The sequence below is a fragment of the Nomascus leucogenys genome, chromosome 14 (genome assembly GCF_006542625.1).
Source record: "Nomascus leucogenys isolate Asia chromosome 14, Asia_NLE_v1, whole genome shotgun sequence".
Classification (NCBI taxonomy): domain Eukaryota; kingdom Metazoa; phylum Chordata; class Mammalia; order Primates; family Hylobatidae; genus Nomascus; species Nomascus leucogenys.
The window spans coordinates 16,889,356-16,961,444 of NC_044394.1; positions in this window are offsets into that span (position 1 = coordinate 16,889,356).

Consider the following 72,089-nt stretch of genomic DNA (forward strand, 5'->3'; position numbering starts at 1 on the left):
CTTTTACTTATTTTTTAATGTAGATATATCTTATGATCAACATCATTTTTCTGCCTCAAGAAAATCTTTCAACATTTCTGGTAGGGTAGGTGTTAAATTATGTCCCCAGCTGACAGACAAAATGGACTCCCCGTAGCTAACTAAGTACTCAAAGTTAAAACAGAACCAGGCAACCATGGCTGGGTGAAGGTGCAATCACATACTGTATTCTTGAAAAAATATTTGCTATGGTTTGGATCTGTTTCCCCACCATATCTCATGTCGAATTACAATCCCCAGTGTTGGAGGTGGGACCTGGTGGAAGGTGGTTGGATCATAGAGGTGAAGTTCCCACGAATGTTTTAGCACCATCCCCCTTGGTACTGTCGTTATGATAGTAAGTTCTCATGAGATCCAGTTGTTTAAAAGTGTGTGGCACCTCCCCCATCGCTCTATTGTTCCTGCTCTTGCCATATAAGATGTATCTGCTCCCCCTTTGCCTTCCACCATAATTGTAAATTTCCTGAGACCTCCTCAGAAGCCAAGCAGATGCCAGCCTCATGCTTCCTGTACAACCTACAGAACTGTGAGCCAATTAAACCTCCTTTCTTTATAAATTACCCAGTCTCAGTTATTTCTTTATAGTAGTGTGAGAACAAACTAATAAAATATTGAAAAGGTATCACAGGACCTGCCTTTCTGCAATCAGGCCAAACCAGCTCCTGTCCTTGGTACCAAGATAGACCGCAGCTAGAAATTCCTCAACTAACCACCCATAGACTACCTGAAGCCAGCCAGACACAAGCAAAGCATGTAATGTCTTGCTTAAATGCCATCCAATTCAGACCCTGCACCTCATTGCCTCCAATCTTACAGCTTTTGCCTTTATAATATTTTCTAATGTTTTACCCTTGAACTCCTCCTCAGAGTGTACTTTCCTTTTGCACTTAAGGCTGTATCTGCCCAATCTGCAGACTTCTTTTAGAAAATAAAGTTCTCCTATTGCCTTTGCAGATTTCATTTGTCTTTTGTTAACATGAGTCAGCTGGCAATGAAGTTCTTCAACTTTTTGTTTCTCTAAGAAGGTCTTTCTTTCACTTTTATAGGATAATTTTACTATATATTAAACTTTAGGTTAGTGGGTATATTTTTAAATTTTGATAATTGAAGTATCTTATTCCAGTTTCTTCTTGCTTTCATGGTTTCTGGCGAGAAGTCTATTTTACTTCTTTTATTTATTCCTCAATAGGTCATGATGCTTCTTTCTCTGGCTTCTGTTAAGATTTTCACTTTGCCTTTGGTTTCTGCGATTTGCAAATGATATACTTATGTGTAGTTTTTAGTATTTTTTTCCACTCAGTGTACCCTGAGTTTCCTAGATTTGTGGCTTAGTGTCTGTCATTAATTCTGAAATGTTCTTGGCCATCATCTCATCTATTAGCCATTTTTACTTCAAGATTCTATTATCATTTCACATATTTTGCCCCGTTCTTTCTGCTTTTTCTAGCATTCCAGTTATGTATACGTGACATCTGTTGAAATTTTCTTACAGTTCTAGGATGCCCTGCTTTTTTATTCATTTTTATATTTTGGGAAGTTCTATTGACCTATCATATACTCATCACTGATTCTTTCTTCAGCTGTGTCTGCTGATGAGCCCATGAACAAAAGACATTCTGTTACATTATTTGTGAGTTCTAGCTATAAAAAAAAAAAAAAAAACCTCTGTGTTAGGTCTGCCTCTCTCTGCCTGTATTACCCATCTGTTCTTGAATGTTGTCCTCTTTTTCATTAGGTTACTTATTAGTCATTTTAAATCTCCTGAGAATTCCAGCACCTGTGTCATAGCTGAGTCTGGTTGCGATGCTTGCTTTGTCTCTTCAGACTGTGTTTTTTCCTTGCCTTATGGCATGCCTGGCAATTTTTTGTTGAAAGCCAGACATAATTTATCAGATAATAAGAAATGAGGTGAACAGGTCTCTGGTGTGAGGATGTGAGTTAATCTGGCTAGGAATTGGTCTTTGTTTAATGTTTGCCATAGCTATAGGTGTCAGAAGCTTCAAATTCCTCCAGTGTCCTTGTTTTTGTCTGTCCCCTGACTTTGGGTTTCCTAATGTACTCCTCCTTAGAGAGAGTCTATATCATGCTGCTGTCTCAGCAAGAATGCAGTATTAGGACAGTGCAGTCCTGTTGGTGTGGTGGTAAAGTGTTGGGAAGAGGAATTGTTCAATAATCTCTCATTTCAATCTCCATCTTTTAGTGGGCCTGTGACTTTCACAACTATTTCTTCTTGTATAGCTTCTCCACCTCTAGCCCATTAGATAAGACAGGAAAGCTATGGGCAACTGGAGCAAGAATGCCTTTCCCCCATACCTCTAGGACAAGGCTCTGGTAAGGTCTTTCCCCCATGGAGAGCATTCCTTTGCTATAGAAAAAGCCCTGGGCATATCTCACAAGGGTTACTTTTCTCCTCCACTGACAGAGTATCCAGGGGGTCTTTCTCAAATATTCACAGTAAGAACCTGGTAGAGTTCCTGGAGGTAAAACCCACAAAAGTATGGGGTTCCCCTAAAACCACAGCTCTCAGGGTTTTCTCACTCTTACACTAATCCACACTCAGCCTCTGGCAAATCACCAAAAATACTGTTTAAGTGATCTTACGAGTTTGTGACACCAATGGTTTCTGTTCCAGGGAAGCACATCTCAGCTATGACTCTAGATTGTCCCATCTCTTCAGATGTCAAGATGACTCTTTTCTTGCAACCTCAGTTCACTGATGAATCCAATAAAACACATTCATTTTTACTTTGCCAAGCTTTTATTTGTTGTTGTAAGAAAGAATGGGGATGATGTCTCTCGAACCTTTTACATGAAAGCCTTATTGATTTTTAGCAAAACACATTTATTCAAAAATTGATTAATCTGCTCAGCAAACAATTATTGAGCATCTAAGATATGCCAGGCACTGTATGAAGTGTCACAGCCATCAAGAGGAGCCAATCAGGATGTGTCTCTGCAGCCTCTTTCCGCTGGTAAACCAGATGCAGATGTTTTGCGGTCCTAATTATTGAAGGAGTTCCAAGATTCTCTAAAATAAAATCTATCTTTTTTCCATTTCAGCTGACACACTGTCAGATGTGCAAATTCCATGCGGAGGTATTTGTTTCCTCCCCCTGGTGTCAGGCTGTTGAGTGTGATTTGTACTTCTTGCTGCTTTGCTGCAGGCAAAGGAGGAGGTGACAGCTTCAAGCTGAATAATTAGACTAACTGCAGTACACACCCGAGGTTCTTAAGGAAAGCGCAAATATAGAAAATCAATTTTATAGTATTATTATCCAATTTCACAGTGTGTAATAATATATTTATGAAGCATCAGCTTCAAAAATAGAAATAAAGACGATGAACATAAACAAAAATAAAACCAAACTAGGCTCTATGCCCAGAAATCAAGACCAATAAACTAAGAGCAGCAGGAAAATATTGCCTAAAAGGAAGAGTTTTCAGAGACACAAAAAAGTGCCCTGAAAATGCTTTCTTCCAGATTGAAAGAGGATTCAGCATCTTAGCTGTGTTAGGAAAATACAAGTTTTCACACAAAGAGACCATACAGAATGTGTTTATCAACTCTCTTAATTTAGCAGTTAGGAAATTAATCATCAGAAGTGATATCATACTTGTGGGAGCTCAAAGTCTGACTTAGAACTCAAGTCTCCTGAATGCCAGTTCATGGTTTCATCAACAGAGACAAGAACTTTCTCTATGACTTTACGTTCTTCATTGATTAGCTGTATGCATAATTCATTGGCAGGATTTAAACAAAATAAACTAGAAAAAATTGGAGACATCAATAGAAGAAATTAACGTAGATTCATGAGAGCAATAAACAGGCTTCAGAAAGCTACCGATACATAGGCATCTTGTTTTATCATTGTACTTTACTATATCTGAAGTAAAAGTGAGTTTCATAAATTTTGTACAGATAGGGGTCTCCATTAAGTCAAAATTTTTAAAAAAATTCTGAACATTGAAAGAAAAAAATTTACAAATCAATAAAAAAACTCTTTTCTCCCTATCACTTTTTTTAATGGAATGATTTGTAGTTTGATGTGTAGATTATTAACAGATGTTGATAAATAGCTTTGACTCAATTTGTGCTTTTGCTTCACTCCAGATAGTACTGCTCTTTCGGGTTTTGAAAACATCAGAGACAGAAGCATGAAGCATGTATGCACAAACAACATTGACTTTATGAATTTATATCTAACAGTATCACCGTTATAATCTGAGATGGTTCTTTGTTTTAAACATTATTTCTCATTTGGTCTTTAAGAAGATTATGATTGTATCTCTGCTTCTGAAGTGGCAATTTAAAATCCTTGTTATGACAAAGAATCCTATTTTTCTAAAAATCGTTAGGTACACCTAAAATTGTTAGGTATGAAAATAAACGCAGGTTTAAAAATAGCAATTATATGTGTTTTTCTTTTTCTGATTATGACATAAATATTTCGATAGGTTTGAACATAATAAAAAATTTGTATCTTTTATGGGCCAAGAAGGCAAATCAAATTAAGCACGCTTGCGTGTTGTAGGGGTGGGGAAAGCATGGAGAGCCAGGGGATAAGGAAAGAAAGCCAAGAGAAGCCAGCAAGACATGAGATGAGAAGCAGACAGTGGCTATGAACCCCAAGGGTGGATAAGGTAATTGATCAGTGAACCAAAGCATCAAGTGAAAGACAAGAGAATTATAACAAGTGAATGGACGCATGCAATTTTTGTAAATGGGAGATTAATGTGATGACTAGGGGCTTCAGGAGTGGAAGGGGAGACCTGTCAAAGAGTCACTGTAGAGGAAATTGATACAAAGCTGACCAGCAGAGGGTGTATTTATCCATGTCTTCGAAAATGTAAATCACCTGGGGTCTTGAAAGAATGCATATTTATAATCTCTAAATCTGGGTTGGAGCCTGAAATGTTCTAACAAGCTGATGCGATGTCCATATCCAGGTGATGTCCATGATGCTGGTCTATGGAGTACATGTTGTGTAGCAGGGTTCTAAGACATTCATTTTATTTTAGCTCTAGCAAAATTCACTAAGACGTGAAAAAACTTCCCATGTTACTGAGCTGAGCTAGTTATCATAATTCACTGTAAATGTAAATAGTGTTAAAAGCTAAAATGTACTAATTTAATTCATAGAGAAGTGAAATACTTCTGTTACCTTAGCAAGAAAAATGATACGAAGAATCCTAAAAATCAAAGGTTTTTTCCCCCTTGTCATTTGGTAGTTTTTGTTTGTATAACGGTATTTAGTTTGCTTTTATATAGTCACCAATTATGTAGGAAAAGCAGCTTCGGTGAGCATGAGTGGTCTGGTAATGTTCTGTGGCTTACTAGATCCAATTGGCTAGATCACAGTATATAGGATTTGTTTTCTTAGATATAAAGGGCAAGTGAATAGGCTTAAATGGTTTTATTTCATCTAGACGGCAGTGCCTCTTATAAAATTTTATTTTGAAATGTGCCAGTCTTCTGATAGAGGGTATTTATTTAAATTAAATAATTTTTTGAAATAGGGTTTTCTGAAACAAAAGAAGCCCACTCATCATATTCCCCGAAGGTAAGAAAGTTAATGTTTAAAAAATGTAATTTAAATTGGCCAAAATCATAATAAAAATATTCTTTCTAGGAAAATGATATTCTATTTATCATCTTTATAAATTTAGAATCTAAAGAATATGGCATGTATAAAGGCTGATACATGATTACTATATATACATAATGTGTGTGTATATACATATATATAACATGCATACAAAATCAGATTATTCTGTGCCTATTGTTCATTTTTATACATTCAGTCAACATATCACCTAACTCCCTTTCATAGAAAGCAGATTAGTGTTATTTACTGAAGAATTGTTAAATTACCCTCTTCTAGTTTGCTGATTACTTAGCTCCTCCTTAAATAGGGGTATAGACCTCATATTATAAAAGCTGCACAAGAAAGTGTAGTTTAACTATTCATATGACTTTGTGCAAGTCACTCAACCCCTGGGACTTTCTCTTTAAGGATAAAACGTAGCAGTGTTACAGAGTGGGAAAGAAGTTCAAGTCAGAATATCATAGGCATCTTGGCTTCCTTATGAAATTAAAATGTCAATTAAAATATTATAAATAAAAATTATCACTTGAAAAGTAAGCATAAGCTAATGTATCTCAAAAAAATTTTCTAAAATGACCTAAACAATTGCATGAGATACTAATTTTAGTGACTAAATTAGGGGCAGAAATATGTAACTATTTTTTAATTACATAGTCAATGTTGACTGTTTATGAGCTATTGAATGATTACCATGGAATGCCAAGATAATTACTCAAAGCCTGATTCAGTCTCAAAATGTCTCCGCAGCTGTAGAGGCTGCTGAGGCCTATGGATTTTCCTCTGAATTGCCAGCTGCACAGACTTTCCACCAGTTATGAAGCCATAAGCCTGATTCTGCTCATACTCTGCCACCTACAATCCCATACAGTGTTTGGTGCATAAGGGCACTTAAACGATTTCATGTCAAATCTTGGCTTCACGGAAGGAAACTGACAATATAATTCTTGATACTCCTAGAAATGAGTTATTTGGCACTCTCTCATTTGCCCCTGAAGTGCCCTCTCTTCTCAGTGTTGTACTTCTGTTTCATTGACGCATAAGCAACCATCTGTGGAAAGGTTTGTGTTCTCTGGTGCCTCAGCCCTCTCTCTCTCAAGACGGTCTTTCCAAAGTGTAATTGTTCTGGGTTACTCTGTCCAGAAACTCCTGTCACTCATTAAAATTTATCTTCCACATAGAAATGATAAGATTAATTCAATCTTAGCAGTTTGTTAAATAACAAAATTGTATAATGTTTAACTAAAGAAAAAGGTCGAGGAGGATGTTTTACATTTCATCACTTTCCAAAAGTCCACTGAGGTATAGGACTGGTGAATAGCACATGACTTAATAGAAAGTAATAGAAAAATAAACAAACATTTTAAAAGGCCAATGAAAATTAGGTCAGAAGTAAACTATTGATTGTGTTGCTCTCACTTTGATAAACTAAATAACCTAGAAACTCTATAAAACACCCAGAAAGACATATAGAAGTTACACATTTACAATAATAGCTCATTTTTCAAGACAGCAGGAAAAATTTATAGGGTAAAAAAAAAAATCACCTGTAAAAGAAAGTAAACTTGTGAGTCTGTCTGGATGATGATGTCACTGTTAGGGACATTGCCTAAAAAAAAAAAAAAAGTTTTCTTTGAGAATTTGCACTCAAAGGCTTTCCCTCTTCAGGCTTTGAACTCCAAATATATACAAAATGGTCCAGGGACGCCCATCAAAAGAAACAGCCTAAAGGTTAGTCTTGAGTTGGTAAAACTCTTGAGATATATTAAAGAAGCAAAAAAAAAAAAAATTATCTAAAGGGCTGAATCTTCAACACTGGCCACAGATGACTGTAGGTCAAGCTATGGTTATGAATCACAGGGGAAAACAGGCCAGTGTTGAATGATAGGCAGCAGAAAGACATCAACAGAATATGATGCTTATGCCTTTCAAATGCTCAGCTAGAAAAATATTAAGACAAATGCTTTACAGTATTAAAACGTCATTGTCTTAATAGTAACACTTAAAAAATAATAAACCAAGCAGATTTGCAAAACAATAAAATAAAATGTGGTAAGTGCATAGAAAAGAGCATCATCAAAATTTAATAGAGGGACTAATCAGTGGATTAAACAGCACTCAAAAGAAAATTAGGTAAATCAACATAACAAATCTCAAAGAGTACCAAAAAATAATATATTACAAAAGAGTAAAATTTCCAAAAAGTTACATTTAGGTTTGCAGTTATTAAAATACAATACCTTTTTCACATCTAAATGTAATATAGTTTGCAGATAAAATATTATACAAAATGTGCAAGTATGATTATTCCAAGTTTATAAGTTTCAAAGTTGAGCACTGTATCAAACTAATTTGTTAAATTAAGAAATTTAAGGTGGAGCCAAGAAGGCCAAATAGGAAGAGCTCCAGTCTACAGCTCCCAGAATGAGCAATGCAGAAGACCGGTGATTTCTGCATTTCCAACTGAGGTACCGGGTTCATCTCACTGGGGAGTGTTGGACAGTGGGTGCAGGATAGTGGGTGCAGTGCACCGAGTGTGAGCTGAAGCAGGGCAAGGCATCGCCTCACCCACGAAGCGCAAGGGGTCAGGGAATTCTCTTTCCTAGTCAAAGAAAGGGGTGACAGACGGCACCTGGAAAATTGGGTCACTCCCACCCTAATACTGTGCTTTTCCAATGGTCTTAGCAAACGGCACACCAGGAGATTAAATCCCGCGCCTGGCTCAGAGGGTCCTACACCCACGGAGCCTCGCTCATTGCTAGCACAGCAGTCTGAGATCAAACTGCAAGGTGGCAGTCAGGCTGGGGGAGGGGCGCCCGCCATTGCTGAGGCTTGAGTAGGTAAACAAAGCGTCCAGGAAGCTCGAACTGGATGTAGCCCACCGCAGCTCAAGGAGACCTGCCTGCCTCTATAGACTCCACATCTGGGGGCAGGGCATAGCCAAACAAAAGGCAGCAGAAACCTCTGCAGACTTAAATGTCCCTGTCAGACAGCTTTGAAAAGAGTAGTGGTTCTCCCAGCACGCAGCTTGAGATCTGAGAATGGGCAAACTGCCTCCTCAAGAGGGTCCCTGACCCCCGAGTAGCCTAACTGGGAGGCTCCCTCCAGTAGAGGCAGTCTGACACCTCACACTACCAGGTACTCCTCCAAGACAAAACTTCCAGAGGAACTATCAGACAGCAACATTTGCTATTCAGCAACATCAGCTGTTCTGCAGCCTCCACTGCTTATACCCAGGCAAACAGGGTCTGGAGTGGACCTCCAGCTAACTCCAACAGACCTGCAGCTGAGGGTCCTGACTGTTAGAAGGAAAACTAATAAACAGAAAGGACATCCACACCAAAAACGCATCTGTACGTCACCATCATCAAAGACCAAAGGTAGATAAAGCCACAAAGATGGAGAAAAAACAGAGCAGAAAAACTGGAAACTCTAAAAATCACAGCGCCTCTCCTCCTCCAAAGGAATGCAGCTCCTCACCAGCAATGGAACAAAGCTGGATGGAGAATGACTTTGATGAGTTGAGAGAAGAAGGCTTCAGATGATCAAACTACTCCGAGCTAAAGGAGGAAGTTCGAACCCATGGCAAAGAAGTTAAAAACCTTCAAAAAAATTACACAAATAGTTAACTAGAATAACCAATGCAGAGAAGTCCGTAAAGTACCTGATGAAGCTGAAAACCATGGCACGAGAGCTATGTGACGAATGCACAAGCTTCAGTAGCTGATTCGATCAACTGGAAGAAAGGGTATCAGTGGTGGAAGATCAAATGTATGAAATGAAGTGAGCAGAGAAGTTTAGAGAAAAAAGAGTAAACAGAAATGAACAAAGCCTCCAAGAAATATGGGACTATGTGAAAAGACCAAATCTACGTCTGATTGGTGTACCTGAAAGTTATAGGGAGAATGGAACCAAGTTGGAAAACACTCTACAGGATATTATCCAGGAGAACTTCCCCAATCTACCAAGGCAGGCCAACATTCAGATTCAGGAAATACAGAGAATGCCACAAAGATACTCCTCGAGAAGGGCAACTCCAAGACACATAATTGTCAGATTCACCAAAGTTGAAATGAAGGAAAAAATGTTAAGGGCGGCCGGAGAGAAAGGTCAGGTTACCCACAAAGGGAAGCCCATCAGACTAATAGCTGATCTCTTGGCAGAAACTCTACAAGCCAAAAGAGAGTGGGGGCCAATATTCAACATTCTTAAAGAAAAGAACTTTCAACCCAGAATTTCATATCCAGCCAAACTAAGCTTCATAAGTGAAGGAGAAATAAAATACTTTACAGACAAGCAAATGCTGAGAGATTTTGTCACCACCAGGCCTGCCCTAAAAGTGCTCCTGAAGGAAGCACTAAACATGGAAAGGAACAACTGGTACCAGCCACGGCAAAATCATGCCAAATTGTAAAGACCGTCAAGGCTAGGAAGAAACTGCATCAACTAACGAGCAAAATAACCAGCTAACATCATAATGACAGGATCAAATTCACACATAACAATATTAACCTTAAATGTAAATGGGCTAAATGCTCCAATTAAAAGACACAGACTGGCAAATTGGATAAAGAGTCAAGATCCATCAGTGTGCTGTATTCAGGAAACCCATCTCACATGCAGAGATGCACATAGGCTCAAAATAAAGGGACAGAGGAAGATCTACCAGGCAAATGGAAAATTAAAAAAGGCAGGAGTTGCAATCCTAGTCTCTGAGAAAACAAACTTTAAACCAACAAAGATCAAAAGAGACAAAGAAGGCCATTACATAATGGTAAAGGGATCAATTCAACAAGAAGAGCTAACTATCCTAAATATATATGCACCCAATACAGGAGCACCCAGATTCATAAAGCAAGTCCTTAGAGACCTACAAAGAGACTTAGACTCGCACACAATAATAATGGGAGACTTTAACATCCCACTGTCAACATTAGACAAATCAACGAGACAGAAAGTTAACAAGGATATCCAGGAATTGAACTCAGCTCTGCACTAAGCAGACCTAATAGACATCTACAGAACCCTCCACCCCAAATCAACAGAATATACATTCTTTTCAGCACCCCACCACACCTATTCCAAAACTGACCACATAGTTGGAAGTAAAGCACTCCTTAGCAAATGTAAAAGAACAGAAATTATAACAAACTGTCTCTCAGATCACAGTGCAATCAAACTAGAACTCAGGATTAAGAAACTCACTCAAAACCACTCAACTACATGGAAACTGAACAACCTAGTCCTGAATGACTATGGGGTACATAACGAAATAAAGGCAGAAATAAAGATGTTCTTTGAAACCAATGAGAACAAAGACACAACATACCAGAATCTCTGGGACACATTCAAAGCCGTGTGTAGAGGGAAATTTATAGCACTAAATGCCCACAAGAAAAAGCGGGAAAGATCTAAAATTGACACCCTAACATCACAATTAAAAGAACTAGAGAAGCAAGAGCAAACATATTCAAAAGCTAGCAGAAGGCAAGAAATAACTAAGATCAGAGCAGAACTGAAGGAAATAGAGACACAAAAGAAACCCTTCAAAAAATCAATAAATCCAGGAGCCGGTTTTTTGAACAGATCAACAAAATTGATACACCACTAGCAAGACTAATAAAGAAGAAAAGAGAGAAGAATCAAACAGACACAATAAAAAATGAAAAAGGGGATATCACCACCAATCCCACAGAAATACAAACTTCCATCAGAGAATACTACAAACACCTCTATGCAAATAAACTAGAAAATCTAGAAGAAATGGATAAATTCCTCGACACATACACTCTCCCAAGACTAAACCAGGAAGAAGTTGAATCTCTGAAGAGACCAATAACAGGCTCTGAAATTGTGGCAATAATTAATAGCTTACCAACCAAGAAGAGTCCAGGACCAGATAGATTCAAGGTGAATACTACCAGAGGTACAAAGAGGAGATGGTACCATTCCTTCTGAAACTATTCCAATCAATAGAAAAAGAGGGAATCCTCCCTAACTCATTTTATGAGGCCAGCATCGTCCTGGTACCAAAACCTGGCAGAGACACAACAAAAAAAGAGACCTACAAAGAGACTTAGACTCCCACACAATAATAATGGGAGACTTCAACATCCTATTATTTTAGACCAATATCCCTGATAAACATCAATGCAAAAATCCTCAATAAAATACTGGCAAACCGAATCCAGCAGAACATCAAAAAGCTTTTCCACCATGATCAACTGGGCTTCATCCCTGGGATGCAAGGCTGGTTCAACATATGCAAATCAATAAATGTAATCCAGCATATAAACAGAACCAACGACAAAAACCACATGATTATCTCAATAGATGCAGAAAAGGCCTTTGACAAAATTCAACAACCTTTATGCTAAAAACTCTCAGTAAATTAGGTATTGATGGGACATATCTGAAAATAGTTAGAGCTATCTATGACAAACCCACAGCCAATATCATACTGAATGGGCAAAAACTGGAAGCATTCCCTTTGAAAACGGGCACAAGACAGGGATGCCCTCACTCACCACTCCTATTCAACATAGTGTTGGAAGTTCTGGCCAGGGCAATTAGGCAGGAGAAGGAAATAAAGGGTATTCAATCAGGAAAAGAGGAAGTCAAATTGTCCCTGTTTGCAGATGACATGATTGTATATCTCGTCTCAGCCCAAAATCTCCTCAAGCTGATAGGCAACTTCAGCAAAGTCTCAGCGTACAAAATCAATGTGCAAAAACCACAGGCATACTTATACACCAATAACAGACAAACAGAGAGCCAAATCGTGAGTGAACTCCCATTCACAATTGCTTCAAAGAGAATAAAATACCTAGAATACAGCTTATAAGGGACCTGAAGGACCTCTTCAAGGAGAACTACAAACCACTGCTCAATGAAATAAAAGAGGATACAGACAAATGGAAGAACATCCCATCCCATGCTCATGGGTAGGAAGAATCAATATCGTGAAAATGGCCATACTGCCCAAGGTAATTTATCGATTCAATGCCATCCCCATCAAGCTACCAACGACTTTCTTCACAGAATTGGAAAAAAACTACTTTAAAGTTCATATGGAACTGAAAAAGATCCCGCATTGTCAAGTCAATCCTAAGCCAAAAGAACAAAGCTGGAGGCATCACATTACCTGACTTCAAACTATACTACAAGGCTACAGTAACCAAAACAGCATGGTACTGGTACCAAAACAGAGATATAGACCAATGGAACAGAACAGAGGCCTCAGAAATAATGCCGCATATCTACAACTATCTGATCTTTGACAAACCTGACAAAAACAACCAATGGGGAAGGATTCCCTATTTAATAAATGGTGCTGGGAAAACTGGCTAGCCATGTGTAGAAAGCTGAAACTGGATCCCTTCCTTACACCTTATACAAAAATTAATTCAAGATGGATTAAAGGCTTCCATGTTAGACCTAAAACCATAAAAACCCTAGAAGAAAACCTAGGCATTACCATTCAGGACATAGGCATGGGTGAGGACTTCATGTCTAAAACACCAAAAGCAATGGCAACAAAAGCCAAAATTGACAAATGGGATCTCATTAAACTAAAGAGTTTCTGCACAGCAAAAGAAACTACCATCAGAGTGAACAGGCAACCTACAAAATGGGAGAAAATTTTTGCAATCTACTCATCTGACAAAGGGCTAATATCCAGAATCTACAATGAACTCAAAAAAATTTACAAGAAAAAAACAACCCCCTCAAAAAGTGGGTGAAGGATTTGAACAGACACTTCTTAAAAGAAGACATTTATGCAGCCAAAAGACACATGAAAAAATTCTCATCGTCACTGGCCATCAGAGAAATGCAAATCAAAACCACAATGAGATACCATCTCACACCTGTTAGAGTGGCGATCATTAAAAAGTCAGGAAACAACAGGTGCTGGAGAGAATGTGGAGAAACAGGAATACTTTTACACTGCTGGTGGGACTGGAAACTAGTTCAACTATTGTGGAAGGCAGTGTGGTGATTCCTCAGGGATCTAGAACTAGAAACACCTTTTGACCCAGCCATCCCATTACTGGGTATATACCCAAAGGATTATAAATCATGCTGCCATAAAGACACATGCACATGTATGTTTATTGTGGCACTATTCAGAATAGCAAAGACTGGGAACCAACCCAAATGTCCAACAATGATAGACTGGATTAAGAAAATGTGGCACATATACACCATAGAATACAATGCAGCCCTAAAAAAATGATGAGTTCATGTCCTTCGTAGGTATATGGATGAAGCTGGAAACCATCATTCTCAGCAAAATATTGCAAGGACAAAAAACCAAACACCACATGTTCCCACTCATACGTGGGAACTGAACAATGAGAACACATGAACACGAGAAGGGGAACATCACACACCGGGCCTGTTGTGGGGTGGGGGCAGCAGGGAGGGACAGCATTAGGAGATATACCTAATGCTGAATGACAAGTTAATGGGTGCAGCATACCAATATGGCACATGTATACATACGTAACAAACCTGAACGTTGTGCACATTTACCCTAAAACTTAAAGTATAATAATAAAAAAAGAAGAAATTTAAAGAGAAACATCACTTAATAAATGTCAAGACATTTGCTAAAATTTGATTGCCTGTCCATAATTACAAGAATAAAAAGAAATTTCAACAATGAGATATATTTTTCTAGAAACCAAAAACCAAATATACATTAATTTTGAAATGCTATAAAATTTCTTGTTAAATTCAAAAGCAGAGCAGAAAGTAAAGTCATTGTCATTCACTATTTGAATGTAATACACAAAGAAAGCAAAATAAATACAAACATTGGACAAACAGATAAAATGCTATTAATTTAAACAAGGTTGACTTCCAGAAGTTCAGCAAAATGTTATAAGAACAATAATTTTAGCAGGGTTTCTCTTTCATTTTTGGTTAATATTATTATGGAGTGCTGGGAGTAAAAAATGCTAAAGAATAAATATGAAGTAAACAGGAAGTATAAATATGTGGGAATTAGATATTATGAAAAGAAAGAAGAAAGTCAATTTGAGGATGCTCTTTCAATGCAATGTCTTTTGTCTTACTCTAAAGTTGCTGTAATTAGAATAAGTGACATAAACAACAATAATGAATATATATATATAAAATTAAATTTTGTGTCCAGAAGCAGACTCTCATATAAGAACATTAAAACATAATAAAGCTGGCCACTCCAAATCAATATAAAAAATGTTTTGAAAATAAATAACAATGCAATGATTTTCTAACCATGTAGAATAAAATATAAGCAGATCTCCTCTCTTTCCATTATAAAGAACGAGTGATGTACTAAAGTCTAATTGTATTTTATAAAATCAAATAAGTCCTAAAAGAAAATATGACATTTTAAAATAATAATCTATAGTAGATTGAAGTCTCCCCAGTAAAGGAAAAACCAAAACAAACAAAAAAAAGCAAGCAAGTAAAACACACAGAGGCCAGATAAAGAGAAAAAAAGATGTTTTGGCCATGTAGGAAGTTATTGTTTTTTCCTATTTCAAGACACACTGCAGAGTTTAAGTCAAATGAGAATGTGACAATATTTGCAAATCAAGAGAAGAGGTTAATAATATATTTTCTGTAAGTTAATGACACTAATAAATGTTCTTCAAAACAAAAGCAAAAACACTACACAACTTAAAAATAGCAGATCTTAATAACCACATAAGATGCATCTAATCTTTCTCATTCTCATGAAAATATTCATTTTAAGATAATTATTTTTAATGTTAAGATATTAATTTTAAGATATTTGATTGGCAAGTTACATACCTGTCTAGCTTTTAGCAAATACATATTATCTATGCTACCTATCATATAGGTAATCTTTAAAATTTTGAAAGTTACTACAATAATCTTTTAGTTTTCTTTAACTCAACATTTCCCAAAGGTATTTTGCCATTTAATCCATCCTGTCTGAATATTATATTAACTTTCTAAGAAACATCTAATTTAAAAACCAGAACGGCTATATAATTTTAAATTTTATACAACATAAATCTTCATTTTTATAAATATAAATTTGGAATTACCGGAAAGGAAAGGCAACACAAACTATTTATTGATATAATTTGGAATTCCTTTCCCTTGCCCTTCTATTAGGAAAGGCATGCAAACGTGCATTAGTCCATTATGCAAAATGTTGACAATTCCAATGCTATTGCATATTGCATCAAGTAAAAAGCAAAATACAGCATTAATAAAATAAAAATAAAATTAGAATCAACTACACTAGCAAATGATAGCTTCTGCTTTTTTTTTACCCTATTACCTCTTTCATGCCCGATTTTATTTAGCTTTCAGAGGGTATTTGTTGGCTAGTTCACACACTGCACACATTAATTAATAAAATGTGCATGGTGATCTTGTTCTTCTGAACTTTTCAAGGGAGTTGACTCTCACATTTTTCTACCAGACATTTTGCATTGTCGGTAGACAAATGTATTTACCAAGTGTTTGTGTGAGACTCAATTACATGGATATGATGTAACAAAATCCCATTATAGAAGATAATCACAGTTAAAGTAATTTTAAAAGAATGTCAGATATCCTTCCTCCTGCCAAGTAAGTATTGTTTTCTTTTTAAATTACAGCTAACCTAAAGTTATATCAGATTTAAGACTGTGCAAAATCAAATGTTAGAATCAATCTATTCTCCACTGGTGAAATTATTTGCCTTAATTCAAAATGACATGCTATTTCTTCTAACACTGCACTTAATTTTTAGCACATTTCCCAATAGAACTTTTCTGCTCTATCTTATTGGTACCTGACAATTCTAGAATATGTTGCTGAACTTGACCTCTGTATTCATTTACAGATTATAACATTTAGAAATCCCTCTTGACATAAATCAGATATTTGGAACATGATCAGACAAATGGTGTTCACTAGTGGTACAGTATTTTTAGGTCATCATAAAAGTCCTTGGACCTAATAAATTAACTGCCCCTTAACTTCCTATCACCCGCCCCTGCAACAAAATGTGTTTTTGTCATGCAGATACTGTGCTTCAGCAGAGGGTTGCCTCTGCGGTAAAAAGATCATTGCCTCACACCCATAGTAACTCTGGTTGTTCCTTTATTTGCTGGGACTAGATATTATTATAAGATATCTGGATAGGCTAACTGATCCCTAGGAGGTAGGCATAGGAGAGCAGGTCTCACTCTTTGACTGGGTTGTTTACCTACTTCCTTAACTAGATCATAAATTCCTAAATTTATCTGGTTCCTTAACTAGACCATAAATTCCTAAGGGTAAAGACCCTATTCCATTCACCTCTATACTAAATCAGCAGTATGCCAGACTTAGTATGTGAACTGATGAATGAAATAATTTCTCTTTAGTATGATCTGAACTATTGCAGTGCCTTGGAAATAAAGACCATGGTTAAGGAAGAAACGATGGTAATGTGGTGTCTGCTAAAATCAATGTTAATCACTGCTTATTAAAAGTGCACAGACCCTTTAGTCCCATTTGGGTTTTAATGAGGTAAATGGTGCGTTATTCTAATATGTATATTATATTTCTGGATGTCTGTGAATAGGAAAGGATCTATGGCTATAGAAATGAAGCAATACAAACTAGCAAAAGAAAAGAGAAAAGGAAGGAAGGAAGGAGGGAGGGAGAGAGAGAGAGAGAAAGAAAAGAAAGGAAGAACGAAAGGAGGGAGGCAGTGAGGGAAGAAGGGAGGGAAAGAAAGAAAGAAAGAGAGAGAGAGAGAGAGCAAGAAAGAAAGGGAGAAAAAGAGAGAACAAGAGAAAAGAAAAGAAGAGACGAAGAGGAGGAGGAGGAGGGGAAGGAAGGAAGGAGAGAAAGAAAGAAAAGAAAAAGAAAAAAGGGAGAAAGAAAGAAAAGACAGAAAGAAAGAAAAAGAAAGAAAAAGAGAAAAGAAAAGAAAGAGAAAACAAAAGAAAAGAGGAGGGCAAGGAAGGAAGGAAAGAGGGAAGAAGTGGGGAGGGAAGGAAACAGGGAAGGAAGGGAAGGAGGGAGGGAAAAAAGAAAAAATAATAATCGTTTCATTTGATTTGCCAAAGGGCATATTAAGAACCACTCTTTATATTTTGAGTTTACACTTTTTTATTTTGCTGATCCCCTAACTAGGCTGGTTGAATACTGAGTACTTCTTTAGAGGCTTTATCAGTTTGGAACTCTGTATTAGCCACCTAACATTCAAGCTCTACCACTCTTTCACTTTTTACCTTTTCGCCTCAGCTTCTAATATTTGCAGTAACTTAGTTGTTCTGATTGAGTTTGTCTGCAAATTCTAGTGCCTACCACCTAGAGCATTCAGGTAAAGAGAAAGACAATAGGTGAGCATTTGGGGCTTCACGGACTCTCTAAAATTATATATATATAATGTTTTACCCTGGAAAGCATGTCCATAGCTCTTTATTACCCTTGCAATGGAATCTGTGACTGCTCCCAAACAATTTAGAATCATTTTTACCTTACTGTCTGTACTATCACTGTTATGTGCTCTCAAAGTACCCACTTTTATTCTTTTTAAAAATCACCACATGACCAAATTCTAGGCTCTAATCCAATCTTGTGTCTATAAAAATTTATCCACAGCTGTATTAATAATCTCTGAACACCTAAAGCACTTGATATTTACCCATAAGGTCTTGTATTGTTCATAAATTTTTGTGTAGACGTCTCTCCAATTAGATATCAGGTTTTGTGTTTATTTTTTAAAAACTCTTTCGAAGGTATATAGTAATTTTTTACTGTTGTAGAACACTATTAATTTATACTAATTATTAGGTGTATAGAAACTAGCACTTAAGCCTATAAAAATTGATTGGGTTCATAGAAGAAAGAGTTGTACAATCTATAAAGAAAATAGCTGGGAACAGATATTTACAAATATTTATGCGAGAACAAAACAGCCAAAAAATACATGCATATTTGAACTAGAAGAGCTTGAGGATCTCACTATTTCATTCAAGGTTTAGAAAGAGTCAAAAGTGAACATATTCTTATTTCATAATTTTAGCAAGCCTTTTTGGTTCAAAAATTTTTAATAATTACTTTAACAGTGTTTCTTTGGAACATTTCCATTATGACCCACTGAAAATGTGTGCAGCTTCGTATCAGCTGGAGGTAAACCCTCATAGTGAACTGTGAAAACAACAAGTTACATATGTATAGTGAGTAGGCAGCTAGGGGAAGACAAAACATAATGGTATGTTAATGAAAGTAATAAATATCTTATAAATCAAAACTCTCAATTTATTATGGCTTTATGCTATTCCTTTACTTTATGGTTTTGATTTAGTAAAAAGACAGGCGGGCAGGCAGGAAGTAAGGAAAGAATGAAGGAAGTAGAGAAGGAACCAAGGAACCAAGTAATGAAGGAAGTCTATGTAAAATATAGACATTGTTGCAGGTATAAAACAATGTGCTTATCATAATTTCTCCTGCTTACTTTTAAAAACAAGTGTTCATTTCTTGATTAGTCAAGAGCTCTTGCATGCAAAATCCATAGGTGAAAACTGAACAAATGTTGGTACATCAGTTTCCTCCAGTTGACACAGCCCACAGAAGTGGAAATGTAATTAATTAGACATCCTTGACAGTTTTGCACCCAAAGTGATTCTGTAAACTAATATTTTCAGATTGATTGTCTGCACTGATTGACTTAACTGAATATCTCACCACTTTCTCACCAAAGTGGAAAATGAATTTGCACAACCAATGTAGTCAAGGCTGCATGAAGGAGTAATCATGTGCCTAAAATTAATATCTGGTGTGTATTTGTTTAAGGAATGTGACTATCAAATCCCGTAACACATATCTCAGGGTCATTAAGTGTCACAGAATGAATATAAAAATCCCTTAAATTTCTATTTCATTAAGCACATGTGAAAATTATTTGAATTTTTATTTCAAAACTGTCACAAACATAGAGAAAATGTATAAGAAAAGTACAAAGAATATTTTTTCTCAACCATTTGAGCATAAGTTGCTAACATGATGTTCCACCATCTTTAAATACCTAAGGATGTATTTTCTGTAAACATGGACATTCTTCTATACAGCCATCAAAATGAGAAAATTAATGTTGACACATTATCACCATCTACTCGGCAGCCATTATTCAATTGTTCTAATAATGTTCTTTAAGGAAAAAACAACCAAGCCAAGATCATGTATTGCATTTAGCTGCCAGGTATTTTTAGTCTTCTTCAATCTTTCCTTGACTTTCATTACCTTAATAGTTTTGAAAATTACAGGAAAATTCTTTGGTAGAATGGCTCAATTTGACTTTCTTCTATCTTCATGAAGACATTCCAAAATTGATACGTTCTAATTTTATCCATTTAGCAGACAATTTCATTTTTTTCTATTATTGATAAAGTTAATTTTGATCACTTGGGTCAGGTAGGATCTGTACATTTCTCCACTCTGAAGTTATTCTTTTCTTCCACATTTTAAATAATAAGTAACTTAAAAGACTACTCTGTAACAGTTTGTAAATTTCTTATTGTGTTTTTGAAAATGTATTTATTGATTTATTTAGGTCAATATGAGGTCATAGATTACTATTACACTCAATGATTTATAATCCGTTGTTATCATTATTTACTTTGACGCTCAAATCATTTAAGATTTGGCTGCTGGTAGTTTCTTTAAGTTAGATTCTGTATCTGTCAGATATGTTGTCATCATTGTTTAGGTGTTTCCTTGCTTTCTAGCACAAAAATACGTTCCTGGCTCATCTTATACTTTCTTTGCCCCAGCCCCACAAATAAGCATTTCTCCCTGAAGCTGTGGTTCTTTTGAGAGTGACATTTGGAATCTAAAGTCTGGGTTAGGTGTGCTGATGCTCCTAGGCCCAAAAAACAAAGCTAGCAAATATAGGGGCATGAGTGTGTGTGTATACACACATTATTATACACATGCATTTAGACATGTTTATGTGTGCATATATTTACACACATTTACAACTATATACATACACATTTATACAAATATGTATATATACACATTTCTATCAGACAGATAGATAGATAATTCTACTTTTACACTGACATCAGCATACCAAATCCAACATCACAGGTTAATTCTAGTTTCATACCTTTCCATGTTTGCAACGTTTTTTCTTTGACAGTGAGAAGTTTAGAGTCCATTAGCCTCAACTTTTTTACCTGTTTGAGCTCTACTCTCCTATGTGTAACCCATCATCTTTTGCTACCTGTGTTCTACCCAACCTCCTACCCACTATGGAGATTCCCTTCTCACCCCACTCTGAATCCAGCACCCATCCTGAGTCCCCACTGCCACTTCCCTCTCGCATGGGTGCGCTTCTCACTCCACCTGGGCACCAAAACCCTGCACTAGGCTGCTGCCATTGCCACCAAAGGTGTGACCTTCCTCACTTTGTTCTGTCTGCCTACCTAAGCTAGCACTCTCTTTAACCTGCTCAGGCTCCAATGCTCCAGGCTGGAGCACTAACACTGCTGCCTCCATTCTGCTTGGCTGTGGGGGTCCTCCCCCTCCCACATGCATACCTACTTCGCCCAGTCCACCTAGTAGCTTGTAGCCTGATTTGTTGAGGAAGGAAAATGAAGGAAAGACAAAAGAAAGCAAGAAAAGAAAAAAAGAAAGAGAGAATAGAGGATATAGAGGGGAGGAGGAAGAAGAGAAAATAAAATGACAATAGATTTTTGAAAGCATACCACCAACGCATGCTTAAAAGCAAAACAAAACAAAATAAATATGCCTGTCAAGGGCTCTCACTGCTTTCAAATTCCTAAAATCTCATACATTGTTGGGGTCAGCATTTTCTGTTACATTGAGTAGTAGGGCCAGTGAACATTTACAAATAGATTTAGAGGATCAAGAACCACCCAGAAAGAGTATACACAAAGGTTTTCAACAGGATGTTCATCTCTAGGTTCTGCTTTGGTTCAATTCAAGAAGCACTAAATAATCACTTACAACATGAGACCAGACTTCAGCAGCATGTATTAAAAATAATTTGTGGGAAAAAAGTTGTAGATAGAAACACAGATGTTACCAGATTTATCAATGAATCAGACTTGGAATTTAAGGCAGGTTGGAACAATATGGTAGATAAGAATATGGACTCTGCAGCCAAATGTCTTGGTTTAAATCTTGGTTCAGATACTGACTGTATGATCATGAGTAATTAGAATATCTATTTCAATTTTGTTTGCTATAAAATGGGGATAACAACAGTAACTACATGAGGTTGTTGCGAGGATTAAATGAAATAAATTTTCTAAATGATGGAAGAGATACATTATTGACTATGTAAGTGCTTACAGTTATTACTGAGGTGGGGTGGGGATAGTGGCTACTTGCTAAGTGTCTGCTAGTTTTAGAAAGGGAAGGGTGTCAGCCTAAAAGGAGAAGCAGTCTAAATAGGAAAAACAAGTTCTTAGAAGACTAGATCTGTGAGTGTAGATAAACAGAAGTCTGGAAGCTAGGTCAGAGGAAAAGCTATGGTGAGCTAATTTATATGGGAAAGTTGAAATGGCATTAAAAAATGGTGACAGAAATTTTATTCATGTCTGCTTATGTAGGTAAAGAAGTGAAAAGTCAGGGGGAGTTTTATGTGGGTTTGTCAGGGTAAGCATATTATAGGCACTTGAAACTATATTTTCTAACATTGAATGAACTGTAATTATCAGCACTTATGATCCAATCAAGTAGCTTTGTGATACTTTTCTGGCACAGAATTACTCTTATTTTTACTTTCCAATTTCAAAGTGAAGTATAAGCTAATTTTTTAGGTTTAAAGTCAAAACAGAGGAAAATTATATCCTGATTTCTCAATATTATGGCTGATATTCAAGAAAGAATTGTTTATGACCTCGGCATTCCTCCTACCCTGACCAACAAATTACTTACCTGGAGTTCGGAATGGTAAAAACATAATGTGGAGAGAAACTGTTGGACTTACCCAGAATCTGATTCACTATTTCACTTACGTGTGTGTCACTTTGAGTAAATCACGTCTGAGTTACATTTTTGCAATTTCATCTACTACATAATGTTCTCTGAGAGCAATAGAGATAAAATATCTCTGACATTGCACAATGCCTGGCCCATGTTAAGTAACGAAGCATAACACTGAGGCAGAAGCAATGTCTCTTATAAAAAAAAAAAGACATTGATGTTCAAGAACTATACCTCAAAACCCACGTAAAATAGATCAGATCACTGGAGAGGTAACACTTTTGTGCAATTTGCCTACAGGAAGAGAGCAGTCAGATCAACATATATATTTAGTTTAGTTACATGTGTTACTCTCCCAATTATTATGCTTCATTTGATTTGTATGTTTTATTCTTTTTGATTATTGAGTCTCCATTTCTAAATCTAAACAATATGGATTTTCAAAGGATGCAAGATGGCTAGCAAGACCGTCATTAGCAGAAAAGCCTGCAATGTAAAAGCTGTAAGCATTGTGAAGCTTTTTAAGGCTTGATATTCCAAATACATTTATTTTTGAATTTCAGGAGACAGACAAAATATATTTGTTTAATTTGAAGACAGTCACAGTGGAACAAAAATATCATCTAAACCAAAAACATCATTTAGGTTTTTCTGGAGGAAAAAAATATTACCCAAGAGGTTGACCTTTTCCATTAATTTCTACTAGGAGCAGCAATAAGATTTCTTGCATGATAATCTTTGTTTGCAAGGCATATGGCTACCATCCAGATTTTAACACACCAAAGTGTTAAACACAACTGAGAAAGTCACAAATCATACCCAGTAGGACATTCTCAGGTGGGACTTAATGTGTCTTGGCTTCAGAGTGGGGAGAGACAACTGAGGCAAACATTCTGTGAGCCCCACATTCCTCAGGTGCTTTCTAATGTCCATCAGAGAATGAAGACATACTCTCTTCACTGAAGGTATTTGCAGTTGCCCTTCATGGAGTAAAAAACGAACAAATGATTCTCACTATATATATTGAAAATATAGCCAGTTACTGAATACATAATGAGGAGAGAGGCCATTTGTCTTACTGTCTCCTGTCTCTGAAGAGAAGGAGGAAGTAAAAGCTGAAAATCAACAAAAATGAAGTCAGTGGCAAGACCAATTGGTGCCACTGACCAGGCCTGAGGGTAAAGATTAACCGCCCCCTCACTCTAACCACATGTGCTCTCAATCTATCACAACCCTCTCACATGGACCCCTTAGAGTTGTAAGCTCTTAAAAGGGCCAAGAACTGTTTCTTCAGGGAGCTCGTTTCTTGAAATGCAAGTCTGCCGACACTCCCAGCCAAATAAAGCTTCTTCCTTCTTTAACCCGGTGTCTGAGGGGTTTTGTCTGTGGCTCGCCCTGCTATATTTCTTGGTTCCCAGACCGGGAATCGAGGTGATTAACGGACAGTCGTAGGCGGCTTAGGCCTGCCCTGCGGAGCATCCCTGAGGGGACTCAGGCCAGCTTGAGCAACGCGGATCCTGAGAGTGCTCCCAGGTAGGCACTTGCCCCGGTGGTGGAATGCCTCACCAGAGAGGTGCACAGCAGGCCCCTGCAGAGGATCAATGCAGCGGCTGAACACTGGGAAGGAACTGGCGCTTGGAGTCCGGACATCTGGAATATGGTAGGACGGGTCCTGGGAACTTGCCCATTCCATTTGAGTAGAAGCATGGCCTGATTGCCCACGATGTGCCTTTATCGGCACTTTGGTCTCAGTATTGATTTTGATTTGGCTTGACTTGTTTACAAAAAGGAAAGTGAAAGTGAGTGAGTGCTTGAGTTTGAGACGGTCGAGGTGAGTGAGTGACCCCTTTACCCTTTCCTTCTTGTGGTGTGAGTGTTTTGTATCGGGAGGAAGATGGGTGGAACACAAAGTAAGCCCACTCTGCTAGGAACTATGTTGAAAAATTTCAAGAAAGGATTTAATGGAGACTATGGAGCTACTATGACTATGGAGCTCCAAGAAAACTTAGAACTCTGTGTGAGGTAGACTGGCCGGCATTAAAAGTGGGTTGGCCATCAGAAGGAAGCCTAGACAGGTCCCTTGTTTCCTTCCACAGACACTTGGTTACAGCTGGTTTTAGACCCCCCACAGTGGTTAAGAGATCAGACAGCAGTAGTACTAGTGGCAAAGGGACAGACAGCCAAGGAAGAATCCCTCCCCACCCGCCAAAGGGAGTTGGCTCCTAAAGTCCTGTCCAACCCAACATCAGAGGATTCATGGCAAGAAATGGTGCCAGTGTCCCCCCACCTTTCACCAAGGAGGAAGGCCTCCCACTCCTGAGCCCACTGTGCTTCCACAAGGCCTACATACCCTTAGGCCACCCAGAGTAGAAAAAGGATGCAAGACCTCGGGAGAAGAAACCCCTCCCTTGGCAGCCCATTTGAGGCCTAGAACTGGGATAGAAATGCCCCTGAGGCAGCAATGGTATGCTGGGGTAGACAAGGATGGGCATATGGTAGAAAGGCATGCCTTTGTATACCAACCCTTCACCCCTGCAGATTTCCTCAATTGGAAAAACAATACCCCATCCTATACAGAGAAGCCTCAAGCTATAAGTGATTTGCTCCAAACTATTATCCAGACCCACAACCCCACCTGGGCTGATTGCCACCAGTTGCTCATGTACCTCTTTAACACAGATGAAGGGAGGGTAGTGCTGCAAGCAGCAACTAAGTGGCTGGAAGAACATGTTCCAGCTGATTACCAAAACCCCCAAGAGTATGTGAGGATCCAATTACTAGGAACAGACCCCCAGTGGGACCTAAATGAAAGACAGGGTATGCAAAGGCTAAACCGGCATAGGGAAGCACTTCTGAAAGGGTTAAAGAAGGGAGCTCAGAAGGCCACAAAAGTTAACAAAGTCTCTGAGGTCATTCAAGGAAAAGATGAGAGCCTGGCACAATTCTATGAGAGACTATGTGAGGCCTATCGTATGTATACTCCCTTTGATCCTGATAGCCCTGCAAATCAGGACATGATTAACATGGCTTTAGTTAGTCAAAGCACAGAAGACATTAGAAGAAAATTGCAGAAACAGGCTGGATTTGCAGGCACGAATACTTCACAGTTATTGCAGACAGCCAACCAGGTGTTTGTGAATAGAGATGCGGCCAGCCGCAGAGAGAAGTGCAGAGACAGTGAACACCAAACCCAGCAAATGCCTTCCACACTTGTAGCATAACCAGTGTGCTTACTGTAAGGAAATAGGACATTGGAAGGACAAGTGCCCCAGATGAAAGGAAAACAAGGTGACTCTGAGGAGGAGGCCTCAGACAAGGACAAAGGAAGGGGCCTTGTTCAATCTGGCAGAAGGGTTACTGGACTGAGGGGCACCAGGCTCATGTGCCCCCAAAGAGCCCATGGTCAGGATGACAGTCGGGGGCAAGGACATTTTCTTGTCGATACTGGTGCTGAACATTCAGTAGTGACCACCCCTGTCACCCCTTATCCAAAAAGACTATTGATATAATCGGAGCCACAGGGTTTTAGGCAAAGAAAGCTTTCTATTTGCCCTGGACCTGCACTGTGGGTGGGGGCGGGGGGCATGAAGTGATTCACTAGTTTCTGTACATGTGTGACTGCCCCTTGCCTTTGCTAGGAAGGGACCTACTTAGCAAGATGAGAGCCACCATCTCTTTCACAAAGCACGGCTCTTTACAGCTAAAGCTACCTGGAACGGGAATCATCAAGCTACCTGGAACAGGAATCATCATGGCCCTTACGGTTTCTCAGGAGGAGGAATGGAGACTCTTCTTAACTAAGCCAGGCCAAGAGATTGAACCAGCTCTGGCTAAGCGGTGGCCAAAAGTGTGGGCAGAAGACAACCCTCCAGGCCCCCATACTCACAGAAGTTAAGCCTGGGACCCAGCCAGTCAGGCAAAAATACTACCCAGTCCCCAGAGAAGCTCTTGAAGGTATTCAGGTCCATCTCAAGTGCCTGAGGGCCTTTGGAATTATAGTCCCTTGTCAGTCTCCATGGAACACTCCCCTCCTGCCTGTTCCCAAGCCAGGGACCAAGGACTACAGGCCAGTACAGGATTTGTGCTTGGTCAACCAACCTACAGTGACTTTGCGCCCAACAGTACCTGACCCGTACACATTGATGGGGTTGCTGCCAGCTGAGGATAGCTGGTTTACCTACCTGGACCTGAAGGACGCTTTTTTTTTTAGCATCAGACTAGCTCCTGAGAGCCAGAAACTATTTGCCTTTCAGTGGGAGGATCCAGGGTCAGGTGTCACCACTCAGTATGCTTGGACCTGGCTTCCCCAAGGGTTCAAGAACTCCCCGACTATCTTCGGGGAAGCACTGGCTCAAGACCTCCAGAAGTTTCCCACCAGAGACCTAGGCTGTGTGTTGCTCCAGTATGTCAACAACCTCCTGCTGGGACACCCCACGGCAGTTAGGTGCGCCATGGGAAAGGATACCCTCATCTGGCACCTGGAGGACTCTGGGTATAAGGTGTCCAAGAAGAAAGCTCAGATCTGCAGACAGCAGGTACATTATCTGGGATTTACTATCTGACACGGGGAGCACAGCCTGGGATCAGAAAGAAAGCAGATCATTTGCAACCTACCAGAGCCTAATACCAGAAGGCAGGTGAGAGAATTCTTAGGAGCTGTGGGGTTCTGCAGGTTATGGATCCCAAACTTTGCAGTACTGGCCAAGCCTCTGTACGGAGTCACAAAGGGGGATGACAAGGAATCTTTCGAATGGGGGTCCCAACAGCAATAAGCTTTGCGTGAGTTAAAAGAGAAACTCATGATGGCCCTAGCCGTGGGGCTGCCTGATCTGACAAAGTTATTTACACTATATGTGTCAGAGAGAGAAAAGATGGCGGTTGGAGTTTTCACCCAGACTGTGGGGCCCTGGCTGAGGCCAGTGGTCTACCTCTCTAAACAAACAGACGGTGTTTCCACAGGTTGGCCCCCGTGTTTGAGGGCCTTGGCAGCAACTGCCCTGCTAGCACAACAAGCAGATAAAATAACCCTTGGGCAAACCTGAACATAAAGGCCCCCCATGCTGTGGTGACTTTAATGAATACCAAAGGACATCATTGGCTAACGAATGCTAGACTAACTAGGTGCCAAAGCTTACTCTGTGAAAATCCCTGCATAACCATTGAAGTTTGCAACACTTTGAACCCTGCCACCTTACTCCCGGTATCAGAGCCCAGTTGAACACAACTGTGTAGAGGTGTTGGACTCAGTTTATTCTAGCAGGCCTGACCTCGGAGACCATCCCTGGACATCAGTAGACTGGGAGCTGTACAGGGACTGGAGCAGCTTTGTCAACGCACAAGAAGAGAGGTGTGCGGGATATGCAGTGGTAACCTTGGATGCTGTCATTGAAGCCAAATCATTGCCCCAGGGTACTTCAGCCCAGAAGGCCAAACTCGTTGCTTTAATTCAGGCCTTAAAGCTAAGTGAAGGTAAGACTGTAAACATTTACACTGACTCTCGGTATGCCTTCTTAACCCTCCAAGTGCAGGGGCATTATATAAAGAAAAAGGCCTTTTGAACTCTGGGGAAAAGACATAAAGTATCAGTGAGAGGTCCTGCAATTATTAGAGGCAGTGTGGAAGCCCCAAAAGGTGACAGTCATGTACTGCAGAGGACACCAGCGAGCTTCCACCTCGATTGCCTTGGAGAACTCCTGAGCTGACTCAGAGGCTCGAAAAGCAGCATCTGCCCACTACTGGGCATCAATCACAGCCCACCCCCTGCTCCCTCAGGCACCTGACCTTGCACCTACTTATTCTAAAGAAGAGAAGGACTTTCTCCAGGCAGAGGGAGGGCAGGTGATAGAAGAGGGATGATTCCAGGTATTGGACAGAAGAACAGTTGTGCCACAGCTGCTAGGAGTCAGAGTTGTACTGGCTGTGCATGAGACCACCCACCTAGGCCAAGAGTTGTTAGGCCGGTGCTTCCACATCTCGCGTCTGTCAGCCCTTGCCAAAACAGTGGTGCGACAGTCTGCCACCTGCTGGCAGCACAATGCTAGGCAAGGTCCAACTGTCCTGCCTGGCATGCAAACTTATGGGGCAGCTCCCTTTGAAGATCTCCAAGTAGACTTCACCGAGATGACCAAATGTGGAGGTAACAAGCATTTGCTAGTTCTAGTGTGTACATACTCTGGGTGGGTGGAGGCCTATCTAGCACGAACTGGGTAAATGAGAGGTGCCCCGTCAGTTTATTCTCCCCAGTTCACCCTTTCTCCCCAGGTGATCGGGTGTGGATCAAAGATTGGAACATAGCCCCCTTGCGGCCATGGTGGAAAGGACCCCAGACCATCGTCTCGACCACTCCCACAGCCATAAAGATAGAGGGAATCCCAGCCTGGATCCACCACAGCCGCATAAAACCTGCAGCACCTGAGACCTGGGAGGTGAGGCCAAGTGCAGAAACCCCTGCAAAGTGACTTTGAAGAAGATGACAAGCCCTGCTTCAGTCACACCCGGAAGCTGACTGGTCCACACACAGCCGAAGCAGGAGGAAACTCATCGTGGGACTCATTTTTCTGAAATTTTGGACTTGTACAGTAAGGACTTCAACTGACAGCTTCCTCTAACTGAGGACTGTTCTCAATGCATACATCAAGTTACTGAGGCAGGGCAAAAAGTTAAAACAGTCTTTCTGTTGTCTAGTTATTATGAATGTATTGGAACTCTAAAAGGGACATGAAGCTCATCCCACCCAGTACAAGGTATGCAGCCCAAGAAGTGACCAGATGTGCTATAACCCATCTGAGCCCCCTATGACTACAGTTTTTGAAATAAGATTCAGGACTGGCAACTGGAGAAAAGCTGATACAAGTAAAGTAATAATTAGAACAGAAGAAAAAGGAGTCCCCAAACAAATTATCTTAAAATTTGACGCCTGTGCGGCATCCAACAGTGACCTGTATGGAAATAGAGAAAGATGTGGCTCTCTAGATTGGGAAAGGGGCTATATAGTAGAAAATAAGTACGTTTGTCATGAATTAGGACTGTGTAGTGAAGATGAGAGTGAGAACTCCCACTAGTGCGTGAGGTTGTCAAAGTGGGGAACATAGAAGCCATCTCTCTTACTGTCTCCTGTCTCTGAAGAGAAGGAGGAAGTAAAAGCTGAAAATCAACAGGAATGAAGTCAGTGTCAAGGACAATCGGTGCCACTGACCAGGCCTGAGGGTAAAGATTAATCCCCCTACTCTAACCATATGTGCTCTCCATCTATCACAACCCTTTCACGTGGACCCCTTAGATTTGTAAGCCCTTCTTTCTTTGGGGAGTTTGGTTCTTGAGATGCAAGTCTGCCGACACTCCTAGCCAAATAAAGCCTCTCCCTTCTTTAACCTGGTGTCTGATGGGTTTTGTCTGTGGCTTGCCCTGCTACAATAACAAGGACTAAAATGGGCCAAACTTTACTGGAACAGGGACCCTTAGGTTGAAACTTATAACTGTATATACAAAAGATTTTCTAACTAATTTAAAAAATTATATTCTGTGTAACAAAATTCCATTAGTACTAAAAATTCCCACTATATTATTTGAACTTTTGCTATCCATGGATAGATGGATCAATAGTACTCTACTTAATTAAAGACATAAACAGTATTAATCAATTTTGCTACTATTAGGTTAGTGCAAACATAATTGCAGTTTTGGCCATTACTTCTTTTTTTTTTTTTTTTTTGAGACAGAGTCTCACTCTGTCCTCCCGGCTGGAGTGCAGTGGTGCGATCTCAGCTCACTGCCAGCTCTATCTCCCAGGTTCACGCCATTCTCCTGCCTCAGCCTCCCGAGTAGTTGGGACTACAGGCGCCCACCACCACGCCCAGCTAATTTTTTGTATTTTTAGAAGAGACGGGGTTTCACCATGTTAGCCAGGATGGTCTCGATCTCCTGACCTCATGATCTGCCTGCCTCGGCCTCCCAAAGTGCTGGGATTACAGGCATGAGCCACTGCACTCAGCCAGTTTTTGCCATTACTTCTAATTAGAAGTAATGGCAAAAACCACAATAACTTTTGCACCAACCCAATACACTAAGCAATTCCACAATCTCAGGGGATTACAAAATCCGATTTGTGTTTATATTAATTACATGTTGGCTGTAATTCAGCTGCTCCAAGTCTTTTAATTCCAAAATCTAAAGGCAGACTCTTGTAATATCTTCACACTATAGGAATATTTTGGAACAAAATAGCATAGAAAGATAAGCAAGTGTATTGGTAGAAAACATAATATGTTTTAAAGCTCCTGCTCAGATGTGGCACATGTCTCCTTCATACTTCTTTAGCTAAAACCAGCCAGCTGGAAAAGTGCAACAACATCATGGAGATACGACTACGCCACTGAAGATGCTGCAAATCAAAAGGCGAAAGTGGAAATGTATAAGCCTTTTGACAACAAAGAAGTTGGGAACAATAATTTAGAACACATACTCAAGATATATTATTTAAATATAATGGGTGTCAACCTTGCCAAAAACTCATCATTTCTCAAAATCAGAACCGGATAAGCAGTTTGAGATCAGTTTTTATATTGTGATCAGATTGTTTGAGTAGAACAGAAAAAAATCAGTTGATCAAATATACGAAGACAGAATTTTTCCAGTATATAAATATAAATGAGTAAGATCTACCTTATAGGTTGTTAAAAAAGTTGAAATAACATAAGTAAAACTCCAAAATATTTGATACAGAATGCCATGTATATCAGTAAATTTTATTATCCACCTGGTTTCTTACTAAGAATCAGTTAAATGAAAATTTCTAGTCTTCAAAATATTCAATATAAATCTGATATGCAGTATGCAACAAATGAAATACTTGAATACATTTTATGGGGCTGTAACAGTGGAGATAAAGCCTGAAATAACATAATGTCTTAAAAATTCATATATGCAGACTTTCATCTTTTTTCGTAAAACACAAGAGAATAATGAAAAAAGGAGAGAGGGAACATGTAACACTAAAGGCTAGATTGAGTAGTTTTATGTCATATTATATGATCTAATTTTTAATTAAAGGATTTAAATTCCTGGTCAATATGTAAAAACTGCATTCAGCATAATATTATTACCAAAGGGTTGACAAAAGAAATATTGCACAATAATATTGATTTTTGACATGTTTTTTACTTCTGTAGCTTCATAAAAATATTATTTTATAAACTTTATTCCCAAAAAGAATTCTTACCAGGATTTCTTTAGAACATAGCATTTAAAAATGTCTAAACAAAAATACTAAGATCTGTTCAATTGTTCACATTATTGTTTGGTACACGTATTTTACTCCAAACTTTTGTGGAAAAGAATCAATATAGAGATTAGGAAAAAAAAATCTGATCCTAGTAGTGATGAGTTAAATTATTATGCAAAGAATTGTATTGTACTTTATGAAAGATAGTGATCAAGATGGACTTAACATTCTCTTCAGCTTGACTAAACTATAGACAGCCTTCCACAGCACTATAAGCTCCTCATCTCCCTTGTCCTAGAGCATTTACTTTAGAAAACTTGCAATTGTAGATCCTTTCTCTGCCCCTTTGAGATGTAAATCTTCCCCCAAATTCTTGCCAGCTGTAATACCTAGGAATGCCTTCAAAGATCAGTGAGCCATTCCTTTGAAATGTAGTCACCCACGAAAGATAAGACATCTCTGTCTTTATGAAAGGCTAGAATTCTAACTTTGATAAGTACCAATTAGCAAACACAAATGGTCCAATAGCATTGACCAACTTTCCTTCCTTAAAGTCCTCCAACACATGTCCACTAGCTCATCCCAGTGCTTAAAACTCTCCAGGCTTTTGTTTCAGGAGAGTTGAGTTTAAATTCTTTTCCCTATTGCAATAACCTTGACCTATTTCAATAGTCTTGAATAAAGTCTTCCATGCTTATTTGACTCCATCTAGTGCATATTTTGACAATAGAAATAACTCCTTCCTAGATTCATTTACATACAGCCCTAATTAAAGGAAAGAAAATACATTAAAGCATTTCTTGAAGGTTTTAAATTTCTTGAACGGGGAAACACAAAGCAAAATGACTTTTAAGATCATTGGTTATTTCAGAAGGTGATACCTGCTCCATAGTTTTAACACAGTCATGGGGCCTTTAATTTACATCCCCCAAAAAACAAACTTTGAAAGTGACATCATTTGCTCAAGAGTAACCAACTCCACAAAGTAGCCAAAGAAAATTAAATTTACTTGCAGCCATCCAAACGCTGTTTCACTGAACTGCTGTGTGGCAGAAATAATACTAAGACGTAAATCCATTTTCCAATTTAGAAAGACAAGGCTTCGGTGACGAAATGGAGTGCAGAGAGCAGTATTATCATATATTATCATTGAAATATATTTCCCTGGTGGTTTTGCCCAAAAAAGTATGAAATTGAGATAGAAAATAAAACAGGTGATGCTGTAGGCAGAGGGTTGGTGAGTATGCATCATCTAAAATGTGTGACTTGCTTAACACACTGTTGATTTTTTGATTGATGGGAATTCAGATTATGTCTTTGAAAGACCCACAGTGAAGGTGATGATGGCCTGAGTGCATAAAAAGACTCATTTAAGCTTTACTGTTCCAATCTATAAGCAAGATAGAATGCAATAAGTACATAGCGACAGTTAGGGTCTTGCTACTGCTGGTCTAACTAATGGTCCTATAGGTGAGAGGGAACAGAGTGGGAGGTGAGCAAACCTTTCTCATGTCTGTAAGGAAACTGCAAACTCTGTGAGACTATGTAGATTGCTTTGAGGTTGTTGAGGAACCCACTGGGGTTGAGGAGACATGCTTAGTACCCACATTATCTTTTGCTTGTTCAAAGCATAAATAAATAATCTTTCCAAATTATATACACAAATTTTAAAAGGTATTTAACTTTTGACTGTTTATTTAGCTTTTCAAAAATGGAAGATATTAAGTTTAGGGTTTCAGTTTAGTGTTATTCTCAGTAAAAAGAGGAACTACAGAAATAGAGTAACATTGTGTTTCAGTCTTCTAGTCTGATAAATTAAGGGAAAACTTCATTTAAAAAATCTGTGTATCGTCATCCCTGTCTTGATCCATTGATCTATTCTCCTATTATATGTCTATGATGTACTTATCATCATAGCATAGAATACAGTTATTTAGTAACCATCACAGTTTCTGACACCTAACAGATATATACACATACAAACAGAACTTATGGTTCAACCCAAAATTGATTTTCACTTTGTCTCTTGTCATTGCCAAATATAATGATTTACTGGATCTTAAATAATATTTTGCTCATCTTCTCAAAAATGGTACAACAGAATGAGAGTGTAATATGTGAGGGGAACCTGGATTCTTGCTATAGAAGCAAAGCATGGGTATTTGTGGCCACATGCAAGTTCTTTAGCTATGAGCACAAGGACTGGGTAAACTCTATCTGAGAAAACATTTATATTAAGTTTTCATCATCTCATTTCCATAAGAAAACTTAGATCATTTTTAACAAAAGAAAACAAGAATATGAAAAACTTTAGTTTTTATATGTTGCACTGGTTCATTAAGAATTAAAATATTAATTATTAATTAAATATTTATTTTAGGAGAACTAAAGATGAACACTTTTTAGGTACCTTAAATACAAAGAAAAATCATGATCAAGTTGTTATCTTTACTATATAAAAATGAATATGTTGTCTCAAGAAATTAAAGTAGTAATCAGGATTTTTCTACAAAACTTGACCATTACAAATCTCTCTTCTTTTTTTCTATTTTTCTATATAAGGCTCATATCTTCTTGAACTTCATTCCCAAAAAGGTGACAAAATCAGTGAGAGAAATTGCTTAAGATAATGTTAAGTAGAAAATAGCAGAACTATATTTTAAAGACCAAAACAAATGTTGGGTGCAGTGGCTGACACCTTGTAATCCCAGCATTTTGGGAGGCCAAGGCAGGAAGATCACTTGAGCCCAGTAGTTCGAGACCAGCCTGGAAAACATAGTGAGACTCTCTCTCCATTAAAAAAAAAATTAAAATTAAAATTAAAATAAAAACCTGCTAAAAACAAACAAAACTCTGACTGATGTTTCTCCAGAGAAGCTGGATATTTCATTTATTGCCTGATTCTAACATCCTCTTCATTGATTTTTGTCAAGATGAGTCAGAAACCTTCTCTAATCTCAAAATAAAATGGAACATCTAAATTATCTACATACGTAGCTCACATATACTCATATTGCTACCAAGATGGGCTCACAAAAGATGACCTGCCATAGTGCATGAGCTGTTATAATAAACAATTCTTTCTGAGCACCTGTTCAGATAAAGGCAGCCATAGGCCATTACCTTGTATACAATTTGCTTTCTATACTATGTTTATTCATTCAACAAGTAATTTCTAGGATTCTGCTATGTATGAAACATACCACCAGACACTAAGGATATAAAGATGAGAAAGATGAGTCTAATGGAAAAAGTCCCTGACATCCTGAATAATACAGAACCCTAACCTACCTCACTAAAAACTGCTAAATGGAATTAGTGTCTCAACCTAAGACAACTGTCTGTGGACTATTCAATGGCTAATATAGTGGTCAGATGAGGCAAGTTTGCTCATTTGGGGAGCTCTATATCATTTTTGGCTAGCAGAACAAATTAGATACTTCTCTGAGAGGGTAAGTTCTCTGTTTGGCAGAGCACCCTAGGATTGTGTCTACTGTAGGAACCCCTGTGTCACATCTATTATTATTTAGAATCATTGGGTCGCGTAATATGAATATTAATTCATTTATTAAGCATGCATTTGTTGAAAAGTTACAAGATGCCGGGCACTACGCTAAGAGTGAAGAAATTAATCAAATGAAACTCACTTTATTTCTGTGTTTTAGGAATTTACAGAAATTCCAAGTAGATTATATTTGTACAGAATGAAAACATGAAGATTAGGAGACAGCAGAGAAAAAATGATACTGGAATTCAGAAATGAGAGGCCTGGATTTGAAGATCTGAGGAATGATGCAAGAAGAGAGTAAGCTTATGTAGGATTTGAGTGTAGAAATTAAGGCAATGGTATTCCAGGCAGAAAATATCACCGTAAGAGAACACAAGTTTGGCAGGAGTAAATTGTATGTGACCAAGAGTCTTGGGAAATGAGACTTGTTGACAGTTTAGATGGGGATAGATTCAAAAGAATTTTGCTTGACCACTGTAATGCTGTTTTTCTGTGTATAATGGCTGCATTGAGATAAAATTCACGATATACAATTCACTCATTTTAAATGTACAAATCAATGGTTTTTAGTATATTTACAGTTGTGCAGCCACCAATACAATTGGTTGTAGAACATTTTCTTCACTCCTAAAGGAAACCTCATACCGTACCATTAGTAGTCACTTCCCATTTACCTCCAGTTCATTCCCCTGTTGGGTCTCACAACCTAAATCTACTTCTGTCTCTATGTATTTGCATATCTGTATATTTTATTTTAATGGAATCATACACTACGTGGCATTTTGTGTCTAGCTTTTTTCACTTAGCAAAAAATTTTCAAGTTGCCAGTGGTGCAGCATGTATCAGCACTTCATAGAATCTGATTTTTTTTATTTTTTTTTTGAGGCAGAGTCTCACTCTGTTGCCTGGGCTGGAGTGCATTCATGTGATCTCAACTCACTGCAACCTCCATTTCCTGGGCTTAAGCGACCCTCCTGCCTCAGCGTTCCCACTCTATGTTTAACCCATTGAGGACATGAAAATCTGTCTTCCAAAGTGGCTCCAGCATTTTATATTTCGAGCAGCTATGTATGAGGACTAATATTTCTTCACATCCTCACCAACACTTGTTATTAAGCATGTTCTAGATGATAGACATGCTAGCCATGTTAGTGAGTGTGAAGTGTATCCCATTGTGGTTTTCAATTTATTTCCCTAATTTGAGCATTGTTTCATGTGCTTACTGAACACTTGTTAATTTTCTCTGGAGAAATGTCTCCTCAGATCCTGTATCCATTTTGGAAATGGTTTATGTATCTTTTTTATTGTTGCGTTTTTATACATTCAAGCTGTTTTATACATTCTAGATACTGGTCTCTTTTCAACTATATGATTTGTAAATATTTTCTCCCATTCTTTCTGTTCCCTTTTCATTTTCTACATGATGTCCTTTGAAGCACAACAGTTTTCAATTTGATGACATTTAGGGTATCTACATTGTTGCTTTTGCTTTTGGTATCATAGCTAATAAAATTTCTAACTAAAGATCATGAGGATTTACTCCTATTTTTCTTGAACCAGGCATGTAGGTTTAGCTCTTACATTTAGGTCTATTATCCATTTCCAGTATATATATGTATATATACACACATTTTGAGATAACAGGCACAACTGTATTCTTTTCCATGAAGGTAAATAGCCATTCTGTACTAGTGGTTGAAAATATATTCTTCCCCATTGAATTGTCTTAACACACTTGTCAAAAATCAATTAACCAATAAATGTGGGGGTTTTCTTCTACACAACCAATTGTACTTCATGAATCTGTATTTCTATCCGTATTCTAGTGCCCTACTGTCTTGATAACTTTATCTTTGAAGTTTGAAATCAGAAAGTTATACACATTTAACTCTGTTTTTCTAAAAGATTTAGACTACTACTTTTCATTTACATTTTTACATAAATTTTAAGATAAACTTGTCAATTTCTCCAAGCTCACAGATGAGCCTTTTAGAGTGATGTATTGAATGTGTAGATTATTTTGAGGAATATTGCCATATTAACAATATTAAGTCCTACCATCCACAAACAGAAGGTATCTTTCAATTTAGGATTTCTTTCAACTATGTTTAAGAGGATTCAGAGTGCAAGTTTTGCACGTTTTTGGTTAAATTTATTTTTAGGCTTTTTTTTATTTTATGCTACTTTAAGTGGAATTGTTTTCCCAAGTCCATTTATGCATAGTTGATTCCCAGTGTGAAAAAATATTATGGATTTTTGTACTTTGATCTTGTACCCTGCAATGTTGCTGAATTCATGTTAGGTCTAGTACTATTTAGTGAATTCCTTAGAATTCTGCAAACATAAATAGCTTTATTTCTTGCTTTTCAATATGGATGCCTTTTACTTCTTTTGCTTGCCGAATTGTACTAGCTAGAACTTCCAGTACAATATTGGACAGAAATAGCTAGAGCAGACATTCTTGTCTTATTCTTCATCTGAAGGGGAAAGCTTTCAGCCTTCCAGTATTAAGTGCTATGCTTGCGGCGGTTTTTTATACATTTCATTTATCAGGTTGAGGAGGTTTCCTTTTATTCTAGCTTTACTTATTTGTATTTTGATGAAAGAATGTTGGGTTTCTTTGAAAAGTTTTTACTGTGTCTACTGAGATTTTTTTCTTCTTTATCCTATAGACCTGGTATATTAATATTAATGAATTTTTGAATGTTAAACTACCCTTATATTCCTGAGATAAATTCCAATTGGTGATAATATTATCATTTTTCTATGTTATTGGAGTCAGTATGCTAATATTTTGTTGAGGATTTTTGCATATGTAAATATAAACTCTATACTGTTCATTTCTTGTAATGTCTTTGTTGGGTTGTGGTATCAGAGTGGTATTGGCCTCACAGAATGAATTATGACATATTACCTTTTCTCATTTTTTGGAAGAGTTTGTTAAGAATTATTATTAATTATTTTCAGAATATTTGTTAGAATTTATCACTGAAGCTACCTGGTTCTGAGATTTTCTTTGTAGAAAGGTTTCTAAATTACTAATTCAATTTCTTACATGTTGTAGCCATTTTTGGATTTTTGTTATCTTTTTCACTCAGTTTTGGCATTTGTGTCTTTCTCAGGATATGGAAATGTATCGAAGTTATCTAAGGCATTGGTATATAATTGTTCAGAATATTGCTTTATAATCCTGATCATGACTGTGTTAATAGTGATGTCTCCGATTTCATTCCTGACTACAATAATGAGAGTCTTTCTTTTTTTCTACCTAGGTAAAGGTCTGTAAATCCTGTTGATCTTTTCAAGAAAGCAAACTTGATTTTGTTTTCTCTTGCATTGCTTTTCTACACCATAAATCGTTAACTTCTGTTTTATGCTTTTCTTTTTTTCTGTTTGTTCCAGGCTTGGTTTGTTCTTTTTTCCAGTATATTGATGTAGACAGTTAACTTATTGATTTGATTTTTTTAAATTATATGCATTAATTCTACAAATTTCTTCTAAATACTGTTTTAGGTGCATCTCATAAACTGACATGTTTCATTTTATTTTCATACTACTCAAATCATAATCTAATTTTTCTTGGGATTTTGTTGTTCACTCATTAATTATGCAGATTATGTTGTTAAATTTCCACATATTTGCCAACTCCCCAAATTTACTTCTGTTGTTGATTTATAATTCAATAGAAATTAGAACAATGGAAGTAACTGCAGAACATACTACGTATGATTGTGATTCCTTTAAATTTATTGGGGCTTACTTTACAGGCTAACTTATGGTGTATCCAGGATAATGTTTCATATGCACTTGATGAGAAAGTGTATACCACTCTTGTTGGTGGAATGTTCTGCAGAAGTCTTCCAAGTCTAGTTGGTTTAGACAGTTGTTCAAATGTTTATTTATTTGTTCATTTTAAACTTAGTGGCTCTTTCTATATTTGAAAGTGTGTTATTAAACTCTCCAACTATTTTTGTTGAATTGTCTATTTTTCCCTCTAATTATGTCAGAGCAGACTCCATGAATTTTGGAGTTCTTTTTGGGTGAATATGGAATTACTTTATTTCTAGATTTACTGGTAAGTGTATCATTATAAAGTGTTACTTTTTTGTAGGAACATTTTTATCTTAAACTCCATTTTGTCTGATGTTTGTACAGCTGTTCTTGCTTCCTTATGTTTGCTTTTTGTATGATATATAATTTTCTATCCTTTTGCTTTTAGCCTATTTATATCTTTAAAACTAAATTGTGTCTCTATATATTTGGAATCTTTTTTTTTTAAATTCAGTTTTCCAATCTCTATCTACCTTTTGATTAAATTGTTTAATATGTTCACTGTATTAGTTTGTTCTCATAGGATTTATAAAGACATACCTGAGGCCGGGCGTGGTGGCTCACGCCTGTAATCCCTGCACTTTGGGAGGCCGAGGCAGGCGGATCACGAGGTCAGGAGATCGAGACTGCCCTGGCTAACACGGTGAAACCCCGTCTCTACTAAAAATACAAAAAATTAGCCGGGCTTGGTTGCAGGCGCCTGTAATCCCAGCTACTTGGGAGGCTCAGGCAGGAGAATGGCCTGAACCCAGGAGGCCAAGCTTGCAGTGAGCTGAGATCGCACCACTGCACTCCCACCTGGGTGACAGAACAAGACTCAGTCTCAAAAAAAAAAAAAAAAAAAAAAAAAATACCTGAGAATGGAAAATTTATAATGGAAAGAGGTTTAACTGACTTACAGTTCCACATGGCTGGGGAGACATGACAATCATGGTGGAAAGCAAAGAGAAGCAAAGTCATATCTTACATGGTGGCTGGCAAGAGAGCACGTGCAGGGAAACTCCCCTTTATAAAACCATCAGATCTCATGAGACTTATTTGCAATCATGAGAACAGCAAGGGAAAAGCTATCCCCATGATTCAATTACCTCCTACCGGGTCCCTCCCATGACACATGGGAATTATGGTAGCTACAATTCAAGATAAGATTTGAGTGGGGAGAATAGCCAAACCACATTATGCACATTTAATGCTATTGATATAGTTGATTTTATCCGCCATTGAAGTTTTGGTTTTCTATATATCTCATGTATATTTTATTCCTCATTTCTCTTTTAACCTCTTTTCCATGTGGTGACTCCAATATGACCTTTTTTTTTAGCCATTCTAAAGTTAGTTGGGTTATGTTCTGCCTAACCCTGTTGAGTAGTTGATTATCGTTATGTTACAATTACTTGTTTAGGCCAACAGTTTGCTAACCAAAATTTCCAACAGAGTATATATAAATCCCTAAGAGTTGAATCAAAATAATGCATGAGGGCCGGGCGCGGTGGCTCACACCTGTAATCCCAGCACTTTGGGAGGCCGAGGCAGGTGGATCATGAGGTCAGGAGATCGAGACCATCCTGGCCAATATGCTGAAACCCTGTCTCTACTAAAAATACAAAAAAAATTAGCCAGGCATGGTGGCAGGTGCCTGTAGTCCCAGCTACTCGGGAGGCTGAGGCAGGAGAATGGCGTGAACCCGGGAGGCGGAGCTTGCAGTGAGCCGAGATCGCGCCACTGCACTCCAGCCTGGGCGACAGAGAGAAACTCTCTGTCTCAAAATAGTAGTAGTAATAATAATAATAATAATGCGTGATTCAGAATGTCACCATTCAAAAACCCATTTTATACAAGATTTTACATATATTTCATTATGCATAGATAACAATAAGATTATTTATTGTGTTGTCATATTTTATTTAGTACTTCCCTCATTTTCTTTTTTTTTCTTTTTTTTTTTTTTTGAGACAAAGTCTCACTCTAGATAACCCAGGCTGAAGTGCAGTGGCACAATCTAGGCCTACTGCAACCTCCACCTCCCAGGTTTAAGCAATTCTCGTGCCTTAGCCTCTTGAGTAGCTGGGACTACAGGCATGAGCCACCACGCCCAGCTAACTTTTTTTTTTTTTTTTTTTTGAGACGGAGTCTTACTCTGACCCCAGGCTGGAGTGCAGTGGCATGATCTCACCTCACTGCAAGCTCCATCTCCCGGGTTCACGCCATTCTCCCGCCCCAGCCTCCCGAGTAGCTGAAACTATAGGCACCCACCACCATGCCTGGCTAATTTCTTTTGTATTTTTAGTAGAAACAGGGTTTCACCATGTTGGCCAGTATGGTCTCGATCTCCTGACCTCGTGATCCACCTACCTCGGCCTCCCAAAGTGTTGGGATTACAGGCGTAAGCCAACGTGCCTGGCCACTTTTTGTATTTTTAGTAGAGACAGGGTTTCACGATGATGACCAGGCTGGTGTCAAACTCCTGGCTCAAGTGATCTGCCTGCCTTAGCCTCCCAAAGTGCCAGGATGACAGGCGTGAGCCACCATGCCCGGCCAGTACTTTCCTCATTGTCATAGAGTGCATCTTAAAAGACAAACATAAACAAATATCTAGTAATAATAGTGGTTATAATTTTTATTTATTACAGTACTTAGAATATTCTATGCACAATAAGAAAAGATTTCCTCTGGGTCCAATTAGTTGATTACATCTTGCATTTGAATTAGAGTGATGTATTAATTATAGTTTGATTCCATGAATATTTACCTTGTCCCAGATACTAAATTTTGATTTACTTGGATTTCAAAAATACATAACCTCATTGTAATTTCATTTTTAAAAATAAAATGCAAACTCAGTTTATCAGAATTTTAAAAATTGAATTTTCAAGCATTTTGTTCTTATGCTATAAAAAAAGTGTACAAACACAACCCACATGTAAAGACATTAGCAGTCTATCATTTCTAAGGTCACATGTTTCTCCTCTTTTCAGTTACATATACAAAACAGTTGGAAAATTAAGCTTTTTGGAATGTTATTGCCCCTACCATCTTAGCAATGAGATTATTATAAATTCACCTCTAATGGGAGTGGAACTGATATAACAAAAAGATGTTAACCAGCTGTTATTTTTACGTCAATATCTTTCTGTAGGCTACACAAATAAGCTGTCTTTTGAAATCTGATGAACAGCAGATACTTACAGAGAAACATAAAATATAATGAATTTCATTATATGCTGTGGATTTTCAGTTGAAGAAAAGATCTTTAAGATTTTAACATTTTATGACGTTATGCTTTTTGTTAGTGTTTTACTGCAGAAATACATTATTATTTGCAGATTTCCTGCTCTAAAATTATAAAAACATATTGTAATAAATAATATTCTGAGCAATTGATCAATGTGTCTGAACTTTTTAAAATGAATTTTCATAAAGTGTGATACAAAATATTTTTAAATGTTATTTAGTGAAGTATAGACCTTTAAAAAATAGGTCTGGCAATTTTCTTGTTAAGTCTAGTTTTTGATATGTTATTTTTCTTTGAATATTATAAATGTAATCTTTCTGCCATTACATTTATAACTGCTTATGGTCATATAAAATGTTTTTAATTCTACGTTTTAGTTATGTTAACAGTCATCTTATTGAATGTTCTTATGATTTGCAATACGTTGTCTGTTGTTTTGATTGGATGTGCTAGGTGTGCAATGACATTAACAGCACACATAGATACATATTTTCCCTCTTTGAGAATACCTAATTCTTTTATTTTGATTTAATGTCTTCATACACTGTCTAAAACTTCCTGAAGGAAATGTTAATCATAGTGGTAGAAATTCCCTTGTCTTCTTCCTAATTTATTTTAGAACAATTTTATATTTCACAACAAATCAAGAACTTAGGTATTATGTTCATTAAGAGTTCTCATGTTCCTATTTTGCTTCCAGATTAATTTTTAGTTATAAATAATTTTAGTTTTCATGAAATGGTTTTTGTGGGTACTGTCAAAGTGGATATATATATATATATATACATATATATAGTTCTTTATTAATCTGTTGAATTAAATTAGATTGTCTTAATTTTGCTCTTTTTATTCCTGGAATAATACCACTTTATTACACTACTACTGAAATTTATTTTACTTAGCTTCTTAAAAATTCTATTTAAGTACTTTTTTTAAGTATGTTTTATTGGTATTTTTCTTTCCATTTGTGAGGTAGTGGTTTAAAGAGTGCATGTCTATATTTTCTTCTTAAATGTTTGAAACAACACATAAAATCACTTCATCCTTCACCCTCCACCTTTTTATTGTAAAAGTTAAATATATACACATACACACGGAGTAAGAGAAATAATGTAACACTTATTTTCTGACCATGCAAAATAGATATTTTGCGTTCACTAATATTTGGCAATTTTATCTCTTTAACTTTGGCCTTAGATTTTTTAAAAACATTATAACAAATTATTTTTGATTTGGCAGTGAAGTATTTGGATTTTTAAAGTACACAGACATCATTTCTTTCTGAAAATGATTTTTTTTAACCCATATGCCCTTTGTGTATTCTTTCTAGGTTTCCTTCTTTTGCTAGACCACCAGTACAGTATCAACAAATACTGATGATAGAAGTATTTTTCTCTAGTTTCTAGTCAAAATGCTAGTAATGTTTCACCATTAGTTTTATATTTTGTTCAATATAAGTTTTTAATATATTTTATTGTGGTTAAAAACATATGTGATATTTACTATTTTAAACATTTGTAAATACACAGTTCAATGGCGTTGAGTACATTCACCATGTTGTGCAAGCATCACCACTGTCTAATTCTAGAACCTTTTCATCACCCTATCAGAAACTCTGTGGATACTGAGTCTGAGCTGGAAGTAACTTTTAGTGAAGGGCAACATGGACTGGTGTATACTAGCTATATGTGCAAAGTGTTATGGTAACAAGAGCAAGAAGCAAATGAATTTGATTGACTGGTTTGAGAAAATACCAGAGGAGATGTGAAATAAGTTTTGTCTTTGAAATGTGAGCAGACTAGCAATAGGTGAAGAAAATGGCAAAGCATATTACAGGTCATAGAAACATTAGAAACAAAGTCCAAAAGGAACTGAAGCCAATGCTAAGTTTATGAAACTGGATGCAATCCAGTCAACAATGGGGGAGGAGAGTAGATAAAATTGCAAGAAGTGAGATCTTAGAGGATTTTGAAAACCATATGAGAGTTAGATTTTATTCTGTTGGTCCCAGGAAGTTTATTTGTTATTTTTCACCTGTTGCATGAGGCCAAAGTACCTCTGTTTTTGGAGGCCATTACCGCAGCATTGTAGGGACAGAAAGGAGGTAAAGAGACAAGTGGGACCAATGTCACCATTGGGAAGCACTGACACCCGGCCGTGGCAGTAGAAATGGAAAGAATGACACAGAGGGTATTTTAGAATCAGACTCAATGCACCTGGACATCTCCTTTGCCCCTCACAGTCCCTCACTCACCTTTCTTCCTCACCTGCCTTGCCAGTCCTCTTGCAAACTGCTGCTCTCCTCATTCCTCCAGTCATTGAAGCAAAACCTCCCTATAGCCCAATGTTGATCATACTATTCTCATACTTGAAAGTACTGCTGTCGCTCCTCCGTAACAGAGAAATATAATCTTATTTTTTAAACTTATTCAAGAGTCATAATGATCTAACTCTATTACCTTTGCAGACTTGTCACATTTCTAAATGTATCTTGTTTCAATAAAAGTAGACTCTAGCTCTAGGACTACTCTTCATTTTCTGCTTTCTGTTGCCTTTGTTCCACAAAATAAAGTCCTACTAATACTTAAAACCTCAACTCAAATATTACCTCTTTAATAAACGTGCATGAAAAGTATTCAGTTAGGTATACACTCTTCTAAATTCTTATGGTGTTCTGCTCTCTTTTTTTTCTCATGCGAATAGTTACTGTATATATGGTATCCCATATAGGATTTCCATATGACATCTATGTCTTAATTTCAAAGCCAAGTCTCTCATAGAATAGATGCTTACAAACATTTAACAAATTAAAGAATTAGTACACCTGTTTGTGTTCCATTATATTCAGTGTAAAGTCCAGATTACAGCAGCCTAAAATGCCATGCCTGACCTGGGCTTCCTATCTCTCCAACCTCATCTACCACCAATTACATTTTTATTGGGCATCCACACCAAGTTTGTGCCCACATTAGGACTTTTATATTCACTACTTCCTCTGTAGGATGCTCAGCTACTAGGAGGATCCTCACAACTCTTTTAATTATTCAGACCTCGCCTTCCTCACTGAGGCCTTCCTTGACTGCCCCAATTACACTCAATCACATCAGGTCTTTCTTTTCATTTTTTAAATTATCACTACCTAAATTGTCTTTTAAACTTTTAAAGTATTATTAATTTTCCCTCTACCTTTTCTGAAATCTAAGCTCTGCTAGAGCAGAGATTGTGTTTTTCATGGCCACCTATGTATTATTGGGTCTGTAATAGTTTTTAATCCTCAGTACTCTATACGTTTGTTGAATTAATTACATGTATCACACCTTTCAAATTCTTCTTCTAACTAAATCTAAAATGAGTAGTAAGCTGGAAATGGGAGTTTAAAAAGTGAGAATAATTTTCTCCTGACTAACTTAGTTTCTCCTAATCCTACTGCAGGGGATCAGTTGATCAAATTATTTTAGAGGAAATTTTGTTTAAGGGTTCATGACATATCCAATGGCCATAGTGACTGAATCAGACATTCCCAGTTGTAATTCACCAGTGAGCTGAAATTCTATAATTAATTATCTTTCCATTTGAGAGAACATGTTACCATTACATGAAGGTCAGTCCCAGGAACTGGTTTTCAAGGCAGGTTTAACTTGCATACATTGGCCAGATGCAGTGGCTCACACCTGTAATCTCAGCACTTTGGGAGGCCAAGGTGGGCGGATCACCTGAGCTCAGGAGTTCGGGACCAGCCTGGGCAACATGGTGAAACCCCATGTTTTGTATTTTGTAAAAATACAAAAATTAGCCAGGCGTGGTGGCATGAGCTTGTACTCCAGGAGAATCACTTGAACCAGGAGGCGGAGGTTGCAGTGAGCCCAGATCAGGCCACTGCACTCCAGCCTGGGCAACAGAGTGAGACTCTGTCTGAAATAAATAAATAAACTACATTATATATAATACGTTTCTGCAATAGTGCTACTTCTTTCCCATTTCCAACTCTTCTATTATCCTTTTTGTTTGGTTTTAAACATAACAATTCTTTATCTTCTACAAATAAATATTTTAATTTTATAATCTCTTAGTTTTTTATTAGTTATAATCAGTTAGGGATATTACAAGTCACATAGAAAGTTTGTTCACACTTAAATGATAATACCTGTGATCAATGAATCTTAGAGCAAAAGATGAGGAAAATCACATTATCTTTTTAGCCCCTCTGAAAGTTTCCTCTGTGAAAGCAATAGTGAATATGTCCTTTATCCTTATCTATTTTAAACCAACAAAAATTCAGTATAAATCAGAGGTGTCCAACCATCACATTAACAACCCAAAGGTTAATACTTAATAACAACAGGTGTATACAATGAGCACTAACAATGCTAGACACTTTGCACACTTTCTTTCATTTAATTTTCATAACATCCCAGTGAGTTTATATTACAAACATCCTATTTTAAAATAAGAAAACTAAAGTATTGTGAAGGTTAAAAAATTACAAAGGTAATTTGGCAATCTTTTTAAAGATAGTCTCTTGTTTAAATTCATGTTCTTAAATGTTAAGCCACACTGTAATTTTATTACAACCATGCCAGCAAAAAGGAGTGCGACAACATTTTCAAAGGTCAACCAGTGGTTATCCACAGTTCTAGTTATTGGGTAATATTCTAAACATGCCAAAAGTGACCTGCAAGATTATGCCCCAGAATTAGGACTCAAAATTTTCATTATTCAAACACATATTTCTGTTAATACACAGTATGTGCCTATGTTATGAACTACATACATTCCCTTGCAATCCTTGATATAAGACCATAAAATTTTCATTAATTTCCAGTTTTACCCAGAGTACCACAACACCTCAATGCTAACTAACTAGTAAGGAATGTGGGATGTAGAGGAGGGAATTACTGTATGCCAGCTCACACTGAAATATACATCAACTCACATATATGCATACATGCACATATACATATATACATATACACATTTAAAATAGATGACAAAATGAAATTAAGATATTATCCATTTTACGCAGATAAGCAAGAAATAGTCACAATAACATAGGCCTTCAACAAAGGGCCAAATAAAAGAGAAGCAGATAATAAATAATTCATAGAAGGATAGGAAGTAACTGCCCTACACTGGGGTGAACAGAGAAGTCCCCCTCTGTGTGCGGTAATTTAGCTGGGTCTGCTAAGGCCATTTCAGAGGCAAGCGCAGTTGTAAAAGCAGGTGCAAAAAGTGGGGGGGAAGTACTAAAGTAATATCATGTAATTAGTTGCCCAAGAAAAGGCAATAGCACAGTTAAACACAACTGACAAAGAGGATCTGCTTTGCCTTTTAATTCCTTTTGATCTTTTCTTTTTAGCTGTTTTTCAAAAAAAAGAGATTCAGTATTTTTCAGATTTGACATTTATAAACTAAAATATCAATTTCATTTTAGGTTATTCAATATCATCCTTCACCTGAAATTCATCTTCTTATAGATTTTAAATAATTAAAACAAAACTGTATATTAGTATTGACTCCCCAAGGTGTCCCACTTCTGTCTTTTTCCTTTTAATTCCTGGAATAATCAAGAGATTTGAAAAACAGTGTTATGAAACAGGGTGATTATAAATTTTCTACTACGTTTAGGAGAAAAATAAGCTGATTAATAGTTTATGTCTGTCATTTTATATAGCAGCTTGGGATAGCATTTTCCCTGAATTATTAACAACAAATATAAGCTTGACAAGTCAAATAAATAATTAAACAAGAACCATCTGAGATACATTTGATGCTAAATTGGATAGAGGTACTGTGGTGTAATTAAAACTGCAAATATTATAGTAGTAAGGGAAACTCAACTTAACTGACTCCATCTTGCTTCTACCAGTCTAGATTGCTTTTGCTCATTCCTGTGAAAGCCATAATAGTCCTTTCCTGTTCCCTTCCTTGTTGAAAAATTGAAACTGCATTTGAAAGGTTAACAAAAGGTCACAAGGTTAGAATTATGGCAGGCGCTGAACTTTCCTAAAGAATGGGCATGGTTAAACAGTAACTATTCATTGCTTATTTAGCTTGCTTTTCTACAAGTTGCTTTCAGCTCCAGAGTCACGTAACCAGAGGTCACAAGATTTATTACTTCCCCAACTGCTCCTATAGATAACATTACTATTGTGAAACCTAAAGAACTGGTCTTTGAGATATTTTTCAGATTAAGCTTTTTGGCAAACCAAGACACACTGCCTAGTCCTGAGACCCCCCCATCTCAGGAGCTGACTCAGACAATTGAGGCATCCCTGTGATTTCATCTCTAGTCAATAGTTTCAGTTCCCCAGCCCTCTGCAGGCCAAAGTATCCTTAAAATCCCCGGCCTCTGAATTCTCAGGGAAGTGGATTTGAGAAATTTCTCCCATTCTCCTTGCCTGGCTGGCCCTGTGATAATTAAACTCTATCTTTCTTGCAACACCTGCTGTTCTCAGTGCATTGATTTTTTTCATGGAAGGCAGATAAGAAGAACCCATTGGGCTATGACATAATGAGAAATATATCTGGTTTTTGTCCTTAATTCCCAGCCCAGAGCTCCTAAAATCCTTAGAATTTCCCTGAGTGGTAGGAGTGTCTTTTGTTATTCATAAGGAGCCCCTTTTGATCACATCAGAGTTTATGCTAATGAGATTTACTTAGGATGGGACACTTAGATATCCTCAGGATGAAAGGGTTGCAAATGATTAAAGGGTTGGAACTTTCAGCCCTACCCAGGAACCTTGGGGAAGCAGGGCTAGGGAGACTGGAAATAAAGTTCTATAAAAACTCTCCAACAACAATATCGGATGAACTTCTAGATTGGTAAGCACGTTGAAATACTTGGAGGGTGGCACTCCTGGAGAGGGCATAAAGAAGATATAAGACTATCTTGATTTGCAGATTACATGTTTGCCTATATAGAAAATCCCAAAATAGCTATCAAAAAAAATTATTGAACCAATAAATGAGTTCAGCAATATAATGGGATATAGAATAAAATGCAATAACATTTATAATTACCTCATATAGGATAAATACTTATGTATAAATCTAAAAATACATGTACAAATCTATATAATTTAAATTACAAAATGCTGATTAAAAGTTGATATGCCTGTAATCCCAGCACTTTGGGAGGCCGAGGCAGGCAGATCACGAGGTCAGGAGTTTGAAACCAGCCTTACCAACATGGTGAAACCCCGTCTCTACTAAAAATACAAAAATTAGCTGGGCGTGGTGGCGCATGCCTGTAATCCCAGCTACTCAAGAGGCTGAGGCAGAACTGCTTGAACCAGGAGGCGGAAGTTGCAGTGAGCTGGGATCATGCCATTGTACTCCAGCCTGGGCGACAGAGCCAGATTCTGTCTCAAAAAAAAAAAAAGTAAAAATAAAAATAAAAGTTGATATGTCTACAGTGGTCACAACAGGTGAACCAGATAGGCCAGCCCATTCCCCACACCGCATATTCTGATATCCTGCTCACGATAGCAAAGTAAATCCTAGGACAGGACTCATCTCCTACTCCACAGATTACATGCCTAGAATTACAGTCCTATTCTGCTGCAGTGTCAGCATACTCACGGTCAGCATGAGCAAGGTCTCTACCTGCAACAGTGAGTGGGCCAACCACCCAGAGTTGCAGTATCGAAAGAGTCTGGCAGGATCCACTCCCAGCTAGTTCCCACTGGGAAACCTAACTGACCTGCAGGCAGCACAGAGACGTAAAGCACAGCAGAATATAACTGCCAAGGTTCTGAGAACTAAACTGTCTTTGAAACTAAAACTTACAAAACTAATACAGGACCTACATGTAAGCCTAATAATGTGACCCCCTGCTAAAATAGAAGTTTTAAATAGGATCATGAGTATCCCATGAAAATGTGCAAAATGTAAAGGACAGAACTGAAAATCTCTTGTAGTACCAAGAACTAAGAAAAGCACAACTTGACAGAGAAAAAAAATCTATCAACATCAACTCTGAGATTATTCACATGTTGAATGATATGACCAGGATTTCAAAGCAGTCATCACTAAATTGCTTTAGGAAGCAGTTACAAATTGTCTTGAAACACATGAAGAAAAATTGAAAATCTTATAAAAGAAATAGAGTTATAAAAAATAAATGAATGAAAATGTTAGAACTGAAAAATATAATAGCCAAATAAAAACCCATCTAGATGTTCTCAAAAGTAATGATGACACAGGATAAAATCAGTTAACTTGAGGAAAGATCAATAGGTTACTCAACCTGAGCAGTCATATTACCATTAGATTTGCAATTCTAATACTCTTCCTCCCCAGAAATCTCTAGGCTTAGATGTTTTCACCAGCAAATTTAAAGAATTAACAAATTTGCTCACTCTTTCAGTACACAGAAAATAAAGGAATGCTTCTCACTCATTTTGAGGCCAATATTGCCGGTTAAACAAACCATACAAAAAAACAGTAGGAAAAAATACTACAGACTAATATCTCTCATGAACTTAGATGTCAAACCTCTCAACAAAATATTACAAATTGAATTTATGAAGTATAACCATCATGACCAAATGGGATTGGTTTCAAGTATGTGAGAGTGATTGCATATCTGAAAATCAATCAATGCAATTCAACATAACAGACTGAGGAAGAAGAATCATACAAGCATATCAACTAATATAAAAAATTTTGAAAAAATCCAATACCCATTTATGGTAAAAATTCTCAGCAAACTAGGGATAAAATAAAACTTGCTCAACTTGATAAACATCATCTACAAAAATACCTACAACAAAACATTATACCTAATGAGCTTATACTAAGACCAAGGCATGAATTTCTGCTATCACTACTCTTGTTCAATTTAAGATTGGAAGCTCCAGCCATTACAATAAAGCAAGAAAAGGAAACAAAAAGTACCCTGATTGGAAAGGAAGAAATAAAACTGTCTCTATTTATAGATTACATGTTTGCCTATATCGAAAATCCCAAAACATCTATCAAAATATTACTGAACCAATAAAAGAGTTCAGCAAGATAGTGAAATACAAAATAAAATGCAATACCATTTACATTTGCCTCATATAAGATAAATACTTAGGTATAAATCTAAAAATACATGTACAACTCTATATGCTTTAAGTTATAAAATGCTGATTAAAGAACTCAAAGAAGACAGAAATAACTGGAGATACTTACCATGTTTATATATTGAAAGACAGCATAATAAAGATCTCAATTGTCCCCAAAGATGTAGAGGTTTAATGTATTCCCATCAAAAACGCAGCAATTATTTTTTGGATATAGAAAAGCCTATTCTAGAATTTATACGGAAAGGGATTAGCCTTATAACAGCTGAAATGATTTTGAAAAAAAAAGAATAATGTGAGAGGAATAACTCCTACTAATGTCAAAACTTGCCACATACCTATAGTAAAACAGACAGTGTAGTACTACTAAAGAAATGCTCACAGAAATCACTGGGACAGAATAGAGAACCCAGAAATAGACTCGCACAAATATGCACAATAGATTAATGACAAAGGTGCAAAAGAAACTCAGTGAAGGAGGGATACCATTCTAACAAATGATACTGGAACAATTAGACATTCTTAGTCAAAAAAACAAAACAAGCAAACAAAAAACACTTGACCTAACTCTTGCACCTTATAGAAAACTTAACTGGAAATGGATATCAGGCTTAAATGCAAAATGCAAATGCCAGGTGTTTGAAAAAAATAACTAAAACTCTTTGGGACTCAGCCAGGCAAAGAGATTTTATATTTGATACTAAAAGCACAATTCTTTTAAAAAATTATAAATTTGGACTTTACTAGAGGAAAACATTTAATTTTTTATTTAATGTTCTATTTATTAAATGAAAATTACAAATTGGACCTTAATAAAATTAAAAACTTGCATATTGTGAAAACCCATGTAAAGAGGATGAAAACAAGAGTCACAGACTGGGAGAAAATATTTGCTAACCACTTATACATAAAAGGACTATTGTCTATAATTTACGAGCACTCACAAAGGTTGACATTAAAAAAAAAGATAATTCAATCAGAAGAATGGGCAAAAACATACTAGTGGGAATTATAGAAATTATATTATTGAAGACATTACACTATATTTTTATCTGCAAGATATAACAGTTTCTTTTAAAATTAAAAATAGGCTTACCATACAACTTGGCAATTGTGCCCTTGGGTATTTTTCCCAGAAAAACAAAAACTATGTTCACACAGAAATGTGTCCGTGAAAGTTTATAGCAATATTACTAATCATAGCAAAAAATTAGAAACTACATACATATCACCTCTTGAGGTGGGAATGTTTAAAGAAACTGTGATACACATCTGTACCATGAAATAATACTCAGCAATAAAAAGGAATGAACTATGGATACACACAAAAACTTGCATAAACCTCTAATAAGTTATACTGAATGACAAAAGCCAACATCAAAAGTTTAACACTAAGAATATGATCTGACTTACATAGGGCTCTTGAAATAACACAGTTATAGAGATGGAAAGCAAGACTAATGGTTGTCAGCATTTAGAGTGGGAGAGCCTGGGGGTGTGGCTACCAAGGAGCTTATGGTGGTAGTTACAGCTTCCTTCACACCATGTCCTCCAGGCCACTGGTGATAAAATTGTGATAAAATTGTATCCAATTGTATCACAAATGAATGCATTTATAAATGGTAAAATCTGAGCAAGCTCTGTGAATACTCCCAATGTCAGTCACTGGGATTTGATATTATACTATAGTTACACAAGGTGTTAACATAGGGAGAAGTTGGGAAAAGGGTGCAAGGGACTACCCTGTACATTTGTTTGAAACTTCCAGTGAATCTAGAAGTCATTCAAATTTAAAAATAACAAAAAAAAGCTAATTGTACTATAAGCTACATAGAATCAACTTTTCACGGTAAAGGTTTAATCAACTTTGAATTGCTTTATTGTCTTCACTGAATCCTAATAGAACATCTTTATTAGGTCCTATTATCTGTCAGACACCTACAGTCTCTAAATTAATCCTTCCAAAAAATATTGCTCCATCCTATATGAGGAATGATGTAAAAATCAAAGTATTCTGATGTAATGGAATGATATTTTCTTCTAATTTTTAAACTCATGCTTTCATATCTATAAATATGTTTATCTCTGTGAATTTTTACTCTTTTAAAACATCTCAAGTTGTGATCTTTATTTTCTCATTTTAAAAGCAAAGTGATTATAATTCTAAGGATCTTTTAAACACTATGGTTACATGTAACATGAAGAAGTGTCAGTGGTAAGAGCTGAAGGAGAAAAATGTTTGAACGGCATATATGTTGTGGAGGAGAAATGAGTAGTTACGAATACTTGTCTCCTGCAGGAGCAAACTAAATTATCTAACTCAAAGTTTCCATCTTCCATCTTTTCAAATATGAGCATATTTCTTTTGCCCTGAAATAACAGTCTCAGGTCAATCTGAAAATAAAAAAAGAAGTTTACTGCTGATGTGTCACATTATTCTTTGAGTACAGGATGAGAACTGAGGAAGTGCTAGGGGCTTGGCAGCTGGCTTCTCGTCAGCAAGCCATCTCTTGCTTGGTTGGCAAGATTAAAAATGGTTATTGCCTTAGGAAGTAAGGAGTAGCCTGGAGGAAATGGCCTGAAGGAAGCTAAAATGTAGCACTGTAAAATCAATAATATGGCAGAAAGAAGGTTATTTAGTCAACAGAGGACCTTTGAAACCTCTTTCTGTTCAGAGGGTGCTGTAGCAGCAGTGACAAGTTATAAAGTAAACAAGCTCACCAAAATTTTTGGAATTATTTTAAAAGTCAGTGCTTGTTTTCTGTGTTGTCTCATTACAGCATCCTCAGAGAGAAAGACTTGGGCCTTTCTTCATTTTGTGAGTTCATTTTGTGAGCTTCATTTTGTGAGAGGATGGTTGTGTCACACTAACTAGCATATTACACCTATTTGTTTAATTTAAACCTGAATTTGAGATGATATAATTAAAAATGCAAAGCTAGAGATAAAAGGGCAATAGTGAAGAAAGGTTTTCTTTCACTAGAGAAACTACAGTAAAAAATTATTTTACGTAAACATATACATCCGTGAATGTAGATGGGTGAAACATTGGGACTATCCAATAAGGGAAAGGGTACGAATGTAGGGACTAGTAAGTGGGAATTCCATTTGAACTGAGTAGTAGTATTTTCTGATTAATAGGAGGCCTCATTTGAAGACCACATGTAAAGGGATAGCTACCCATAGAAAAATATCAGGGAAGGCATTATGCAATCTAAGTAATGCTGGGAAAATAAAGCCTTGTAAAGAATGAGATAAATGAACTCAAATTTTCCCAACTATAATGGCTGAGTGATGCCTTCAGAATAACCATTAGCACAGGATGAGCAACTAGAAGAAACCAGTTGATCAGTATGAAAACAAAACACAACTAAACAATAAGCAAGAACTTAACTAGTTAGATCTGTTGATGTCAGAGGGGCAAGGGGAGAAAGACCAATGACATCCAAGCTGTATTGCTGTACCCTAGAGTCAAGGGATCCATTACTAGCTACTAAATTATATAAAAAGGAGAAACAAAAAAGCAGATATATGTGAATGGGTTGATATAAACTCATTAGCCTGCTTTAGAGTCATCTCCAGGACCAAATGTGAGCCTTTCTTAAAAAGGAGAGATTTTTAAACAGGATGTGTATTTATGATGAATATACAGAAGTTGAATATATAGATATAAATTATTAGATGTAAGAAATAAAGGCTTTTTTGATTGCAATGAGATATAGAATATTTATTTCCCTTGCAATCTTTATAGTCTTTGCCTTTATCAGCCTAAATAACAGAGAGAGCCTCTGTAAAGGAGAAGATACGTATTTGGGTATATAGAGCATTGCGATGGGAATATGCATGCTATAGTAAACTATGTGTGTATGCAGAGAGGTAAAGGAAGACAAATGTTTCTAAAGGAAAATAAATGAGGAAGATTACATAATTGTTTTCAAATAATTGTTCTTGGCTACAAAAATCAATAACAAGGGTGCTATGAGTTCAAGGTTGGACAGGCAGTTGCTGGGCAGATGTCCTTGTAGAAATATTTTTTGTTTAAGGTTGCAATGACCTGTGTGTAAGGTTGTGGGTTTTTTTCAGCCTTTTGTGATAGTTTTTGTTATCAGGCACACAAGCATGAGAACACTGTTTTCATGGCCTTCTCCAGCTCTATTTGTCTATTTTTGTTGTTGTTGTTGTTGTTGCTTTTCTTAACATTAGTAACACCATTTTGATTCTGACAACTTTCACACCTTGATGAAGTTTAGTGACAGGCCCTTCAAGAGATAGAAGAAGAGGAAAATTCATTTCTGGGGACTGTAATTCTCCAGTGCTCTAGTCTCCATAAGAGATTTTGTGATTATGCAAAGTGTCAGGGACTTAATGTTAGAGTTAGGGCTTTTTACGGGTCTTATATGGAGGAGTAATTATACTGCAAAGAAAGGACAGCTGTTGTTCCCACCTTTATTCTAACATTCACTTACTACTGTTCATTTCAAACACAAGAAATAAATACCAAAAGGAGACTGAACTCACCCAGTAACTGGGTTCAGAATATTCACTGATGCGTCACTAGTGACACTAATCACAACTAATCTTGGCACTATGTGATAATTCTTAATACATAAGAAAAATCTGTATAAGAAAAATCTGCAGCCAGTCATTTTGTTTTGCAAACCATATATCTGAAGAGGAACTTCTATTTGAAATATATACAAACTCTAACACATCAATAGTAAAACGCAAATAATCCAATTTAAAATATGGACAAAGAAACCAAAGAGGCAGTTCTCCAAGAAAGACATCTAAATGGCCAATAAGCATATAGAAAGAATGCTCAACTTCATTAACCAGAGAAATGCAAATCAGAACCACAATGAGATACCACTTTATGCTCACTACAAAAGCTGTAATAAAAAATTACACAGAATGACTATTAATGAGGATATAGATAAATCAGAACACACATACAGTGCTAGTGGAAATGTAAAATGGTGGAGCCACTTTGGAAACTAGTGTGGCAGTTCTTCAAAATGTCAAATATAGAGTTAGCATATGACCCAAAAGTTCTACTTCTACATACATACCCATGAGAAATTAAACATAATTCCACCAAAAGTATATAAAAATGTATGTAGAAAATATTATTCATAATTGTCAAAAGGTAGAAACTACCCAAATGTCAATCAACTGCCAAATGAATAAAGAAAATATAGTATATCCACACAATGGAATATTAGTTCACCATTAAAACAAACAAAGTAGTAATACATGCTACAATGTAGATAAACCTTAAAAATACTATGCTAAGTGAAAGAAGCCAGTCACAAAAGACCATGTATTATATGAGTCTAGTCATGTGAAATGTCTGGAATAATCTATACAGGCAGAAAGTAGATTAATGTTTGCTTAGGGATAGGGGTTAGGGATGAGGGTAAGGGATGGGATGGGGAAATATGAGAGTGAGAGCTAAAGGATATGGAGTTTGTTTATTTATTTATTTATCTGAGACAGGGTCTTGCCCAGGCTGGAGTGCAGTGGCACAATTATGGCTCACTGTAGCCTTGACCTCCTGGGATCAAGTGGTCCTCTTGCCTCAGCCTGCCAAGTAGCTAGGACTACTAAAAAAGTTATCCATTATTCCTGGCTATTTTTTTAGTGTTTTTTTGTTTGTTTGTTTGTTTTGGTAGACACAGGGGTCTCCCTATGTTGCCCAGGCTGGTCTCAAACTCCTTCTGTTTCTGCCTCCCAAAGAGCTGGGATTATAGACATGAGCCATTGGGTATGCCTGGAATTTTGTTTTGTTTTTTGAGGGGATGAAAATCAGCCAAACTTGATCGTGGTGATGGTAGCACATATCTGTGAATATAGTAAAAACCACTGAACTGTGTGCTCTAAATGAATTGCAGTGTGTATGAATTGTATCTCCATAAAGTTGTTAAAAACAAAAGAAAAACCTATAGCCACTCGGTTAATTCTTAACATTTTCAAAATATTTGGCAAGACAGGGGTGGGATGGGAAAACAAAAATATATCCTGCCCAGCTAAGCAAATGCATTAAAACACAGCAATGAAAACAAGTAAAAGACCTCATGCTTTAGAAATTAAAAATGACTCATGACAAGAGCTAATGTGATATGCCTTCATGTCAGATAATAAGAGACAGGAAAGAAATAGGATGTACAGTATCTAATAAAGCATTGAACTCTAAAATATGGAAAGATTTCAGCGAGGGGGTTTGCGACAAGCATCAGAGATACAAAATGCAGAAAAATGTTGGATGCTACTAGATCCATCTTGATTCAGTAAACAGCTTCAGTCAATTGAATTCACTTGTGATGCTACACTAATTTTTTGTTTTGATTCATTTAAAAATATGTTTTCTACACTCTCAATTAGGTTTTCGATGGATATATAACTAAGTAAGAAGTCTAAGACCAGAAATTGTTTTTAAAAAATTAAATGGGTTAATTCCCAGTTAATTACCAATAGAGGTATAACAATTTATTGGTAGAGTAGATAATATAAATGATGAAACATAATGAATACTTCTCTGAACTTCATTAGGCTTTCATATACTCATTTCTATTTAATTATAACGAAATCACCACCATTTATTGCCAAGTTGGAAACACTTTCAAATAATAGCCTGGTTAATACTGAATTAAAGTGCAATCTTATGGAAGTTCCTACACAAAAACAAATGAACTAACTAGGAATAAATTTGTCACTATAAGTACTAGCAGAGTTATTATAATTATATCATTATTGCAACAATGATATGTAGAAACATTTTAGGAATTGAAGGCTCAAAACAAAAAAGATATATTTAAAAAGTTAATTTTGCTGTCTTAATGGTTTCTCATATCAGTAAAATATTTTGCTCTGGATCATTTGTCATTTGAGCCATTTTATACTGGATTCTCCAGGGCCCTGACTGAAAGATATTTCAAGAGTTATAGATGAAAATGAAGCATAACTAATTTAAAATAATTGGATTAAAAACATTCATCTCCATAATGAAAATCACAGTATGCCATACTGGGCTGAAGAAACTTTGATTTCAATTTTCCCTGATAAAAAATTTTACATTTGTGATAGATTTGTTGCTTCAAGATTCTAAGTTTCTGAAAAATACATGAATAAAAAAGTGATAGTGAATTGTTTCATTATGATTTTTTAAAATGTGGTATCTTTTGTAGTACAACAAACTTACTGTAGTGTATCCAACACATCGCTGATCTCCAAGACTTACATTTTATGTAATTATCCTTCCTTAATATTTTCAGAAGCATTTTTGCAAATTGGCCAAAATTTGCAGCTAGTGCATGCATTTGAACACAAACGGTATAGAATGAATTTTTGGCCTTTGTTTTTAATCCGTGCTGACATCTTAGCACAGTGTTGGGCACACTGTAAAATCTAAAACTTAATCTGTCACTTAACTGACCCTCAGTCATTAACAAGTGGAGCTTGGAAACAAACTGGTGCAGTTTCAAACTTGGCTGAAATGCCTGGGAAGCAGCAAAGCCTTTTTTCACTCAAAGGCCTTTCAGAGACTTAGATGTCATAATCAGTACTAGGATTTCTCTATCTTCTTTGGCCTCTAGCAGCTGGAAACTTCTACTTTGTCATCTCTGTCTTGTGAGGTAGATATTCTTTCCTATTTTTCTAGATGGCATCCAGCTTGCTGTCCCAGTTAACTTCCCATTTTGTATCGGAATGTGAGTGTTGCTGAGATCCTGACCCGCTAAGCTCCTTTCCTGTTTTCTGAGTTGGAATCCCCTGTTTAAAGACCCACTGCATCCCTCAGGTTAAGAGTCCTTTCTGCTGCCATCATCCTACTCCATCTCTTCAGTGTCTACTCAGCATTAAGCCAGGCTCCAACATACCAGCCAAAGGCAGAGTTACTACCTCTCCTCTCCTCTACACTCTAACACTGCACTTCTGAATCAAAGCAAGCCCATTTACACAATGTTGTTAATATATACTTACACATGAATACTCTCAACTAGACTGTGAGGTCCTCTGGGCTCCTGGTTTTTGTGTTTGGTCATTTAGCACTATCAGGCAATTTTAATTGAGCCTGAGTTTAATATAGAAGGGGAAAAAAAGCAGGCAGAACATTTGACAGGCTTGGAAAAATGCAAAGATGCAGGTAGAACGATTCTGAAAGTTTGCTTTTGTTAAGTATGTTTGATAGAATTCAGTAGAGTAAATGCAAAGGAGAGAAAGAGGTGTAGGAGCCAAATGAACTATTCTTATACTCTCTGAAGGTTTAATCGTCTCGGAAATAAACCTGACAGTAGACAGATTAACAGGAGAAAAGGCGCACAAATTTATTTTGTGCCTATGCACGGGAGTCCCACAAAATGTAAGACTCAAAGAAGGACCAGATGGTTGAAGCTTAAATAGGACTTTGAGCTACAGAAAGAAAGAGACGCTTGAAGGGTCCTGCAGGGTAGTGGTGATGAGGTATGGGAGGGTGAGGCGAGGAACCACACTGCAAACCCAAGTTCCCTTATTAAATGCAGATAAAGTCTGTTAGAATAATAGGTAAAAAGCCTGTTTGGTCATGGTATTCTGGGCATGGAGGCCCTTAGTTTCCTCTCCTGCAATGCAAGTTAATGTTCTCTGGTTAATGCAGATTCCACGGAGAGTGTTCATGGCAATCACATTCCTTCTGGAGAAGTTTCTTTAATCAGATAAGGGAAATCTCAGAGAAAGCCCCTCTCCTTTGCAAGAAGAAGAAACTTTAATGACAAGTGTGCAGGGGAATGTCAGAGAGACCTTGGCTCTGAGGTTGCTTCTTTAGTTCAAAGAACTCAGCATGTCAAAGCCCCATAATTTGGGATATCGTTTTCCAAACCCTAACAGGCACATGGGAAGCACTAAACAAATATTAAATAAATGTGTTAATAATGAAGGAATGAAGTAATTCATTTTAATTACAGAATGATTCCTTCACATTGTAATCTAAAAAAAATCCAAAATATAGTACAAAGCAATTATAATTGTTAACAACATGTGTGGATGTTTGTATTGCCTCCCTGGCAACAACCTTCAATTATTGGTCTTGTTTTATCTTTCTAGTAATTTCTATAACTTTCATAAATGGTTGTCTTTTTTCCTCTAACCTTCTCTTATTTTTGATTAAATAGATCTTTCTACCAATATGCACCTTTAGTTTTATATGATACTTATGTTTTTAGCTATTACAACATTTTTTCTCTTCAGATATAAATAAGGAATTGATGTCCAGTTGTGGAATTGATCACTCCCTTATCCCTACACAGATGATAGGAGATTCAGTAAGAAAAATAGAAAGAACAGATTTATAGTGTGCCATTTAAAGGTAGTTCTCTATGTATCTTGAGGCATTGATGGCACCATTTGCATGTATACTACCTAAAACTTAGCAATTTGGATATCTCAGGTGTACATATTATTGCCTTTCTTCTTTGACAAAAAATAAAACACAACATTCAGAATATAACCATCAGTTTGCTACCATCCATGCTTCTAGGTCCTTTGGTTTTCCAAATTTCCTCAGCAGAATTTTGAGATAAACCTACTAAATAATGTATTTCACCTAATCTCAACCCCTTTTGTCTATTGGATGTATAAATTATTTTTGCTGTCTTAAAAAAGGATTCTATGATAGTGGAAAAAAAAGAACTGATTCTAAGAGAAAACAAAGGGTGAAGCATTATAATTATGAGCTGGAACTTTAGAATTCAATTCTTCTTTCCATCATTCTAGTTCAGTGACCTATGGAAAATTATTTCACCTCTTTTGGACCTCTTCTCATAGAATGAAAATAATAATACCTGTATCAAAAAGTTGTGGGAATTACATAATGCAAATAAAGAGAGCACTGTGAAAGCTATGTGGTAAGCCCTCATTGAATGTTAGTTATTATTTTCCTATTCTGAATGGCTCTCAGGGAGAGGCAACTGCCCCAGTGTCACCTCATTTGCTGCTAAAAAAAAATATTAAGAGCTAGAAAACAGGCTAGGGAATATTAACCACATTTCATTTATGAAAACATATTTGTTGGAATTTATTTTGATATAATTTCAAACTCACAGGTTGTGGTTTGGTTCTGTGTCCCCACCCAAATCTCACCTTGAATTGTAATAATCCCCTGTGCCAAGGGCCAGACTAGGTAGAAGTAATTAGATCATGGGGGCAGTTTCCCTCGTGCTGGTCTTGTGACAATAAATGAGTCTCATGAAATCTGAGGGTTTTATAAGCGTCTGGCATGTCCCCCATTTGTACTCATTCTCTCTCCTGACATGCTGTGAAGAGGTGCCTTCCACCATGATTATGTTTCCAGAGGCCTCCTCAGCCATACAAAATGGTGAGTCAATTAAACCTCTTTTCTATATAAATTACCCTGTCTCAGGTATTTCTTCATAACAGTGTGAGAGCAGACTAATACAATAAATTGGTACTCATCCCACAGAGAGTGGGATGCTGCTATAAGGATATCCAAAAATATGGAAGTGACTCTGGGACTCAGTAACAGGAGGAGGCTGGAACAGTTTGGAGGGCTCAGAATAAGAGTGGAAAATGTAGGAAAGCTTGGAATTTGTAGAGACTTGTTGAATGGCTTTGACCAAAATGCCGATAGTGATATGGACAACGAAGCCCAAGCTGAGGTGGTCTCAGATGGAGATGAGGAATTTCTTGGGAACTGGAGTAAAGGTCACTCTTGTTATGCTTTAGCAAAGAGACTGGCAGCATTTTGCCCCTGCCCTAGAGATCTGTGGAACTTTGAATTTGAGAGAGATGATTTAAGGTATCTGGCAGAAGAAATTTCTAAGTGGCAAAGCATTCAAGAGGAAGTTTGAAAAAATAAAATTTGGAAAAATTTGCAGCCTGAAGATGCAATAGAAAAGAAAAATCCATTTTCTGGGGAAAAATTCAAGGCTGCTGCAGAAATTTGCATAAGTAACGGGGAGCCAAGTGTTAATCACCAAGACAATGGGGAAAATGTCTCCAGGCAAGGTCAGAGACCTTTGCAGCAGCTACTCTTATCACAGGCCCAGAGGCCTAGGAGGAAAAAAAATGGCTTTGTGGGCTGCGCCCAGGCCCACCCTGCTGTGTGCAGTCTAAGGACTTGGTGCTCTGCATCCCAGCCATTCCAGTCATGGCTAAAAGGGGTCAAGGTACAGCTCAGGCTGTGGCTTCAGAGGGTGCAAGCCCCAAGCCTTGGCAGCTTCCACATGGTGTTGAGCCTGAGAGTGAACAGACGTCAAGAATTGTAATTGGGTAACTTCTGCCTAGATTTCAGAAAATGTTTAGAAACACCCGTATGTCCAGGGAGAAGTTTCCTGCAGGTGTGGGGCCCTCATGGAGAACCTCTGCTATGGCAGTGCAGAAGGGAAATGTGGGGATGGAGCCCCCATACAGAGTCCTCACAGGAACACTGCCTAGTGGAGCTATGAGAAGAGGGTCACCATCCTCCAGACTCCAGAATGATAGTTCCACTGACAGCTTGTACTGTGCACCTGGAAAAGCCACAGACACAATGCCTGCCATGAAAGCAGCCAGGAGGGGAGCTATACCCTGCAAAGCTACAAGAGTAGAGCTTCTCAAGACTGTGGGGGCCCACCCTTTGCATTAACATCATCTGGATGTGAGACATGAAGTCAGTAGAACTTTAATGTTTAGTGACTGCCCTATTTAGTTTCGGACTTGCATGGGGCCTGTAGCACCTTAGTGTTGGCCAATTTCTTCCATTTGAAACAAGTGTATTTACTCAATGCCTGTACCTTCATTGTATCTAGGAAGTAAGTAACTTGCTTTTGATTTTATAGGTTCATAGGCAGAAGGGACTTGCCTTATCTCAGATGAGACTCTGAACTTGGAATTTTAGGTTAATACTGGAATGAGTTAAGGCTACGAGACTGCTGGAAGGGCATGAAATGTGAGGACATAAGATTTGGGAGGGTCCAGAGGTGGAAATGATATGGTTTGGCTCTGTGTCCCTACCCAAGTCTCACCTTGAATTGTAATAATTTCCACGTGTTAAGGGTGGCACTAGGTAGAGTAGCTGGATCATCTGGGGGCAGTTTTTCCCAGGCTGTTCTCATGATAGTGAGTGAGTCTCATGAGACCTGATGGTTTTATAAGCATCTGGCATTTTCCTTGCTTGTACTCATTCTCTCTTCTGCTGCCCTGTGATGACCTGCCTTCTGCCATGATTGCAAGTTTGCTGAGGCCTCCCTAGCCATGCAAAACTGTGAGTCAATTAAACCTCGTTTCTTTATAAATTGCCCAGTCTCGGGTATTGCTTCATAGCAGCATGGGAATAGCCTAATAAAGTGGTAATTTGCAAGAACAGCACAAAGCACCGTCATATGTTTTGCCAAAATTTGTCAATTGTATATTTTTCCCCAATAATTATGATTCTTTCTGTTTGTGTGTGTGTATCTCTCTGTCTCTCTCTCTCTATATATATATATCTATACACACACATTTATAAGGAAGTAATTATACAGAATATATATTTACATATTTGCATAGTTATATAATGATAGTTTAGAAAATATGTAATATATTACTTCCAAACATTTTGAGAGTAAGTTGCTTACATTGTGATACATTATCTCAAAAAGCTGTAATGTGTGTATCCTAGGCATCTGATTTTTTTATAACCACAATATAATTATTAAAATCATGTTCTTTACCAATTACACAATGCTATTATCAACTCACAATCTGTATTCAGATTTTATCCAATATCCCAATAATGCCCATTATAGTATTTTAAATCTTTTTTTCTTCAATACCTCAGCCTCTTCATTTTTTATTTGTTTATAATGACATTGACATTTTTAAAGAGCAAAGACTAGTTATTTCGTAGAATGTCATGCAATTTGTTTTCTGCAATTTTCCTATAATTAAATTAATGTTATGCAATTTTGCATAGAATACCAGAGAAGTGATGCTATTCCTTTTTTAGCGCATAATATCAAGAGGTACCTGATGTGAGTAGATTTCATTATTGATTATGTTAACTTCGATCACTAAGGCAAGTTGCTGTCTGCCAGGATCCTTCACTCTGCTATATTTAGCAAGTAATTTGTGGGCAAATAGTTTGAAACTTTCTTGTTCCTCATCCAACTTTCTCCTGTTAGTATTAGCACCCATTTATGATTCTTGCTGAGATAAATAATTATTCTGATAACTGCAAAACTGTTCTTTTGTAATCTATGTCATTTCTTCTACCCTTACTGGAAGAGCTTTTCATTCTTCTCCATGTCGTTAATCCTTGTTTTATTTATATATTTATATGAATATGGCATATATATTATTATTTTATTAAATGAATTATTAATTACACTCAGCATTAATTTTGATTGTCTGAAATTTGGTCAATATGAGTCTCTTCAGGCTGGCTTCTGTTACTTTTTAACATGTTCTCACATTATTTGAGCATTTCTTTTCATTCTGAATAAGAAAGATGTTTCTGCCTTATCTTACACTTTTCAATCCCAGTTCTAGAATCAGCAATTTTTCCAAGGCAATCAGATTTCTTTTACGATAAATATTTTGGGACTAAGATCAGGGCTTTTGGTAATTATTACTGGAGTTTTATTTTGTCTAGGCACTCTTAATAGCAGGGCTAGGAAGTAGTATCTGTGTGTGAATGTAGATGTATTCATGTATCTGTATCCTCTATATCTATTTGTATACTAAAACCACAAACCGCAACCGATACCTCCAATTCTAATTTAATACCATAAGGTGTGTTAGGATGTAGAGAACAATACCCCAAAATGCAGTGCTGTGGCATATTGAGTACTTTTGTATTAAAAGAAGTTAAAAAACCTTAGAAGTAGCCCTTAGAACCAAAAACTTTGTTTTTGTAAACCACAAATACATTTATTCCTCTAGAAAGAGTATGCCATCTCTTCAATTTTAAAATATTATTATCAACTGCCTTTGGAGACTGCTTACTCTTCCTAAGCTGATTTTTAGAAATCTCACCCTGAGCAGACCAAGTCACCAGCACCATCGTCCCGCAAGCTATAAATCTATCCTTTGCTAGAGCAAGAAGACACTTAAGATCTATTCAACAAAACAGCTTTAAGTGTTTACACAAGGGGTACTCACAGCCATTTGTCACACATTCCAGAGCTTCATAACCCCCTTTTAAATGGTCTAACTCCTAACCCAGTTTCTTTTTATAGTCTGTAAACGAGGAATCACCCAAGTGAGATATTCCTTCAGAGCACTGTTGAAAATGGATCAAACATGGAGAAAACCCAGATCCTCGTTCTCAAGTGTTGAAAATATTTTATATTAGCAAATAGAACATCCTTAGATATGTTCTGTTATGTTCTAATGAGTTTGTATTCCCCCTTTTTGATAACGTCTTTAATTTGTTCTAAGACCTTTCTTTTATATCAATATGGTTCCATTATATCAATATGGTCATTTCGTTCTATTGCTTTTAACTACTTTTGATACTCCAGTGGCAAACTCTTCTTTTGTACCCAGGCAAATAACCTTTTTATACTGTAGTGATGGAGGTGCACTCTCGTACTTTCTCCTCCGGTAATTTTGACAGGTTATTTCTCTTCTTTGTTGAGTTAAAACTTTATCTTCTACTACAAAAGCTGTTTCGCTATTAACTTTTCCTTGCCTGCATGCCAAGTTTGACTAGTTTGGCCTTGGGAATTGCCAAAGTCGAGCTTAAAATCCTGCAGGTAGGCCATGCAGAAGAATGCCACTGAGGTTGCTGCTGTAGGTGAAGTATAGAAAGCTCTCCTCATCCTGGCCTGAGACACCCTCATAGCCTGCATGGGAGTCAAGAGTAGGGCTGTGAGGAGTGAACAGAGAGCACTGTGCAGTGGCCAATGACACCAGCCCAGTGACCACCACGCCACCAACTCAAGGTTAGTGGACTCTAGAACCAAGGACTTTGTAATCTTGTCATGTTTCTCCCTCTTCATCCTCTACAAGGGCAGGGAGAGGTTTGCTCTGGAAATTCTCTTCTCTGATGGCAACTTACAAAAGAAATGCAATTGTCTTAAACAATCTCCTCTCTAGGAATCTCATCTCACTGATATGTGGGAGCTAAGCTATGAGGACGCAAAGCCATAAGAATAATACAATAGACTTTGGGAACTTGGGGGGAAGAGTTGGATGACGGTGAGGGATAAAAGACAACAAATATGGTACAGTGTATACTGCTTGAGTGATGGGTGCACCAGGCTCTCACAAAACTCCACTAAAGAACTTATTCAGGTAACCAAATACCATCTGTACCCCAATAAGTTATGGAAAGATAAAATTTTCAAAATAGTAATAATCAGGAAAGATAAACCCCTGAGAAGAGAATAAACTAAAAGTTGTTACCACACCCAGAGATACTTTTTATCTATTCTTCTGAGGACAGCTCCAAATCATTTCTGAAGAGACTTTATCTGCACAAGAAGACAACCTTTGTTCACAGTGCAATTTCACCCCTCACCTTTCTATAACTTGTTGCTCTCATTCAGCTTCCAAAGACAATAATTTACAAACTATTGCCTGCTCTTTGGGCCCATTCAATTCTCCTAAAAATTATTTACAACACCTCAAATTTTTCTATATTTCCCCCCACCTCCCTCTTCCCTCTGAATAGGGTATATGAGCTTTAACCACCTGGCCTTTCTTTGAGACTCATTTCAAGTATTTGAAAAGGAAATAACAGCAACAAAATATAAACAGTTTTAAAAAGCATAATATTTTTCTTGACATGCCTCTATTCTAATTATCATAGTTATATTTAAATAAATGACCCAGACACCTGAACAATCAAGCTAACTTTTAAAGTTATCTTATTTAATACTTTCATCAGAGTATTTTGGATGGTCTTGTATCACAGGCAAATTAAAATGGCTAAAACATTTGTAAAACATAAGAAAATATGAGTCAGAAAATTATGAAATGCATATATATATATAAATATTTCTGCCATTTTCCACATTTTAAAAAGCTAAATTGATGAGCTTAAATTTCTGAATTTCTGCTTTCTCTCTCTATCCCCAATCACTTCATGTTATTTCAGGAAGGATTCAGAAACTGTTAAAATAAAATTACATGTTTACAGGTAATCGTGTAATAACAACCACAGCTGTTCTTGACTCTTGGACAACTTTCTAGTCATTTTGCTATGATGTAATCGTAGAAGTGCTGACTACCATAGAGGTAGTTAAGTTACAGTGGTGTTTACTGACGTATTTATAGATGCAATCTACTCAGTTTTGAAACCACAGCAGAATTAACCAAACAGAAAGACAGAGGTCACCACAAAACACTTTAATTTTCTCCAAAGAGAAAATTAAATGGCTCTTATCAATTACCTTTATCAACTAATTGGTCTAAATATCTGTAAGCAGACCTGAAGTCATCGATAAGGTCTGTGATTTGAGGGGGAAGTAGGGAAGGTGATCCATTAGCTGTATCATTAGTATTTTCCGAGTACACGTTTCTATAGAAGCACATTCTGGTACTGTCCACCCACAGACTGGGAACAAGCATAATACATCAGAGCAAGACTGCCTTTGAAACATTTTTCACTTAATTTTTCCTATATTACATCATTACTTTTTTCTTACAAAGGAAACTAAAATACTTTTTAACCTTCCTAACCAGCTTGACTTCCTCACTTCCTATGTATGTTATCTTGCTGAGTGCATCCTCTCAGACCTCTTTCTGTGCATTATATATGCACATACATGTCCACGCCAATATTCTTGCCATTATCCAGGTCGCCTAAAGAATGAACAGCCTTGGGCAATTCAAATTTTGCACCCAGCCACATATCTTATTTTATCTAAGTTTATTTAAGTGAAACATAACACACAGTTCAATGAGAAAGAAAATAAGCTACAGAGAGGTACCCTGTAGTTTGCAATGTGAAGAGTGTGGAAAGAGTGTTGCACTTTATCTTTCCAATGGTGAGGGCGGTTGAGGTAGAAATGAGAGAGGTTGACATCCTTCCTCCTTTTTTTTTTTTTTTTTTTTTTTTTTTTTCAGTTTCTTTTCTCTATTTTTATAAAACTCTAGTAGGGAACAACTTCAGAAAGCCAGGCTAGTACATCAATTTGAAACATTCTATGGATAAAAATGCTTCCAAAATAGATGGTAGATAGCAGTGTTTTCTGTCCCTCTTGATACTTGGTATTATTATTATTATTATAAATAGAATACTATTCTCCACAGATGACAGCTAGCAATCCTGTCCAAATTTATTGTGAGCACAACAACTTGTAGTAAAATACTTGAACTCAAAGTTACATTATAAAACCCCCAGTGCCTGCATATATGTCCAAATACATAGAGCATTTGCTAGTGAGTGATCAAATTTATCCTGGAGTTGTAGACGCACACTTCAAATAATAAAATAGGAGGATACCAGAAATTACATAAGATTTGAGTTGAGATTGTAACACCTGCCTTCATCTCACGGACACAGCAGCCCCAGAGATGCATGGCTCATGTTCAAGCTTCAGTTAGTGTCTTCCACACAGGCTATCTGAAGTGACAGCTGAGATCCTGGTAAAATGCAGCTTCTAATCACTTTGGCTTCTTTTGTTCACATTGGCACTGCATGATTAAAGCTATTTTGTATTTCATTTAGAAAAAAAAAAGATAAAGACATTTCCAGAAGGCCCAGGTGCTCAAGGGCAGGGGAAGGTGCCTGAATCCACAGAGGGCTTGGCATAGCTCTCTTCTGCTACAATTGGCCTAGAACAACACAGATGGGTTGTGTGCGAGGTGATAAAATGCTTGGGAAGGTGAAATGACTCCTGAGGAGAGGAGCCAGCAATAGCAAATAAGGCATTAAATTGGCAAAGGAAGAGAAAATTTAAACTCACAAACTCTAACAGGAACCACTGAGTATATACAACTCCCAAGTGCCCAACAATTTTAGATGAGTTAAATGGTTTTAGGAGTTTACAAAAAGAGGCAAATGTACTTACATGGATCAGTACTTAAATAACTTTCCTTTACTATTTTTAGTTTATTTTACTAAAGGTAATTTTATTTATAACCCTCAATTTGTATAAAATAAAAACAAAAGACACCACCACAGAACACCAAACGACTATGGTTAACATGCAATATATTTTTAAATTAAAATTTGTTTGGAGATAATTGTAGATTTAAATACAGCTGCAAGAAATAATCTGGAGAAATCTTGTGTATCTCTTACCAGTTTACCCAATGATAACATTTTATAAAATGATAGTACAATATCATAACCAAGATATTGACATTGATGCTTTTAAGATACAGAAGAGTTCCATTACCACCAGGTTCCTAGATCATGTCATGCATTTTATTTTATTATTATTATAATACGTTAAGTTCTAGGGTACATGTGCACAACATGCAGGTTTGTTACATAGGTATGTATGTGCCATGTTGGTTTGCTGCACCCATCAACTCGTCATTAACATTAGGTATTGATCCTAATGCTATCCCTCCCCCAGTCCCCCACCCCACAACAGGCCCAGGTGTGTGATGTTCTCCACTCTGTGTCCAAGCGTTCGCATTGTTCAATTCCCACCTATGAGTGAGAACATGTGGTGTCTGGTTTTCTGAACTTCTGATAGTTTGCTCAGAATGATGGTTTCCAGCTTCACCCATGTCCCTGCAAAGGACATGAACTCACCCTTTTTTAAGGCTGCCATGCGTTTTAAATCCCTAGATTAGCATATCTAAGTGTTAGCTTAATACATTAAATAAAAAGCATGGTGCTGGGACCCATATAGATTATATTTGCTGTTTTTAAGGAATTAAAAATACAATTGGGTAGAAGGTACATAAATTTGCCAAGAGTTGACAATATCTGGCACTGAGAGTTATGGCAAGAACTAGTATTTATTTAGTATGATTTAAGTATCAAACACTCTTAACATTTAATCTTCACAACTTTTTGAAATAAGTATAATTATTATTGCCATTGCATGGATGAAAGAAATGAAGTTCTTCAGTTAGGAATACATGGAGCTAGAATTTAAAGCTGTCTAGACAATGTGTCAAATGAGTTTGAGGAGGCAGAGATCTCTGGGGAACCCTCAAGATGGATACCCAGAAATTGTGAAACTTGGATTCCACTCAAACTGTAATTAGAACCTAGTTAAGCAAGGAGTATCAAAATGTGCTTAACAAAAGGAAAAAGACGAAGATGTGCAAGAATAATAATCAATAGTAGTGACTAGAAGAATTTGTCTAGGGGCTTGAGCAGATTGGTAGAGTTGGGAGAAAAAGAAATAAAGTAACTATTCATGTTGATTCTATGAGCTTAATTAGAAAAGCCATTATATTAAAATGATGGTAATGCAATAAATAAATCAAGTAATAATTTTATTAATGTTGTGACAGACCACATTCTTGGCACTTTATGTGTATTACTCCATTTATATTGCATGATAACCCTTTTCCTAATTTCCTCAAAAATGTTTACTGCCAGAACTATTGCTATTACAATAAGTAAACTATGTACTTTGGTTTAATTTAAATAGGCATATAGTGAATGAAGCACAAAACAAAACAGATTCAACTATCAGTCTTAGTTCATTCAGGCTGCTATAACAAAATACCATCAACTAGGAGGCTTATAAATGACAGACATTTATTTTTCACAGTTCTGGAGGCTGGAAGTCTGAGATCAGGGAGCCAGTACAGTCAGGTTTTGGTTAGGGTCCTCTCCCTGGTTCATAGATGGCAGTTGATATGGTATAGCTGTGTCCCCACCCAAATCTCATCTTGAATTTTAGTTCCCATAATCCCCAAGTGTCATGAAAGGGACCCAGTGGGAGGTAATTGAATCATGAGGACATTACCCCCATGCTGTTCTCATGTTAGTGAATGAGTTCTCATGAGATCTGATGGTTTTGTCAAGGACTTTTCACCCTTTGCTCAGCACTTCTTCTTTCTGCTGCCCTGTGAAGAAGGTACCTTTCTTCCCCTTTACCTTCCACCATGATTGTAAGTTGCCTGAGGTTTCTCAGCTATGCAGAACTATGAGTCAATTAAACATCTTTTCTTTATAAATTACTCGGTCTTGGATATTTCTTCATAGCAGCGTGAGAACAGACTAATATAGCAGTCTTCTTGTGTCCACTCTTGGCAGAAGAAATGAGGGCGCTCTCTGTGGTCTCTTTTGTAAAGGTACTAATCCTTTCAGTAACCCTCATGACCTAATGACCTTCCAAAGGCCACACCTTCAAATACCATCACATTGGGGATTAGGTTTGAACATATGAATATTTAGGGGACATAAACATTCAGTCTATTGTGCTCAGTTATTCAAGATCTGATATTTCAGGTATTCTTGGCTCCAAACCCATTGCACTGCTCACTTGCACTATCCCCAAATGAGTGGGAATTTTGAGATGGGGGTAAGAGGAGACCATTATGTAAATATGCTTGTGGTCATTGCTAGGACTAACATGTAAGAATTTTATTTTTTACTTGCTCCCTCTGCACTACCATATTTCTTGCAAGCTATTTAGTAATGTTTGGTTTATCAATGCAATTGTTTTTCTTATAATAGATATGTTGGCGCAATTACTTAATATTACAAAAGGTGTCAAAGGAAAGTTTATAGACCACTAAGTCACAACTA